The sequence below is a fragment of the Vulpes vulpes genome, unplaced genomic scaffold (genome assembly GCF_048418805.1).
Source record: "Vulpes vulpes isolate BD-2025 unplaced genomic scaffold, VulVul3 Bu000000681, whole genome shotgun sequence".
Taxonomy (NCBI): Eukaryota; Metazoa; Chordata; class Mammalia; order Carnivora; family Canidae; genus Vulpes; species Vulpes vulpes.
Window position 1 is genome coordinate 35,165 of NW_027325678.1, and position 72,089 is coordinate 107,253.

Genomic DNA, 72,089 nt, shown 5'->3' on the forward strand with positions numbered 1-72,089 from the left:
ATCAGAGAAGGGTTGTCAGATGCTCCAATGAACAGTTATGAACACTTGAAACAAATGGAAAATAGAAAATCTCGAAATAGAAGACGTGCATTTCAGTTGGAGAACTATTGGACTTTCCCAAGTTCTAACTCACTGGCTGGACTCGAATAGAGAGGACAGAAGAGAATTCATGAACTTGAGGTAGAGCAGAAGTAATCTGTTCAGATTGGGTCAATAGAACCAAGTGGTCTGCAGAACCAGGGCTCGCCTTGATATCATTGAGGTACCCCTAACTCTAGCAACATGCAGGAAATTGGGTCAGCCTTAAACTTCTAGGTCTATTCTCTAGTTCTACAGAGAATTTCATCTCCCAGGACGATTGTAGAACAGGCAGGTTAAGAAAGTCCCTTCAGGAGAGTTTGTCCTAGGAATACTGTAGTCAGAGCAGGATCATTGGAAAGAACATCTTCCCCAAGCTCCTGGCATCCTGTATCCCAGGATATCTTTGGTTACAGACCCAAAGACAAGCAGATGGACTTAGTACTGTATACCTCCTCTACTCAAGGACAGAACAGTGACAGACAGAAATAGCCACATCCTTAGAGGCCAGGGGTAGGCAGTAGGGAAGGAGTCCCAGAGGCAGCCCTGACCACTAAGCCCAGCTCTAGGCAAGGGCTTTCCCAAGCTGACCTAGTTCATGGAGCTAGCACCTCTGGCTGGTGAGAGGTCAGAGCTCTACTTGGTCCATGTCAAAAAGCCAAGGGACCTCTGATTTTTGGGATGGGGTGGTGGTGCTAAGAATCTGGCTGTGCTTCAAGCACATGCAAGGAGAATGCTCTAGGGAGAGATGTGCCTCAGGGTCACTACGGTGGTCAGGGATCTGGAACTGGTCAGGAGATACTTTCCAAGACAAGGGCAAGTTGCTGTCTCTGCACTAATGTGAAGAATTGGAAGACCCAGCACATTGGGTCTTGGAGGGCTCAGACCTGTGGAACAGTTCACCCTTACAGCTGCTATTTTGGAGTAGGATGCAGAGCCAAGGCGGCTTGGCTTCATGCAGGCCAGTATAGGGGTGGCCATGCCACGTAGTATACAACTTAACAGATAATATGGAAGGATCTAGGGCAGAGAGAATACAATATAGAGCTAACAAAAAGCCTCAGTTGATTGATCACAGATTCCTAGAGAAGCAGCATGCCTAGTCCTGCTAGTTTGATAGTCAATTCCTCTCATGCCAGGGTCCTGGGAGTGATACATGCCTAGAGAGGGGTCACTAAATGCCTGCAACTTTCCAGTGACTGAACTATCAAACTGGATGTCATCTGACACAAGTAATCACAAGCTCATACTGCATAGAAGGTCAGTACAACAAATTTGAGACCAAGCTAACTCCGAGGTCAAAAGACTCCAGTTTCACCAGGTTACCATCTTGCGTCTGAGGGTTATTCCCATTCAATCTCTGGTCCTGGTTTGAACCTTGATCCTAAGGCTCATGCTGACTTGACTTAGTTTGTGCATGAGGGTCAGGCCTGACTTGAAGTCAAGCTCAGCCTGACTTGAAGGCGTTTGAAGAACTTTGGCCAGACTCCATCCTCTGTACGTGTTGTGCTGAGGTCTATCACCTGGGGAGACCCATCACTGTCCTTCAAACCTCGGGGAGGTGGGAGTAAAGCGGTATTTGAGAGGATTCGGTCATTTGACCTAGGCCTGATGCATTCTTTAGAAGAACACAAGTTTGGCCTTGTGTGGCCCTGGAATCTCCTGTGTTCGATGCCTGTCTAGAGGCCCACGGAGAATCTGGTTTCACTGGACATCACCAGGGGTACCAGTGTCCTAGAAGTGGAGTCTATCCTGGTGGTAACTCTAGAGGAGGTGGGTGGTTTCAGACTAGAAGCCCCCCCGCCTTTTTTTTTTTTTAAAACACCATACTTGGTTTGCAGACATGAACTTCCCAGCTTCTCTGGGCTTCTGGTTAAGATTTTTTTTTTTTAAATGGTATCAGCCAGCTTCCTTTCCTTCACTCCAGGGCTACAGGCTCTCCCTGAACAGAAGACTTCAGGTCACCTTTTTCTATTTCGCATTGGCTCAGCCTTCTTTGACTCTTCTTGCTACGGTCACTTGTCACCACAGATTGTTCTCTGGTTAACTTTCCCTTGTCTTGGTTCCCTGTAGGAACCTGTCAATGGTTTCTGGTGTGTGTGAATTTGTAAGAATATTCTTGTATAAACTACTAGTACCATGATCAAAACATGTGCCCAAACTCAAGGTATAACAAGCATGTGTAGTTTTTACATAAGATACACCTGAGGAAAAAAGCCCTCTTTATCCCTGACCCCTAAGACCCAACTATCTTGAATTCCAAGGTACTTCTCACCTTGTTAGCCAGTTAAAGACAGCATAGAGCTTAAGAAGCACACTTCTTGACCTTGCCAAGGAAACCAAGTGTTCTTGCAGAACACAAGACGTTGCTAGGTAGGATGCTCCTACTTCATCTACAGAGGATTCAAGCCGTGTCCTGTCCTAGTGAGCACAGTTATGATGTATGAAGGTCAAGGCCCACACTGTAGACCCAGAAGGGTTATTGGTCAGGTTCCTGAGTGAAAGCTGGCTCTCCACTCCATCTCCTTGATCTTTGGAGTGCTGTCATATTTGATTGTACCAGGAAACTGGGCATTTGTGGCCAAAGTTCTTGTTCCCTGATGGTACGTTGGGAGGTCCTTTGTTTGGAGTTGTGGTCCATGCTGGTGTTCTAGAACAAGACCACCTAGCATGAGGCGCAAGGAAAGGAGAAGCTCTGAGCAGAATTTAATGAGAATTTAAGCTTCAAGCAGTTCACTGTCAAAGCTATTTGCTCTTATTGATCAAGCTTGGTTCCTCACTCCACTTTCTTGAACTTTTTTCATACTGGCCTCCCTACCTCGAGTATCCAGCAATTGTTCATCCTTCCTGAAAAAAAGGTTTTTTGGGCCCATTCTCACTTCCACTGCCATGTACACCCTGGGCCAAACCACATCTTGATTTCTACATGGTGCTCTTAACTGGTCTCTTCCCTACCACCCGTCTTCTACAACAAGAACTTAAGGCTCTTAATGGCTATTTTTTCCGCATTGAGTGAAATGGGAATCTAGTGGTGAGCTTTAAGTAGAAGACCAAACACAAAGTCCTTGCAGGATCTATGACCTGAGACTTTCCTATACTCACTTGGCTATATGGTCTACACCACTGACTAGAGAAGGGGCTCCTTGCTGGTGGAGGCACATTTGCTCCCTTAGATTACCACTATACATTATAGGTACTCCATATTTGTTCATTTAAATTCGATTTGTCAACCTACTATAACAACCAGTGCTCATTCTATCAAATACCCTCCTCAGTGTCTGTCACAGCTACCCTATCCCCCCCACCTACCCCTCATTCTGCAACCCTTTGTTTCCCCAGAGTTAATCTCCCTCTAATTCCAACCCCCCTCAGATCCCCTCTTTTCAATCCCTTTCACTATTTCTTATATTCCATGTATGAGTGAAACCATAGGATTTGTCCTTCTGATGGACTTCACTCAGTATAATACCCTCCAGTTCCACCCACACTGAAGCAAATGGTGGTTGTCATTTTTAATGACTGAGTAATATTTCATTGCATATACAGACCACATCTTCATCCAGTCACCTGATGAAGTACATGGAGACTCCTTCCATAGTTCGGCTATTGTGGACATCACCGCTATCGTGGTGCAGGTGTCCTAGCATTTCACTACATATCTTTGGGGTAAGTGCTCAGTAGTGCAATTGTCGGGTTTTGGGTATTTGACTTTGAGGAACCTCCAGTTTTCCAGAGTAGCGGTACCAGTTTGCATTCCCACCAACAGTGCAAGAGGGTTCCCCTTTCTCCCACAACCTCTCCAATATTTGTTGTTTCCGGTCTTGTTCATTTTCGCCATTCTCGCTGGTGTCAGGCGGTCTCATTGTGGTTTTTGACTTGTGTTTCCCTGATGGCAAGTGATAGAGCATTTTTTCACATGCCCGTTGGCCATATGTAGGTCTTTGGAGACACTTCAGGTCTTCTGCCCCTTTAGTGACTGGATGGTTTACTTGGGTGTTGAGTTTGATAAGCTCTTTATAGATCTTGGATACTAGCCCTGTATCTGATAGGTCATTTGCAAGTATCTTCCCCCATTCTGTAGGTTGTCTTTTAGTTGGTTTCTTTTGCTGTTCAGAAGCTTTTAATCTCGAAGTTCCAAGTTCATTTTTGCTTTGGTTTCCCTCACCTTTATTAGATTGGTCTTGCAAGAGGCTGTGGACAAATTCAAGGTTTTTGTCCGTTCTCTAGGATGTTGTATTCTTGTCTCACATTTAGATACTTCAGCCATTTGGAGTTTATCTTTGTGTATGGTGTAAGAATGGTCCAGTAGCATTCTTCTGCATGTGGTGGTCCAATTCTCCCAGCACCATTTTTTTTTTGAAGAGTGTCATTTTTCCAGTGGATATTCTTTCCTGCTGTATCCAGTATTAGTTGACCAGAGTTGAGGGTCCATTTCTGGGTTCTGTTCCATTGATCTAGTGTCTGTGCCAGTGCTATAATGGTCTTAATGATCAGCTTTGTGATACAGCCTGAAATCAGGCATCATGATTCCCAAGCATTGGTTTTCTTCTAGATTGACTGATTTGTTGACATATGGTTGCTCATACTTTAAGAGTCTTGTATTTTTTCAGTATTGGTGATCTTTCATTCATGATTCAGTGTTTTTAAATAAGGCCAGACAAGAAAAAGGACCATTAAAGTGAAAATTTTTAAAATAGTAAAAGGGAAAAAAAAAAGGTGGAGTAGATAATAGAGTCTCCCAAAGGGGACCCTAGAGGGTGATCCTCCTGGTTTAGAATGGATTTCATTCTCTATGTTAGAAGATGCTCAAATCCAAATTTAAGTAAACCAGCAATACTCATCAACTACAAAAATGTAAAGATAGAAGAGGGGGGCAGACTGGGAAGAGACTGTAGTCTCACAGAATGAGCCAACATGGTGTTCCAATTGGTTTTGGGTGTATCTTGATCCAGGCGTTAGAAGGCATTAACTTTTATCATTGGAAAACAAAATGAGACAACCCGCCCCCCCATATCCCATGGGTCTACCAGAATTAAGCTGACTACATTGAAGGGAATCCAGAAGAGATCTATCTAAAACATGTAATTGTAGCAATATGAAAGTCCAAAAGGAAAAAGCTTAGAAACAAGTTGGTAAAATGTAGCTAAGGTGGGAAGAAAAAAATCTTGGGAATTTTTAACTTTATACAAAAAAAAGTTGTGATTAACGAAAGAGGGTGGGTTTTTTGTTCAAAATTTATTCGTGAGAGACACAAAGACACAGGCAGAGGGAGAAGCGGACTCCCTGCAAGGAGCCCAGTGTGGGACTTGATCCCAAATCCTGGGATCATGACCTGAGGTAAAGGCAGATGCTCAACTGCTGAGCCATCCAGGCATCTCCAACCCTCTTCTTTATGCTGTTTTCCCCTTCAGCCCTGGAGCTTTCCAGCGCTGCTTGTCCAGTGAGCTTGCTTTTCCTTTATTCTACTGGTAGTTCTGGGGAGGGGCCTGTTGCACGGATTCTCAGGTGTCTGTGCCTGAGAGGAGATGCCCTGCCTCTTGCCAGGTGCAGGACTCAGTATGAGCTGTTTGTCCTGTGAGGCCTTTGTTCCCTAGGTCTTGCCCCTTCCTTATGAAAGTCGAGGAGAAAAAAAAAAAATGGAGGCAGCCAGATCTCCAGAGCCAAGAGCTCCGTGTGAGTACTGAACCGGGGCCTCCTCGTCCACACTGGTCCAGATGCTCCCGGGGACAGGTGAGGATGCACCAATCTGTACAACTCGCAGGGTGCCCAGTGGCAGGAAAGCTCTTGTTTTCCTGTGCCCTCCGCATTTCCACCAGTCTCCCTGGGGGAACAGGATAGCCAGCTTTGTCCGCTTAGGTGTCCTCGGATCCAGGGCCTGTGCTCCTGGACCTACGCTCCCAGGGACCCCCTTCTCCTGAAGGGAATAGAGGACAGCCACCTCCATTGCTGGGCTCTAGGGCAAAGAGCTCTGGAGCAGGCCCATGTAACTGGCAGGCTTCTCCCAAATGTCCAGGAGGGTTGTGGTGCTCTGGCAGTATTAGAGATCAGGCCACGATTTGCTATGAGCTTTACCGAGATCAGGCCACGATTTGCTATGAGCTTTTCCTCCGGGTGCTCCTCTACTAGGGTCTTCAGGAATCTTGAAGCTTCACTGCCCCCTCCCCGAGTCTGCACTACTTCCCTGCTAAGCACTTTTCAGTCAGGGAAAGCTCAGGCATGGATTTTTTTTTTTAAGTTCCCATTTGCCCATGGCTGGGTTTTCATGCCTGGAAGCTTGTGGGGGCTTCACTTTCACCTAGGCTTGTCATGGTTCCCCCCCTTCCACTCCTTGTCAGGAGCAAAAACTGTAGCATTCCAGCTGTTCTCTTTACATCTCAGGTTGTATTCATAGGTGTTCAGGATGTTTTGAAAGTTATTTAGGGAAGTTTGTGGGAGCAGGAGTTGAGGACCCCTACACTTCCCCCATCTTGCCTTGACCACTCTAGGTACTCCATATTTGAATGGACTAGCATCCATTAGTTATAGGCCACATTGTTTCCCCCCCCCACTAATGTTCTATAGGATACGAATGGGTTTTTCCCTTCTACTGAAAATACAAGCAGAAAAGTAGGTCAGTGGGAAACCCTGGTGGCTTTAGCTTTGCTGGTTTAGTGGTTTTACACTGGTAAATAAGTCTTAAGTTACCTGCCCAAACATGGTTAGGGCACCAAGCTGGGTTTAGACTTAAGAACCACATACAGAAACCCACTTGTATAGGTAGGAACAGCCATATTACTAGTTGAACTGGTTGGAAGCCCCACCTGGCCAGGCTTCCTAGAGCTCCAACATCAACCAAATAGGCAAGGACTTGAATGGAGACCTAGGAATTGCTTATTGGGCAATTCTTGAGTAGGTACCAGCCTCCAAGGGATTCTTTGAACCAGTGTAGGCCTAGGAGCCAGAGTCTGGGGAATGAGGTCTAGAGGAAAACAAGCTGAGTGAGTTGTACTGGCTGTGGCTTTCTCTGAACATTTTCAGCCTATTTCCTAGTGTCCTTGGAGGCCCAAGTCCCCTTCAGCTCTATACTTGTATAGACTTCTACAGAAGTCTAGAGACTTCTATAGTCTCTACCATGGTTGTCTTAAACTACACATAGTTCCGAGGATCCAGAGAGCCACTTGTGTTTTTACTACCCACGATGTGCCACACGGACAAGAGTCCTGCTCAGAAGACAGGAGAAAGCAGGATTCCATTTGCTGTTTCTGCAGCTGTAACAGAAGGTCACACGGCCTACTTTAGGACATCACCAGTGAAGCCTTTTCTTTCAGCCTCTCAACACCCGGGTCTTACCAGGCTGCAGACAAGATGAGAGAACACTTGCCATTATCTTGTTCTAGAGGCAGCAGGGATAATCATTAAGGAGTGAGGTGGTTAGGATAGTTGCCTTAGGCTCTTTGATCTTCACCTCCATCTTCAGAGGTGGGGACATGTTGAGGTGGAAGGAAAGGTGACCTCGTTTCCCTTGGAGTATCCCAGGAATCCCCCACTCCCACACCTATTTCTTAGCACGAAACACCTCCAATGCGTTTCCATCTTGAAAGATTGTACCAAGTCAACAGCAAGGCAGGGTTATAGATTTTACTAAGCCTCGGCAAATACATAGGAGTGTTCCAGTTGCTCTGTCAAAGTGAATTACTTTTTGGAAGGCCATTCCGATGTGTTCCCCTCACCACTTCACACTCTGAAGCCAGGCATGAAGCCTAGAACACGGGTTTTACTGCAGAGTGCATAGAGCGCATTTCTGTACACCAGTTGCCATATTCGACATGACAGCTTGGGGACGGTTACAGTTAGTGCAGCCCACTGAGTGTATGACACTAGAATGGATAAGCCATAGTAGGTTTATAATGAAATACCATACAGCGGTGGAGAACTGCTACAAATAATATGCAGAAGTTTCAGACAAGGGTGAAGAACTATATAGAAATGGAGTCCTGTGGTATATGAAGTTCAAAACCGTTTGTGTTTTCACTTTTTTTTTCATTTTAGTTGAGTCTGTATTGTACAGGAGAGCATAACTTAAGCTCAGAATAGAAGTCATAGCATCTTCCAATGAATTCTAGGTAGCAAACGAAAAAACTAATTACAATAGTTTTCCAGTGACTAACTATTCAGGATGCCAAAGTAAAACAGATTCCTATACAAATTTCAAAGAAAGCTAGAAAATACATTAACAAATATTGAATTCAGAATAATTTCTGCTCAGAAATCAACTAAAATGTAAGGTGCACTTTTTTAGATAGAAGATAAATCTCTTTCACTTAAAAATAATTTTTTCGTGCATTCCAATGGTCATATGAAAAAGACATATACTTTATTTTCATTCTAACCCTGAGGAAGGAAAAACAAATGTGGAGTAGCATACTAAGAACTTAAACTCCACACTTTTCACAACTGGAAATAGCAAGTAATGGAAGAAGTCCAGGACTACATTTATTCAGGCTTCCACACACATCAGTTTAAATTCCCCAAAACTAAAATTTGGGCAACTGGTACTAGTGGCATTATATTTTTAGTCCCTACACTGGTTTAAACAAAACAAAATTTGTATTTACCACGTAGGAACTTTCAGCTCAGCAATATATAGGGACATTATAGTTTCATTGCTTAAGAAGCTCTATTCAGAAGAAAAATATGAATAAGGTCTATGCACACATCTCTTTCACTACAAAGAGGTCAGCTGTTACAGGGGAGTTAATGAGAGGAAAAATGTGGAATTTCATCACAATGGAATATGGGAAGAGCTGGTATTTCCTCTTTGCCATTACAATTATTCTTCTTAGGATGAAACTTGGAATTGCAAATTTAGCTGACTTTGCCACAGTTTTCAACCTTTGTAAAGGAAAAAAAAAGTTCACTCCATGGGCCAGAAACCCCAAGCAGCAGTTGGGAGTAAGAGGGCAATAACAATGCAGTGAACCTGTTTTCTTCAGTTGTTATCAAGAATGGGTTTCCCCGCTATGTACTTCACCTCATTCGCTGGGCTGTTGACCACCATGCCTGTGCTTTCGTCTAAACCAGTAAATTGCATTGTAGCTCCTAAATATGAGTCCACAACTGATCCTAGTAATCCAGCCAGACCCCCAAATGCAATAATTGGCCACTGGGGAGCAGAAATGCCTAAATCATTAATGAAGACCAACTGTGTGAGGAAGTAGGTGATGCACACAAAGGTACCGCCAAGTAGACTGGAGACAAGGCCCACCACCGTGACCCCTCCATTGGTACCAACTGGAACTTTTTCCCAGGTTGTTATTAGCCTCGGCGGGCTTTTACTCAGAACCGGGCCCACTTCTGAAGCCCAGGTGTCTCCAGCAGAGCAGGCCAGTGCAGCCAAGAGAGACAGACACATCCAGGAAGCGGTGTACTGCTTGGAAAAATCTATCGGGATCTCCCCGGGGCCATTTTCTATCATGTACAGCAGGGCCAGCTCTGTGGGCACAGCCCCATTGCAGAACACCTGAACCCAATTCCTCTGCCCACCTTCTTTGTATTCTGAATCTAGAGGCTTCTTTATTTCTCCCTTCCATTTAGTGAGTTTTGAAGAAGAAAGGAAAAACATCAGCAAAGAGGTAAAAGAGCTGAAATTTGCAATGCTTAGGATAAATCCAACCACAAGCCCTCCCAAGGCCCCACTGTGGTCTAGACTTTTCTTTTTAAAGCCATTGGAGACGATCAAATCAGGAACGACGACAGAGAACAGCCAACGCCAAGGAGAAATAGGGTGTAAGTTGCCGTAGTAGGTGCTGGCGGTCAGAGACACCACCCAGAAGGCCAGGGAGATGCAGAGCGCGAGGCTCAGCAGCGCGACGTGGGCATCATCCTCAGGCACCGCGTGCACGCGCGGCCGGCGGCGTCCGACATGGGCTCGGGCCCAGGGGCCCACTCACCGGGCGGGGTCGCCGGCCTGGGGCTCGCAGGGGCGCCAAGGCCAGGCCCGCATCGCCCGCGCCGCTCCCCTCCCTGTGTTTTCACTTCTATCACTTGATAAATCTTGCCTTTGATAAGGATCAGGGGCAGCGCAAGGAATGTGTCTGGGCTTGTCAGTAATGACTTCATCTTCCTGGATCAGTTATATGCAGGGGATTCACTTTAACACTTCACCAATGCAGTAGAGTAAGGTTAGAGGAACACCACTGGAAAGTACATAGAAGTTCAGGCTCAGTCCAAGCTTTGCAAATTTGCCTCTCAAGGTTTTTGCCCAGTTCCCGGTAATTGGGTCTTTGCAATGGGGCCCTGGAGATCCGGACTTCCCCCAGGAACCTGCTGGTTACAACGGAAAACACCCTTGGCTGGGCTGACCTCAGGGAAGTGGAGTGGAATTCCTAAGGCTGCCAGAACCATTTTGCAGTTGACTTCTTCAAGTTGTTGAAACCTGTAGTGCTAAGGAAGACTTGGCCTGTCTTCCGGGAAGAGAGGTCTTGTCTACTAGTTTGCTGAAATCTAGTATTTTTCAGCAGTATTAGGAGCTTGAAAAATTGCTACTAGTTGAAAGGACAGACATCCTGTGTGACCACACAGCCAGTCATTGACGTGGTGGGACTTTCCTGGACTCTTGTCTGCTTTGGACACTGGTGATGCACCAAGGAGCAACAGTGAGGACTTGTGTTATACCCACCTCCTCAGGCCTTGTGAGCCTGCTTTCTATGGTCCAGAAGGCCCTGCAGGAGGGGACTCCAAGTTGTTGGAACTCCAAGGTCTATTGGAGCTTGGAGTATAGAGAATGCTACCTCCATGGCCCCCATCCCGGTATAGCCAGCAAGTTGCACTCCCCTCTGCTCCTAGTCTGTGCAACACTAGCTCCTATCCACCATGCTCTTCAATTCTGCTACCTTCACACCTCCATCCTCTAGCGCAGATTCAAAGATCAGTTTTATGTCTGGAACACCCTTCCTTACCTCCTCAGCCCCTTGTTTTGTGTGCTTTTGGGTCTTTGAGCTTCTGCTCCTTGCATGGATCACGGTAACAGTGTGAAGGCAGGTCTGTGTGGACCAAAGCCTGGTCACATACAAAGGAGCTCAAGAGGTTCTCCAACCAAGGCCCCCTCAACATATTAGGTTTGAATTTGAAAAAACTACTCCATATTCTTAGGGCAGAATATTCAGGGAGATACCATAATAGTGGTTAGGTCATTTGTCTAAGCTCATTAGCCATGTACACGAAGAATTAACCCCAATATTAGCTATGGGCTTTGTGGGAGAGGTTTGGTCCATGTAGGTCCATTGGTGGACAGATGTACCATCTGGTGGTATATATTCACAGCAAGGGAGGGACACTGCATGTGAGGGAGGCAGAGGGCATGTATGGAAGTCTATAGTTCTGCTCAAGTCCTGTGAACTAAAACTGCTTAAGGTTTAAAAAAAAAAAAAAAGAAAAAAAAAGCAATGCCTAAACTACATTCACAGAATCAGGTGTCTAGAAGACTGATCAAACTTTGACAGGCCTCACAGCATTTTCTAGGTTAGTCACATTCAACCATCATTGGTCATTTCAGTAGAGGGTTCTCCGGAGACCATGTTGGAGAAGTGTCTTGAGCCAGGATTGCCTTGAAGTCTAGTAATAAAGATCGTCAACATCTCCAGTTTTGATCAAGGGTAGTGCCTATCCTCTCCACTATCCAGTCATTCAACCAGGTGAAGTCCAGAACTGAAGGCTCCTGCCCTATGTGCTGGGACAACTTCCTCCTCGATTAGACCCCAGTCCTGTGGCAGGTAGCCACCAAGCCATCCCCTAGTCTCTCCTATGTACTGGGTACATGAGTATGAGACTCTAAGGCATCCAGATATCTAAGGTGGGAGCCCTTTTGCTGACAAGAGTTGGCTCTTTCTAAAGCCACCTGGCAGTAGTTCTACAGAGACATTTACCAAGACAGCATTAAGTTTGGTTATCTGATAGTCCCTTGCTAAAGTTAGAAACATGGAGAACGTTTTGTAGGGAGGATGACTGGAAATGTTAAGTTTCAGTAGCAAAGTTGGTACTCAGGAAAGCCCCCTGGGGAACATCTAGGTACCACTGAATGGCTGCTGGCAGTGCCCTTTGACATGTGGAGCTTCAGTCAGGATGCCAAGGTAATTCTTTCCTAGCACCAAAAAACCCTGGTTTCTACTCCAATCTTGGGTTTCACATTTTAAGTGCTTTGGGGCATCCAGATTTTAAGTAAAATGTAATAGCCAAGAAGCTAGCATATCTCAAAGATGGTCCTCCTTACAGGTCAGTATCAGGAGTACCATTTGCCAGGCTTGTTCATCTGATACAAGTCACCATGGGCTTAATTTCACACATGGGCCTAGCTTTCAACCCCCTAAGCTCCTTCCCAGGATTCCCCATCAGACATGGATTTTGGAGGATTTGTGGAAGGGGTGGGGGGCCTGCTAGGAGATGCCACTGTATTTAGAAACCATGGCGGCAGCACCATTGCCCAATTTATAACCCAACAGGAAGGGGACACCAGCTCTCCCTCAGCCCCTTCTAAACTTCCGAATAGCTCCTAAACACCAAGATACCAAGAAAACCATCAGTGCAAGGACAGCAGGAACCTGAAGCAGCATCAGTTTTAGGCTTTCTAAAAATAAGTGTGGGATGGGGAATTGTGGAGATCTAGCTGGTTTAAGGAAGATGGTGAATCACAGAATCCTCCATGTTTGGAGCACCTAGGAAATTCTAGTAGGGACCAGTAGTAGGCATTACAACACACTGAATGGCAGCTCAGAAGAGTGCTACTGGAGGAGAGCGGGGGGCGGAGGGCAGGGAGAGCAAGCACCTAGCTGCTAGTTGAAGCTATGACGTCCTGAGACCAAACCTAGAGCAGGATAGGGACCAGCTAAAGAACAGCTTGCAAAGGAGACCTGAACAAAATAGCTGGAGACTTGTCAGTCCCTGGGCCAGGTGTCAGCTGGGCCAGAAGCGCTTTAGACCTAGATCTGTCAGGGAGATTTGAAGAGGTTGAAGTCTGTTTGGGAACATTCAGACCCCAGACATTTAGGAAGGTCTTGCAAACGTGGTAAGGCACTAGTGTTAGTGGGGAAATGGTTTTCAGGATAGAGATCCTGGTTTTGTGATAAGCTCAAGGTCTAGAAGGAGTTGAAATCCCTCCAGAAGATGGTGGGGGTGAGGGGTTAGAGAGAATCCTAGAAAATAGATACATTTTTCCAGGGCAGATAACCCCCAGGGAGTGACAGATCCCTTACAGGCTTTCTACAACCGAGAAGCCCCCCCTTGAGGGACCAGGAGGACCACCAAGGTATTGGCAGAACAGATATGGCGTCCTGGCAGGACTCCCTGAACTCCCAGGTAGGCAACCAAGGGATAGTTATTCATCCAACCCAGAAAACTACCGTTTGGAGCACCAGGCACAAGATGGTTTCCAGGTTCACCATGACCTGTACAATCAGAAGCCCTGTCAGCAACATTGGACACGTTTCTCTAGGCACACTAGTATGTGAAGTCCCCAGCGAGCCGCTGGTTTCCTGACCTAGTTCTCTGGAGGCAGAGAAGAGAGAACCCAAGAAGATACTAATAAGGAAAGAAGATCCAAGATTTGTCTGGGTCCCTAAGGTAGAAACTACGGCTCCCCCAGAGCCCTGAAGACCCCAGCCTTGATAGAGACTATAGCACAGATTCACCTGGATTTCACCTCTGGAGAACAGGGAGGCCCCGGCATAGAGTGGTGTCCGGTCCTCCATTCACAGGAAACGGCACAGAATTTAGGGTAGGAGGCAGCCAGCCCTGTTCTTCGGCAGTTGTGCTCCAAACCCTTACTTCAGGCATGTTGCCTAGGAGGATAATCCCTCCATGCTTTTGATCCCCTGAAAGGGATTGCAGATAGGATCTGCTTCTCGATCCTGGAAGAGGGAAAGTTACAAATGGAATGTATTAGGAAGACGAGGGCTTGACCTTTGCAGACTGATCTACAAGGTTAGGGCAATAAGTTTAGACTTTTTGCTTCTCACCACCAGGATTTTTTTTTTTTCTTTGAGCTCAAGTGACTGATGGAGATACTGCTTTTGACTCATTCAGGTTGAGCAATTCCCCTAATACTTTTCATCCCTTCATTCCTTAAGACCTTAAAGCCACCTGTGGCTCGTAAAAGCCAAGAAGGCTACTTCACCAGCTGTGCTAAGAATGGAGGAATCCGTTAGAATAGGGAGTCGGCTTTGTAGGTTTTTCCTGTCCCCCCCCCATTTGTAGCTTTAATACAGTCCATGCTGCACAACTTCAGCGGCAGTACTTCCAGCCCATGTTAGTGGGACCACCTCCCCTCGGAGGTCCCTAGTGTTGGGGTCTACTCTTGGACTCCATTCTCAGTACAAGCAGATCTTGTGAAGCTATTTTTTCCCCCTGACTGCTTGGCCATAGGCAGTTTGGGTTTTGTAGTTTCAAGAAGCAGGTACTTAAAACTCATCCCAAGAATGGAACAGCAGTCCATCTGTACGTTCCTGATCAGCACTTGTGAGGTAACCTGGTTGATGAAAACCTTGCTGCTCACTCCCTCACCCCCTAGAAGAGCTCCTGGCCTAAAATCTTTTATTCTGATTTCCTCACCCCACCTTCCTGCCTAGAAGACCATCCCAATTTTGTACAGATCCTCGGAGCAGCTCTCTACTTGTGTGGAATAGCTGCCTATTCATGAATGGGTTAGTAAAGCCAGTTAGAGCAAACAAAAAGTGTGGTCTGTGTATACCGCAGAATATTTCTCAGTCACTAGAGACGACAAATACCATTTGCTTCGATGTGGTTGGAACTGGAGGGTATTATGCCGAGTGAAATAAGTCAATCGGAGAAGGACAGACATTACATGGTATCATTCATTTGGGGGAATAGTGAAAGGGAATAAAGGGGAAAGGAGGGGGAAAAAAAAAGGAAATATCAGAAAGGGAGACAACATGAGACTCCTAACTCTGGGAAACAAACTAGGGGTTGTAGAAAGGGAGGTGGGCAGGGAGTGGGGTGACTGGATGACGGGCACTGAGGGGGCAACTTGATGGGACGAGCACTGGGTGTTATGCTAGATGTTGGCAAGTTGAACTCCAATAGAAGACAAACAAAAACAAAAACCCACCAGAAGCTGGGTGAGTCACTCTCAACTAAAGCCCTCATTTGAGGAAGAGCCACAGCTGGGCTCCGGAAGTTAGCTATCAGGATAGAGGGTTGAACAAGATCCTTTCATTTTAAAGCCTGGTCCTGATAACCCTCCATCACAAAAGGTACGCTCCTAGTACTATACAGGAGGATACTATGCTCACAAAGAGCCTCATTTTCAGAGCTGTCCTGGGATGGCACTGGAGATCTCTTGGGCTCAAGTTCTTGAAAGGAACTTGCTGCCTTGAAAGGAAGCTTCAAGGGAAGGCATAGTCACCTCCAAAATCCAGTCACAGGGCTAGGCTTTGATGGATGCCAGGTCATCTGGGACCCAAGCTAAATGCCTGTAGGGATCTTCTATCCATTTAAGTAGATCTTAATTCAAAAGTATCCTCCAAAGCACAGCTGGTACAAATATGGCCACATGCAGTATTTGTCAGACTGTCCCCTAATTGACATTAGGCCTTAGGGCTATAGTAGAAAGGCCAGCTAGACGTCAGCGCTCTGGACCCTGATATTAGGGAAAATGCTCTGAATGTGGTTACTCCGTGAAAGCACCCAGGATTCAGAGCTGTTATTTTTAAGCAGGCAGTTGCCTACTGGGCACACACGCTGGTCACATTTAACTCCATGTTCAATTTAGTCAACACCTAGAGCTTCATACCAGTGTCCTGTCCTGTTGTGCATGTTATGGGAATACTACATTTTTCAGGTCAGGAATCTGGGAGAGCTCCCCACCGCTCCTCTTCACAAGTAGCAGAGGTAGGGGGCAAGTGTAGTGTCTTGATATAGATGACAGAACCTGTTTCCTTAGCTCGGGTCTTTAAGTCTGGTCAAGTTCATTAGGCATGGACCAAGACCGACCGCAGGATTTGGTAGTGTACAGCTGATAGCCACCCCAACTTCCACAGCTCACCAGGGGACTTTAGGATTGGCTAGGACGAACCCCGTAAGACCTGGAAGTTCAGTGGTCCTTACTTGGCTTTAAACTTCATTGCCAATCTCCAACCACACCTGTCAGGAAGAACATGGATGCTCTTATCTGGAGGCTTTTCAATAGGCCCTTGCCTTCTTAGGAAGGCTTAAATAGGCTTATTCATGAGAAGGAGGCAGAGACAAGCAGAGGGAGAAGCAGGCTCCTTGCAAGGAGCCTGATGCAGGGCTCAATCCCTGGATCTGGGACACAGGATCACACCCAGAGCTGAAGGCAGATGCCCAACTACTGAGCCACCCAGTCACCCCCTAACGGAGCCCTCTGTCTCGCTGAAAGTAGACTAGAAGTTGCTAACCTTTTCTGCAATCAGCTGTTCATTTTATTGCTGCAGTATAGTCCGAGCCCAGGGTCCAACACTGGGTATTTGGGCCAACCTTTGCTAGTTTTTACCACTTGAATTCAGTAAAGACTTTCCCTTTACAAAGCGAATTCTTATTAGATACTAGGCTACACTCAAGCCCAGAACTGTAGAGCCAGAGGAACAGTTCTTGGGAGTCCCTGAAGGTCTTCAAACAGCAGTTAAAGAAAACTCAAGACCAGACAAACCACGGGTAAGGAAAGCAGAAACAAGGGAGCCTGAAACTTCAGGCAAACCCAATCCGTGGAGATCTGAGAACATCTAAGGGGGTACCCTGAGTGCAAACTTGAGTGCAAACTTGCTCAGTCCAGTATTCTGCTCCTGTTTGGAGGCCTTCTAAACTTTGCCAGGAGTATAGTCTAGCTGTGACTCATTCATCTGGAGCCCGACCAGATGGATTCATCTTAGAAGCAACCACTATTCTGAAACTGAACATAGTTCAGGGCAGATCCCCATGTCAGAGGCCCTCAACAAAACCCTGTGCTTAGGAGATCTGGTTTTGTACTCCAGGATCTGGAAAAGCACTCAGTTGAGTTTCAGAGTATTCTTATGGACCTAATACTCAAGTATTTTGAGAAGCTCCCCACACCCCCGCTTGGGAGGAGACGGCACAAGCTGCTCTACATCTGAGCCTGTACAAGCGTACCTTGGGTCCTTACACGCTTAAGAAAAAGTTTGTGGCAACCCTGCACGGAGTGCATTTCCACGTGCCATTTCCACGGGAAGCACGGAGACTGCTCAAGCCATTCCAGTTTTCAACTCCGTGATATTATACAGGATTCCAAAAAGTGTATGTTTGTCCAGCCAGGTAGCCTCTCCTGTATGAATGCAAAAAAAAAAAAAAAAAAAAAAAAAGAAAGAAAAAGAAAAAAAAGCTTAATTCTTTGCAAAAACATAAAACAAAAGAAAACAAAACAAAAAACCCACAAACCAGTCTCTCACAAATATTTTTATTATTGAATTTATTGCTTCTTTGAAAACCTAGAGGGGGAAAAAAAAAAAAAACCCTTACCTTCCAGGCACGCTTCCTGCTTTTGCTATTAGTCAAGTATAGATGCTGCAGTGTTATTAATTTTAACAATATTTCAGCCTGGCTTAATTTGGCTGCCTTTTTGGTTCAAGGTGAGACCCCGGAGGGGGCGGGGGTTGGGAATCATCAAGCCAGTCCCAAAGCCTGTTTCTGGAGGCCGGCATTTGATCTGTTACAAGCCTCTCCTACCCTCCTGTGGCTTTGCTTTATACTCTCTCAGAACAATGCCTTCTCTGTGGCCCACTTTTGCTGCCCATTCTCAGGTCTGGGTCATTTGGCGCCTCCGATGGGTCAGGGTGTTGGGGTCCTGAGAGTCCCTGGTGACTCGCAAAAGTAAGACCTCATCCGAGCCTTTCCTCAGAACGAGAGTCCCAAATGGCCTAAGTTTTGTCAGCACACAGGAAGCTTCTGTTCTTTTAGGATTTGTGCCCAGATCAGGTCTACCATCTTGAATACTGTGCCTTCAGGGAGATTCTTAACCTCCAGGCAGGTTACCCCCAAGGAGGGTGTAATTGAGCCTTGTTCCATGAGGCGGACAGTGTGGAGCCACAACAAAGCGGCTCTCCTCCAGGCCGCTGCCCCTCGGTGCCTTAGGCCTGCTCCTCAGACCTCTCTACTGTGGTGTGGCTAACTGGTGACTGGAAGCAATTCGGCTCCGCTTCTCACTTGTTCTTAGATCTTAGTGCCCCTGACTGCTGCAAGGCCATATTATCAGTGTTTACTTTTTTGGGGTAGTATAGAAGCTTTTTGCCACCCCCAAGCTCGAGGGAGCAACAGGTGCTAATGAGCAGTGCCCCCACCTCACCCCCTGCCCTCCAACAACACACACCCACACAGAGTCATATACACAAGACATTTAAAGGATTCTGAAACAAAACCAGAGGAGCAGTGTGAGTTCGAGGAGCCCTAACAGAGTATATACAATTTTCATGAAAACCTGCCAGAGGCTAAGAAGCAGCAGAGCATTGTGAACCAACACTAGACTGTCGTAGCCAGCTTTCAAAGGAATTGCAATGCTTCACCCTGGATCTGTTCCTCGGCAGCAGGTTCGAGAACCCAAAATGTGGCCTCCTCTAGCATGTAATCAGTATTTCTGCTGCATCTGAATACAAAGTGGTTGGCTTTGTCTCAGACCGAACTTAATGTAGCCTCACATGATTCTCCCCCACCTGGCTCCGGGAAGACTGCTCCTGGCTTAATAGAAAATGAAGATAAAATAATGCTCCAGATGTCTCCAAATAAAAATGTTCCATTTAAAAAAAAACAAAACAAAACGGGAGTCTATCTGTGCCATTTCCACTCCCTCCTATACCATTCGTCTCTGCAGCACATTTTGATAGTTCATGAGATTTCATAATTATGATCTGTGATCAGTGACCTTTGAGATTATAATTATGGTTTCAGGTCACCATGAACCACAACATAGGATCGGAAACGGACAGGAGTGTTCTGACTGGTCCACCCACCTGGTACTCTTGTCTCGTCTGTTCAAGCCTCCCTGAGACAAGAGTAAGCCAGTTAATATACAGTGATCTCCGTGTGAGAGATGGAACTCTTCCTTTGCATTCACAACTTGTATAACTATCACAAGGCCCAGATTTGGGCCTATCAGCATTCAGTGTACCTTCTCTGCTAAGCTTGTTTTTTGACTTGAAGCGTTCAAGTGGAAGGAAAAGTTCTTGAAGTTGGTACTTCACCAGGGACCACAGGAAGGTTAAAGCCAGCAGCCTTAATGCAGACATGGATATAAAGTTCGAGTGATGGAGCTAGAGGGTCAAGTCTGGCTCAAAATTCCCTCAAACTAAAGCTTAATCCAGAGCAAGTCCAACTCTCCAATTTTGTGTGAGTGGAGGGACCCGGGGATGCTCAAGTTTGAGGCCGGCAGAGGTCCGTTCTTGAGGTTCAAGAAGTGGTCTCCATAATAGAAGCACAAGTTGATACAGCAAGTTCTCTAGAAGATCTAGCTAAGATAGTGAAGATTTCCACTATAGTGAGAACAGCTTTGTATCGTAGGACGCCATCTAGGGACTTCTAGTAGACTGGGGCAGGAGTTCTGAGAAACAAGCTGCCACTCTTGTCAGGGGCAAATGCAGCTGGTGACTAAATTGAAGCCTGTGTTCCTTGGCCATTCCAAAAATCCTAGGGCCCTTAGGAATTATGCTAAATTGACCCTGCCTGTGCTCCAAAAATGGAGCAACAAAGCCTGGATAGCCGATAACATGGCTTAGAGTATTTCAAGCTTACTGCTGAGACCTGCTACTCAAAAGATCCTTTTCTAGTTAACTGCTCATTGACAATGCATCTGGTCACCCAAGAGCTGAGGGGGGCCTACAGAGCGATTGAGGTGTTCACGCTAACCACCTCTATTCTGCAGCCCACAGTTGGAGTATTTCTGACTTAAGTCCTCTTAGGAGACAGTTTGTAAGGATATAGCTTCTGTAGACAGGGAGCCTGCAGGTGGATCTGGGCAGAGGAAGTTCAAAACCTGGGAAAGGATTCACTGTTCCAGAGGCCATTAACATTCATGATTCCTGGAAAGAGGTCAAAATGTCAACAGGAACAAGAGTTCAGAAGTGGATCCAACCCCCATGGATGATTGAGGGGCTCAGGACATCCGTGGAGGAAGCCCCCTCAGATGTGGTAGAGACAGAATTAGAAGTGGAGCCTGAACGTGGGACCACACAGCCATGATCTCATGCTAGAGCTAGTGGGAGAATAGATGCGGCTCGGGGAGGAGTAAAGAACATGGTTTTTGAGATGGAATCTACTCCTGGCGAGGATGCTGTGAAGCCTGTTGAAATGGCAGTTTGAACTCTTCCATAAGCCTACTTGATAAGGTAATAGCAGGGTTCAAGAGGACCGACTCCAGTTTTGGAAGCTCCGTGGGTAAAATGCTGTGGAACAGCAGCACATAGCCACAGAGCAATCGTGTGGGAGGAGAGTCCGTTCATGCGGCTAAGTTCATTGTCGTCCCAAGAACTCAATCAGTCGGCAGCTGTCAGCACTGGGGCAGACACTGCACCAGCAGAAAGACCAGCTGAAGGTTCAGGGGACAGCATTTTGGGGAGATTTAGTTCAGGCATTTTAGGACTATTGTACACTTAGTAGGCTATGGTGTAGTATAAACGTAGCTCTTACGTGCTCCAGGCAACCAAGAAGTTCATTTAGCCGCTTTATGGTGGTGTGCAAGAAACCGTGGTATCTGAGGCCTGCCTGTCTGAACAGACTTTTCATCTAGGATAAGTCGTACCTCACCGGAGACTAAGGGGGCTGTACGGCAGGCACCTAGAGCCTCTCAAGGCCCACCAGAGGCCACCTGCCCTTTATAGGGTGGCATCTAGAGCCCCAGCACAGATCTCAGGGGACAGCGTGCAAGTTGCCAGAGAAGCTCACCTCCCAGCTGCACATGACTTCAGAGAGCAGCCTCAACACCTATACTTTACATGCACTTAATTGTTGTATGAGTGGAGGGTGTAGTATGGCTGAGAAGATCCTTAGGATTGGATCTTAAGGATCCATCTAAGATGGATATATAGCGAATAGAACCAAGCACCTTCTACTCCACATTTCCGAAGGCAAGGTTAAGGCCAAACCACAAAGGCACTTAGGGGCTTAGCTTTGTAGTAGGATCCTCCCTAGAGGAACACCATGAAGACTAAGTGGTCACCCACCCACCCACCTCCTACTGTTTGGGAAGGATTACTTCAGCATGAAGCTAAGGACCACTTTTCTGCACAATGATGGATGGGGGAAATGGCAGCTTGGACACACTATAGGAGGACACCGGGCTGGGAGCAAGGCAAGAGAATCCATAGTGGCTTCCTCTAAGCTCATGAGCAGGACTGCGGCGTTCTGTGCACCATAAGGGGGACCTAAAGACCCCTTATGGTAGGACGGCTAAGCCAGACTATGCTCCATGCAATTTCACTCCCTGAGCTGCAGGCTTACAAAGGCTTCTGCATCCTCTGCATTTCCCCCTTTCCCACAAGGAACGCCAACATCACCTGCATTTAGAACGAGCCTCATCTGCTGGCCGCCTGTGGCGGTGTTGGCTGCTGCCTCACACAATCCAGCTAGCACGCCACTTCCAGCCGGAGGCCCACGTCAGTACCCACAGAAGTGTTGCAGCTAGCGCCCGGACACTTTGGGCACACTCCATGTTGAAGTGGGGTCTGTGAAGACCTCAAGAGCTAGCTAGTCCCTAACTCCTTGTTTTACAGGGGAGGGCAGCAGCACCAAAGCAGACAAGAAAGCTCAGCTTCACAGGCATAGGAAGGAGTCAGGCTACAACTAGATTCAGGTAGTTCCCAGCATCATGAAGCAAGATCTAATGAGTTGATTAGAACCGGGCCCAAATGCCTTTTCAAACAGGGACTTGTGCTTTGAGAAAGCCCCAGCTGATAAGACTTTCCCTCCCTCCCGAGGTGAGGATTAGGGGTTCTGTAGGAGAGAGTAAGTGTACAAACAGATCCTAGTTCCTCTCTTTTCTAGTGATCAGGTCACTTCATCCTTGGGGAATGAAACCTGACTAGAGAAGCAGAACTAGCAAGGAATGTTGAACCCTTGCCAGGTTAGAGGGGCTGGGGGAGAGCTTTGGTTTATTTAGTTCTAATGAACTAGTAGCCAGATAACCCTTCAGGGAGAGGAGCGGAGGTCCCTATCCCTCACGAGTTAGAGATGGCCTTAAGGTTTTCTGGAGGACAGCTACACCCCCCCCATCACTGCAGGACTAATCCCTCTGACAGCGTTGACAAGATTTGAGGAAGAAAGCCTATTTTAGTCACAGCCCAGAAAAGGAACCAGCTTCCTGAACCTCAAAGATCTTTGCCCGTCTCCATTCTGCTGAGCACCTCCTTAATCTGGTGCCGTGCGGAGCCAGCCCACAAAAGGGTTGAGGGGTCCCTATCATCACAAATTCAGATCTAAGAAGCCACCTAGACCTCCAGGACCACAGAAGTAAATGAAGAAGCATCTAGAAGACCATGTCTAGTGCCCAGGGCAGCCAGTCCTGGTGCTGGGGAGGGAAGATGCCTGCTGCTCGTGGGTTGGGAGCTCAGGTTCACCTGCTCCACCATCACTAGCGCTTTGTTCTGACCTAGTTAATAATTCCGCTCATGAACGACAGGCACGGAGAGCTGCAGACTGCTGTACCGCAGACTCCAGGCTTCCCAACTTCTGATTCAGAGGCTTTGTGAGGCCCTGCCTATGGTTCCCCCACCAACATCGGCTTCCGCGTACCAGGGGGCTGCTCTTGAAAGGCTGCTTTAGCATTCCCTCCCAGGCTGGGCCCTTAGGGACCCAGCAGGCTCCTTCCCACCCTGTTCTGCTGGATGAAAGAGAACTTCGCCTTAGCCCAGGAGCCAAGGAATTGCTCCTACGATCCTCTTTAGAAAAGGAAAGAAAGGTCTTAGAGCAAAGGAGGCCTCAGACATGCCGGTGGAGGTGCGTTCGAACAGGCTTATTGCGGGCTGGAACCTCCTTAGGCTTCAGCAGAGTGAAAGAGAGCAAGAGAAAACAGGAGCTTTCTCAGGAGGAAGGAACCCAGAGGAAGAGCCAACCTTGCCAGCTTGAAAACAAAGGCCCAGCAACCCCCACCCCCCTCCCTCGTATCAGAGAGCTCCGGCAGCCCCGCTGGGACCACCAGGATCTGACCGCCCAGGGCTGGACCAACAGCTCACACCAGCCAAGATACCCACGGGAGGGAGGAGGCCGCAACCTGCCTCTTTATAGGCCTGCCTTCTCCCCACCCCCTCTATTAGCTGGAAGGACAGCCACCTGCGCCAGCAGCCTCTCACCTGCCCTGCCCCCGCCAACCTCCTGTTGGGTTTTGGGGGCTACTGAGGGGCAGCTGGGGTCTTCAGGGTCAGAGACGTGAACACTGTTAAAGCAGTCGGAGAGACTTGGCAACAGTTCTCTGCAGCTCAGCAGCTTACTGTGAACGAGGAAACCACTTTTGGGAGGTCCTCCCTGGCCCTGGGGACAGCCACGGTGGGGCAGGGGTGGGGTGGATTTTCCTTGGAGAGCTGAGGGTTCAGGTAGGGCAACCAACGCATCCCTGTCTGCCTGTGACTGTCCCACTTTTACCACTGGAAGTTCTGTGTGTCCTGGGACATCTCCTAACCTGGGCAAATTGGGGGTTGGTCATCCTTTTTTTTTTTTAATATGTATATTTATATTTTTTATTGAAGCTCAATTTGCCAACATACAGTCTAATGCCCAGTGCTCATCTTGTCAAGTGGTCATCCCTGCAGAGGAAGGTACAGTGACTTTCCAGGGTCTGGACTCCCGTGGCTGGTAGGGCTTGGGCTGGGAGCTGTAAGGGAGGGAACACTTTGCTTTATTTAAATGCCCTTGAGTGTTTCTAAACCACTTAGATTTACAAATCACCCTAGACATATTCCAACTCTGCCTATTTAAAGACCCGAAGCATTTCCTATTACTCTTAATTCACATTGTTTTAATTTGGGGGTAGAAAGGCTAAGAGTTTTGTGAGATTTGTTAAATGTGTACCTCTGTGTCTTAATTATGAACAAGCTCACCAGCTAGGCCCGCGGAAACTTTTTTTAGAAGTCTGATTACCTCCTATTTAAGGAGTTAAATGTCAGGTTTTTACTGTTAGGACCCCTTAAAAGATGGCAGGTAGTTCCAAAGGTGAAAACTGTAATCATACATTGTTTGTAGGGTTAAGAATTTGGAATCCAATCACTCTATGGTGGTGGTAGGTTTATCTCATTGTATTTATCCTCAGGACTGGCCAACGCAATGAGTTCAGTGGATTACACGGTTTGGGGTTCGGTTGCCAGTTTTGATGGGAGATCGAAGCTTCTTGAAATTATTTCATTTGTGATGCCTTAATTGATACATGTGCTGATGATTTTCGCTAACACGTTTTAAAGTTAATATGTAGACATGTGGTAAATTGTCTATATGTAGTTTAAATAAAAATATTTCAGTATAAATAGCATAAGGTGTTTGTATACCTCTAGTCTACACCCTTGGGGCCTCTAGGTAACTGCAGTCACTTTAACGAGATTCTACTCTCTAGAGAGGACCACCAAGCTCTTTAAATGCCTTCATCTGTTTCTAAGGGACGTTAGAAGTGACTTCAGCACCGTGAGCAATGGCTAAGCCACGTGGCCGGCTTGAAATACTATGTGGATGCCACTGCTGTTGGAGGAACAGGGTCTGAGGACCTCAGGACCGAGTGGCCCATCAGCCCAGCATCTTCCCTGCCCGCTGTGTGGAGAGCAGATTGCGGGGCTAGGTTCTCCTTCCTCAGCCTCTCTGCTTTTAAGGAGGTCTCAAATCCCCTGAAGAGATGAAAGGCTTGGCTCATCCTGCCTTCAAGAGACTGCATTTACTCAGTGAAAATTACACGCCGTTTCTGCAATGCTCGGGGACAAAGTGTAGGGAACTCTCTGAACTTGCAAAAATAGAGTATAGGGCTGCTTGGTGCTGATTGCTAATGCACGCGTGTGTGCTTTGTCAGAATGGGCTCTGAGCCTCATCTTTGCGACACTATTGGGTGCGGGTTGTGGGGGATGGGACGTACCTCCCACCTGTCGCTATTGCCTGATTATTCATTCAGAAACAACAATAAGTAGCTGGCCATCGTGGACTAATCGGATTGCTTAGAGTCATTTCGCAGCAGCATTTTCAAAGTCCTGTTCCCCTTCCCCACACACGTGGACGCTCTACACATTTGCAAAAGAGATGCTTTCTGCAGATGGTTCCTTGTGCCTAGGGCTCAGGGCGATTTAATTCCAGCATTTGCAGAATGAACGAATGGTGCTGCGCCCGGTGGGTGGTGTCTGGTTAGGGCAGCTCCCTGTCTGTAAACTCCTATCCCACACATTGGTTGAGCACCTCTTGAGTGCTGGCAGAGGATAGTCCCACTGTGAATAGAAGTGGGTCTGATCAACGCCAATCTCCGTGCTCATGGAACTGCCAGTTCAGTGGTAGGAGGTAGACAATAAGCGATGATTTATTTTCTTGCTTGTCTGATGGAGACGGTGCTGCAGAGCAGGTCAGCGGGGATGTGGGGGGGGGTGCATGGTGCAATTTAAAATCGGGTCAAATGTAGAATTATGCGATGGTGGAAGGAGGGGTGTCTCGGCCCTGCATCTATTTAGGGGATAATCATTTAACGGAGGAGGAACTATTGGTGCAAAGGTCCTGGGCTTGGACCCTGCCTGGTTCAAGAAAGAGCCCTGCAGCCAGTTTCTGTACAGAGCTCAAGGGAAGCAATTAGGAGGCGTGGCAAGAGAGGTTATTGCCAGGGGGCCTGGGCCCTTGCAAGCCTTTGTCAGGACTTTGGGTTTTCCTTAACGGTGATGGAGAGCCCTAGAAGTGTTTGAGCAACACTTACATTCTTAGACGACAAAAGGCATTTTGAGCATGTTTGAGGTCCCCCAATCAGCAGAATCAGCTAAACCTGGGAGGTTCATAGAAGGGCATATGCACAGACCTCATCCCTGATCTCCGGAATCTGGGACAACCTGCTTTCACTGAGCCCCTCCAAGGGAGAGACAAAATACAGCATGCCCAGGTAAATTTGAATATGTTTGACAAACAATGAATAATTTTTTATGTAACTATGTCCTCTGCAATGTTGCACACTTATACGAAGAAAGTACTTAATTATCTGAAATTCAAATTTACCTGAGTGGCCTCTATTTTTATTTGCTAAACCTGGCAACCCTCCCTCAGATGATTCTGATGCATGCTGATGTCTGAAAAGCGCTGTTCTATTAGCTGTAGCTGACCCACCCAGGTGCCCTCCGCCTGGGAGGCAGGGTGTCTCCCACCCAGTGAGTGCTGATGGCTGAGGGCCCTCGGCTGCCACCTTCTTTGGGGTATCGCTCCATGGTTGACCAGATCTACGCTTGGTCCCTAGCACATGACCGAGACCGCTCTTGTGTCGAGGGCTGATGGCTCTGTTCATGGCTTATTCTTCAGTCCTCCCTGCTGTGGGTCAAGCTAAGGCCAGACTTCACTGAGACCCCATCCTGGCTCTGCTCTGTCTCCTTGTTATTCTGTGTCCCCTACTTCCCTACGGATTTCTTTTCCCCCCTGAGAGAACTCCTTCAGTATTTTGTGAACATCCAAATCTCTTTTGTAGGCTCTACTTATGGGGGCCATGTCTGAGCTCAAGGGTCACTCTGTCTGCTACTTTGAGGATAGCCTCTTGAAGCAAGCGTGAAGCAGGGAGACGTTAACATATTATTGCACAATCCAGTGGTCTAGAAGGGTGCTGGCAGCAGAGGAGTCAGTTTGGGTTAAGTTTGCAGGTACAGTCAACTGGACCTGCTGGTGAGTTGGAGGGAGGATGAGAGAAAGAAGCCAAGGTTGACTCCAGGGATTTTTTCCACTTACCACTTCCCCAAGGTGGGTAAGATCAGGAGTGGGGATTTCTGGGAAGAAAGATCCTGATTTTAGCTTTTTTTTTTTTTTTCTTTTATATGGCAAGTTTCAAATACCTTCAGCTCAGGCGAGCAGGTGTATTGAGTCAGATGGGATCACCGGGTTGAGGCCAGGAGAATTTGAGCATTTTCAGTGGGCAAACAGCCATGAATGCCAGCCATATTGTGGGTCAAGGTCACCCATGGCGAAGGGAGGAGGTGTGGTTAGGGAAGTCCAAATCGAGAAGGTGATAACAGATGAAAGGACACGGAGGAGGAGCTGAGAAGGAGGCAGGAGGACAAACCAGGGAAGTGCGCGCTCGTGCTGGATGGCAGGTGAAGCAGCTTTGTCTGGCGGAGAGAAGAGTCTGGGTAGGTGGCTTCTTACTGTGTGGAGACCACACGTGCTGAAGTCGGCTCGCTCCACCATGTGCACTAGGATGCACTGCCCACCTGCAGGCTTGCACCACCCTCACTCTCACACACTACTCATGTACTCACATGCTCTCACATCCACATACCACACTACACACGCCGTTTACACACTCATGCCCCCATGCCACTTACTCATGCTCTCACATATGGTATATCCTTACACTCACATGCTCTCACACACCATAATTACACATTCTCGCCACTTACTCATGCTTTCACTCACCCACATACCACACTACACACTCACACCCTCACATGCCACACACTCATGTTCTCACCACAGTTACCCGTGCTTTCACATTTGGCCACATTACACACACTGCTTACATGCTCACACATTATACTATACACATTGTCTCACACGCACACTCACACATTTCTCACACTCTCAATGCTGATGCCCATGCCATGCCCAAGAGCACCTCCTCAGGTGGCAGTGGCAGAAGAGGAGCAGTAACAGGACATCTGGGGGAGAGAGGAGAAAAGAGGTGGGGGGCTGGAAGGGGAGAGAGATTTGGAGACGCTCTGCTGCTGCCTTGAAGGCCAAGGAAGGAGCCACAAGCTGAGAAATGCCAATGGCTTCCCAAATCTGAAAGAGACAAGGACATGGACTTGACCCTAAAGCCTCCCAAGGGAGGACAGCAGGTGGATCAGTCCGAGAAGAAATTTGCTGTCAGAAGTGCAGATTAGAGTGTTGGGGCCAGGAGCCAAGGAAGGCAGGTGCCTTGGAAAGCTGATAAAGGCAAGGGAGCCCCCAGAAGGAAGGCAGCCTGGCCACACCACAATTCCTGCCCCCAGAGGGTGCTAATGGGATTTCTGCCCTCCCCCCCCCCCAGAACTGTAGGAGCATAATTTTGTTTTGTCTTAAGGAACTAAATTTGGAGTTGTTACAATAACAAAAGGAAGCTGATCCAGGAGGAACAAGATGCATCTCAGAATGTCTTTTCCATCTGAGGGGACAATGGAACAGGAACCCAGAGTCGGGGCGTGAGGCCCATCTCCTGCTCTGCTCCACTGGCTCTGTTCAGAGGTGAGGGCCTCTCCACCGTCTCTAACTGGAGGTACTGCTCCTCCGTGTGTGGACGGGTTGGCAATCTGCCTGAGCCAGGAGCTGTCCTGGACTTTCCCTCCGGAGAGGGCATGAGCGTGGTTTGCTTTGTTGTCTTACAAGGTTGGGCCCCAGCTTCTAAGTGGATGCCCTTTGGTGGCTGTTTGATGATTCCCTGTGCTCATAACATAAATTATTTCTGCTTCAGGTATTGCAAAGTTGCACTGCTTCACCTCTGAGGAATTCAGCCTTGGAAAAATAGCCAGAATGCTAATTATCGCCAATTTCTGAGGAGGATTGTCTGTAAAATAACCCAAGAAGACTTTGCCTTCATTAACACATTGTTTCCTCAAGTTTCCAGAGCTCCACAGCATGCAGAGGAATGTGTTTAGGGGCAGACCCGTTTCCTCACTGGTACATGTCTACAGTGATAAAGGGCCTGACTTGGAGCCCACGAGGATTCAGGACACCATGGATATCCTGCAGATGGCAAGGAAGTCAAGATGGGACCCAAGAGGATCTAGGCTGGAATTCTGCATCCATAAGACCCACCAGTTTGGGGCCTGTGTGTGTTTCCCTTGTCTCTAAGTCAGACTTTTCTCCTCTACAAGGGAGGGATACTGAGTCTCCAAGCACCTCTGCACACTTGTGCAAGGGCAGCACTGCGCCCAGTGGTGTCTGGTAAGGGCAGCTCCCTGTCTGTGTGTGGGAGCTTGCGACGCGGTATTCGGGTGGTAGGTAATTAGTGGCTGAGAGCAAAGCTGCTTTCCCTTTTCACCGACCTTGCTCTTATTCTGGTGTGTGATGCGTTTGCATCGATTGCTGCTCAGCTGGTTGGAGCCGCTACGTTCAGAATCAAGTCACTAGAGAGGTGATGCAGCTTCCCAAGTCGTGTGGTAGGGAAGCAGTCTTAGGGATTTGGGGTGTGTGTGTGTGTGTGTATGTGTGTGTGTGTGTTTCCAACAAAGATCAGCTACTTCCAGAATGCCTAAAGTTGTGCTGAGATGTACACGGAGGGAAGTGAAGGGTGTGGAAACACAGAAAAAAGAGGAGCAGGTTGTGATTCCAAGCTGTTTTGTTCCCCTTGTGTGCTTGGGTTGATCTGATCTGATTTGCTTTGGCCCTGAAAGGTGCTGTTAACATGCATGCCTAATGTCATCAAGCAAAGATGTTGGTGGAGAAAAGGGACATGTTACAAGCATACTGTGGGGCCTGACATGCGTAGATTTTCACTTTTCGGAGCTATATGACCAATATTTAAGGTGCTTGCAATTTTCTGCACCGACTTCGATGAAAATAGGGAGCTGGTCACACTACCCAGGAGTTGTCTCATTGTGCATCTTTCCATCAGCTCGGCTGCGTCCGGTGGTAGACCAGTTCCTCTCTTGGCAGTTAGTAATTCACCTCCAGGATTAAAAGGCATTCTGGCTGCACCGCTTCTAAAATCCCACGGAGGAGTGTTTGATAAGACTTAGGTTGAATTACAAGGATGAACCTGGGCATGACATGGGGAGCTCGGTCCCTGAGAAGTATGACATGTAGGGGCGGGCATCCTCCAGTGTGGACTGGATGCTTTAAACTGCCCTAAATTCTCTTTGCCACATGCAGAATCCATTTTCAATGTTTTGGGGAAAATGTTAAGTGGCGTCCTCACTGCCCTGTGGGTCACAGGATCTCAGGACTTGGATGAAGATGCTTGTGTTTGGAGTTAGATGGTGAGATTTGGGAGGCCTGTAATTACACAGCTAGCAAGTCTCAGTGTTGCAGGAAGGCTAGCAAGCTCCATACGGCTTGAGTTAACTGAACAGTGCGATTGATTAGCTCTACCTATATTGTGTTAGTTTCAGCTTGTTCACATCTAGAAAACTTTACAAGAGCACTTTGAACACACTGTTGTACTTGCTGCCTTGTTTTAATATAAAATTTCTTTCAAAAAGAAGCAATAAATGGGGTAGACGTTCATTTTTCTTTATTCCTTTTGAGTCTACTGTTGAGTTTTAAACACGATACTTAAAGGACTAGTAGACACTGTTCTGTGCTTATGTGTGTATGCAGAGAGCAGCTGATGAGCATGAGCAGCACTATACGTGTTGTATATGTGAGTTTTATGTCATGTTGTGGATTGAAAATGATAGTACCTGATTGAATGGCAATTGTAGTAAGTACATGAGGTTGTTGCCCTAATAAAATTGTCATAGTCTTGCAGAAAGGAGTTATTTAATTTGGTGAATGTTTGTGTAGTTCTACAACCTAATCATTATAGATGTCACTAATGTTTTCATTGTTTGTAATAAAAGTCATGCACTGTCAAATTATAATATTTCCGGGATCCCTGGGTGGCGCAGTGGTTTGGCGCTTGCCTTTGGCCCAGGGCACGATCCTGGAGGCCCGGGATCGAATCCCACGTCGGGCTCCCAGTGCATGGAGCCTGCTTCTCCCTCTGCCTGTGTCTCTGCCTCTCTCTCTCTCTCTCTCTCTCTCTCTCTCTGTGACTATCATAAATAAATAAAAATTAAAAAAAATAATAATACCCTATTAAAAAAAAAAATATTTCCATCAACTTCACATCCTCCACAGTAGAATACAAGCCAAGTCTTTCTCCCAGTGAAATGGTTCATCAGGGAGAAAATGAAATTCAAATGAAATTAGTTGGAAAATGCAATTTATAGTTTTGTTAAATAATTTCTAAGGATAATGTCACTTTCATAATGACCTTTAAAATTAAAAATGAAGTTACCATATTCTCAAATATAACATTACTTTTGACATATAATTATAAAGGTGGTGCTCTCCTGAACATAAGCTTTGTCAAAAGTGTTATGTGAATGTAGGTGAAAAGTTAATTTGAGTGGGAACAGTTCATGATACTTGTTGCTGGCTTCAAGTTTATCTGATTATATGCCAGAGCAACAGCTTTTTGTATTAATGTAAAATATTAAATGTGTCATAGATAAATAGTTTCTATCCCATTGTCTGCCAATCTAGCCTACTGATTAATAAGCTGCCTGGTTGGGTTTAATGAATCTAAATATGTTCAAAAACAGTACCTCAATTGAACACCAATAAAAAATAAATTTATTATTAAAAAAAAACAGTACCTCTTAACACAGGAAAGTCACAGAAGTATTTTATCCTACTGTGCTTTTAGTCCATTAAAAATGTGAAGACTCGTAACAAAAATGTGTAGTTATGACACTTCCAGTTGTTTATCTTTTGATCACTGAGCTGTTAAGTATGATCTCAAGCTCCATATCTCGGATAACTGTTTTGTAGGAAATGTCTTAGCTATATTAGGATATTGAAGTTATATTCTGTATCAATTAGTTTTTGATAAATTACAAACAGTGCTTCCTAGAAGCTTTTCATCTTAGAGACATATTCACATGTATCCCTTGGTGAGGTTCCTGAAAGTGATCTGTAAAATGAATTACATCTATTGAAACTTATTATTCCATTAATTGTCATTTCCTGTCACAAATATATTTCTAGAGAAAAAAGTTGGGTTCTGACCCACAATGAATATATATATATATTCAAAGCCAGAGTGCTGGCTTTGGGTGGATCCCAGCTCTGTCTCTTCTTTAGCTGTGACGTTGGCCATTTATGTGTTACTTAGACCTTAGTTTTTTGTTGGTTGGTTTTCAGCAGTAAAATGGGTACAAAAGGATAGAATATCTGAGGAGATTTATTTCAGGATTAATTGAAAGTGTAAGTGGCTTGTAAATTATAAACATTTGCGTAGACACAAGAGATCTGTATCTGCATGTTAAGATGGGTACTTATTTATTTATTTATTTATTTTTATAAATTTATTTTTATTGGTGTTCAATTTGCCAACATTTAGAATAACACCTGGTGCTCATCCCATCAAGTGTCCCCCTCAGTGTCCGTCACCCGGTCACCCCCCCCAGAGTCCCCACCTCCCCTTCCACCACCCCTAGTTCGTTTCTCACAGTTAGGAGTCTCTCATGTTCTGCCTTCCTTTCTGATATTTCCCACTCATTTTTTCTCCTTTCCCCTTTATTCCCTTTCACTATTTTTTATATTCCCCAAATGAATGAGACCATATAATGTTTGTCCTTCTCTGATTGACTTATTTCCCTCAGCATAATATCCTCCAGTTCCACATCGAAGCAAATGGTGGGTATTTGTTATTTCTAATGGCTGAGTAATATTCCATTGTATACATAAACCACACCTTCTTTATCCATTCTTCATCTTTCGATGGACACCGAGGCTCCTTCCACAGTTTGGCTATTGTGGACACTGCTGCTATAAACATCAGGGTGCAGGTGTCCCGGCGTTTCATTGCAAGATGGATACTTATGCTTCATTTGTGTATTATTAAATATGTTATATAGGCCTCTCTCTAACAAAGGCTATTAAATGTATATATTCTCTCCCTACTCCTATTGTAATGTTACTTTATTGTGCAGATTTTCATATGAGGTATATTAAGTTCTCTAATCTACAACATACCAGTCCTTTACATATTAAAATATATATTAGTTAAGCTAAAAGAGAAGTAAATTATATCTCCCAGCACCATTATTTTTAAAAAAGATGCCAATCAAAGAGTCAGAAATTATAAAATTTTGATATTCTCTATTAGTGTTGTGTACTATTCATCTGGTTAATATCAAGTTTTCTACAAGATTCATACAAAAAATATTATAGATAGTTGAAGAAACACGGCCTCCCTTTCTGTGAGGTCACATATTAAATCTGTCCTCTGTTTGGAACCACAGGGCATGAATCCCAGCATAATAGCAATGTAACAAAAAGGAAAGAAACCTTAAAAGGTTGAATTTATTCTTTAAAGAGAAGACCCACTCCCCCCATTAAAAATCAACTTTTTGAAGTGAAAGTGTGTGTACTGGTACCTTTTTTGACAATAAATAGTAATTTTCACTTGTTTTCTTACTCTGGGTACCTTTAGTAAAGAGCTTAGCTCCTGTGGGTTTGATTATGCCCAGCTCCTTCAAAGAAAAAACATGATCTTTAGCAGCATAATTTTTATAATAATGTTTAGATATACCTTAAAATTTGTTAATGGAATGTGACCTGTGTAACAAGAGACTAATTTATCTTAAGTCAAAAAAAAAACATTTTGACAATAAATACGGTTATTTATATTCAAATTTATGTGTTGTTGTGGGAACTCTAATTGTAAGTTACCAGAGTAAAATACGTGTTATAATAAGACCTTCCTGTTTTTTGGCTCAACGTAAGCAGTGATCCAAGTATGTTTGGTTAAATATAAGTGTCAAAATTTCCACAAATTTTGTATCATACAGATATATTACTAAGTGAGATGCTTAATTTCTAGCATTAGATGATGAAGAATAGATATAATTTAATTCTGTCATCACAGGACCTTGGCCTTCCTCTCTTCCTGCAGGACAGAGCTGATCTGAGCCCTAGAGCCTAGCCTTGTCTCTCTGTAGGCAGAAAGATCTCTAGAGGAAGAAGCAAGGAACTAGCCAAGGTGCTTCCTTTATTTTTCAGAAACAGAGAAAGTGAAGGGTTGGAGGGAGGCCAGAATATCACATGAATTAAGTTCCCTTTACCTGGAAAAAATATCAGAAGTAGGCAAGAAGTGTGCCTCACTGACATGGTTTATAAAGAATTCTGGTTGTAGAATTCTTAATATAATAGCTTCCATAGTATTTTGCTTAGAAGTTGAGCTCTTTAAATATTTTATGGTATTTTGACACTGTATCAGAAATTATCAGGGGAGTGTCCAATGCCTTGGCTGATTTATAGAGAGTACGGTCCATGAAATTCAGCTGATTTATGTATTGCCAACTTTAAAATAACTCATTCTCGGTGTTTCCTCCCTACTCTCCATGTTAGACTTTTGACTACCAATAATTGGATGGCCTTGTAAGTGGTAGGAATTGGGTATAAAAGGGACAATGTCAAAATCTGACTTCCCAAACTATATATAAATAATGATCTCATGCGAACTGTTATCTATAAGGTACTTTCTATCCCAGTGTAGATAATTTGAGTTTGGTTGGCATTTAATGTTTTAACTTTTAATAGGAGCAATAACAGACTCTGTCAAGAAAGAAGAAAAAAGTGAATTTCTAAGTTTTATTTGAATCCGAGCATGACTACTCAACCTTATAAAAGCTTACTTCTTAAAATAAATGTTATTCTTCTTTCTCAAATATTTTGTTTGGACTTTCAAACATTAGAGTAACCTAGCAGTCATTACTTTCAGTAATGCAATAATTTAATTTCCAAGAATAGCAACGTTTTTGGCAGCAAACCAACTCTCCCAAATACAAAAAAGCCAAAATTCAGTGTCTTGTCTCTAACACCGCCCTCATTGGTGCTGATTCTGGTGTGGATTTTTTCTTTTGTTTTGAGTCACTGTATAAGGAGGTAGAGATTTCCAGAAAAGCAGAAAGGTGAAATGGGCATCATCTGAAAAGTCTCAGAGACAGTAGAAATCATGTCATGTTTACCCAGGTCATGGAAGGTGTCACAGGAAGCCTGGGGCTGGTAGTGTGTGGATCAGACTGTTTGGCTTGAGTTGGGTTCCAAAAGAGTAATAATGTTACATCCACCATAAATGCATAAATATATTATGACACCTCTATCCAAAGGAACATGATAACAGTTAGGAATTATCTCTTCCAAGAAACTGGGGAGTGTTTTTAACACTAAGGGTTAAGAAGAAAAGCAAGGCAGTGAATTATATTGAATATGATACCCAGCACACATACCCGTATATACACCTATACAAACACAACATAGCGCTTATGACAGGGTTTCAAGTGTTTTGCTCTTTGTATATTATCTGCCCACCAAATATATAATAGTTGTTATGTATTACATCATTACACAGAAAAAAAAGAAAAGCATGCCTTTAAATTTGAGAAGAATACTATATTTTTGCTTTGGGATAAATTTCATTAATTAGTTGAATGCTTGACTGAAATCAACAACATGCGTTCTTTATTGAGTGTCTATTACATGTATCCTCTTCAGTGCTACAGCTAGATTTTCTCCATTCTTAAATTCAAGAGATGTATTGAGTAGTTTTAGCAAGTTGGTGTCTTCTTGAGAATGTGCAGCATATTAATGAAATATTTTTCTCTTTTTTGAATATTGTTTTCTTCTTTTATTGTTTTCAAAAGTAATGCATGATCATAAAAAATTGAAAATGCAGGAGTGATGAAAGGAAGCTAAAGTTCATACATGATGTGAAGCCACAGAAATGACTGTTTTTAGTAGAAATGCTGATCCATATACATTTTTAAATTTAGAAGAGTCCTCATATTCTGTCTTGTTACTGTTTAACATGTAAAGCAGCCTTTTTCATATAATTTGTATTCATTTTTAGTGTCTGTTTTCCATACCTTTATGTAACATCATTTACTTAAATAACTTCCTATTTTGCGACATTGGTGGCATTTTCATTTTTTGGTAGTATATATGATACCGTGATTAAAGCTAAATAGTTTTCATCAGGCTATTTTCTGTAGATTACTTCATAGAACTGAGTGTTTTCAAGGCTGTTGATACATGTTGTCAATGTGTCCTGCAGAAAGGTTATATAATTTACATTTCCTTTGGCAAGACAGAAGTGTGCCAGTTTTCCCATGATTTTAACAACTGAGTATTATAATTAAAGACAAAACAAACAAACAAACAAAAACAACCCCCCAAAACAACAAAACAAAAACCCAGGCGGCACATTCCAATTAGGGGGAAAATTGTGTTTTCCTGAGATTTAATTTTCTTTGCTGTGACTATGGCTGAGGTTAAATATTACATAAGTTTATGATGCATTTGTAATTCTACTGTAAATTTTCTTTTTGTATCTTTTGCATATTTCTCAACTGGTTTATGCTCCATTTCATATTAATTTATATTATTTTTCTAAAGTAGTTATATTACGCTTTGCTGTATTTTATCAGTTTATTCCTCATTTTATTCTTACTTTTGAAGAATAATTCTAAAACTTAATAGTTAAATCTGTTCCCTTTTCCTCTTTAAGGGAGCATTCTCTTGGTCGCTGATTTTGTGGGTTTCAGTAGTAACTATGGCAATGGAGCAAATGGTGGAGGGAGCATTTAATAGTCGTATCCTGACTTGACTGAGTTCATATCTCAACTTTTCCTTTTTTTTTTTTTTTTTTTTTAGCAAGTGGTTACGTTACTGTTGAGTGCCAATGTTGATAGAGGGGAGATAATCCCTGTGTTTTCAGGTTGTTTTGAAGGCAGATTAAGAGACTGTGGACCCTGGGGTGTCCAGGTAGCTCAGTCAGTTAAGCCTCCAACTCTTGGTTTCAGCTCAGATCGTGATCTCAGGATCGTGAGACTGAGCCCTGTGTCAGGCTCCATGCTTCATGCAGCGTCAGCTTGATATTCTTTCCCTCTCCCTCCACTTCCACCCCTTCCCCCACTTGCTTGGGTGTGCGCTTGCTCTCTCTCGCATAAATAAAACCTTAAAAAAAAAAAGAAACTATGGACCTCATATACATAGCAGAGAACCTAGTATATTTGTGAACCTCCAACATCTTAGCAATCTCTACTGTTAAATAATAAAGATAACATATTTTTTCTCTAATTCTGGCCTTTGCTTTCTCCCCATGAAGCATAATTACTCTCCTGTACTGTCTCAGGACCTGTGTGCGACAGGTCAGGTGTTTGCCGCAGCTGGGGCTCACAGGTGGAAGCTCTGCATATGTGCCATAGTCATCCTCTGTGTGGCTGCTGAAGCAGTGTTTCAGGATGTTTGGGAAAAGCAAGTTAGGATGTCATTCTTAAGCAAATATATGATTTTCTACCTCACAGATCTGATATAGATACATATATATATTTCTTTTTTCTAAAGATTTATTTTAAAGAGAGAGCAAGTGGGGGGGGTGTGGTCAGAGGGAGAGGAGAGACGATTCTCAGGCAGACTCTGCGCTGAGCATGGAGCTCCATGGGGACTGGATCCCAGGACCCTGAGATCACAACCTGAGTCAAAGTCAAGTCAGAGGGCTAACCGACTGAGCCCCCCAGCTGTCCCCATACATGTATTACACCTATCATATTCTGTGTGTACCCACTGGGTACATGTACCTTTCTCTCTGGTCACCTAGGACTATGTATCTCTCCACCCCCATTCCATACTGATCATCTGTCTTTTTATCATTGATTCTCAAATCCTAGGACCAATAACTGGCACATAGTAAATACTCCATTAATCATGATGGGCTATGTGTAGTCTTGTTCTCATTGTCAAAAGTGGTTCATGAACTAGGATTGGTTTGGTTGCTTTTTGTGGATTTTGGGAACTGGGCACTTCTGAAGGGAATACTGAATTAGGGTTCTGGATTCTGGGATCCACATAATGAAATTGTTTGCTTTCTCCTGTGACCTTGCATGTGTCCCTATTTGGTCACTTGCTCATTAGGATCAACATTTACAGTGTTTTCATGATTGTGATATGATAATAAATGTAAAAATGCTTTGGGAAGCATTATCATGACAAGCAGTTCAGTATAAAATGTATTCCCTGAAATTTGTGATGTGCTTCAAAAGCAGGGTTTTGGCTTTCTTTTTTTGATGAGCTGGAGTCAAAAGATTTTCTTGTCTGTAAAACTTTCTTGTCTGACCTCCATTATTAATATGATTATGAAATGCTCATTCCCCTACTGGTTGTAAAGATACTGCTATATTCCATGCCATTGGGTATCACTTAGAGGATACCATCACTGGAAGTAATTCCTGTTATTTCTTTATATCACTTCAAAAATTGTTTCATATCAAATTGGCTCCCAAAAAAGTTCTATTTTTTTCTTTTTGCAAAGATATGTGCTGCTTAAAAGAGTAGTAAAAACGAAGCCCTATTGTTCCTCACGGATTGAAGTCTATAGAAATGTCCCCAGAATATTATTTTTTCTCATAGTGGGCTGCTGAGTCTGGCGCCTGGAAGGCTTTATCAGAACAGTTTTAGAAGTGTGAACTGTAGCTGGCTTCTGTTTTTTGAACATATTTCCTTAAATATTTGAAGAAGTTTTCAGAGAATTCTTATCACTCTAACTGTAGGCTTCCAATAGGATGAAGTCGTGTGTAAAGTTATGAAAAAAACTTTAATTTGTCCCCTATTCTCAAAACTTTTGAAGGAAGTTCAGAAGGCAAGTTCATATCCTCTCAGTGGGTATGTTATTTAGTCAGTAGTGAAGTTTTAGGTACTCGAGTGGATATGCTAATCATGGTTTTGCTTATGCTTGTAGCACTTTCAGAGACAGCCCCCCCCCCTTTTTTAAATTTAGCTGGAAGATTGTGTGATGAATTATATAGTGATTCTGTGTTTCTCATTGCAACAGTTGAGCGGTTCCTGGGGTGCTGGTAGCTTGTACATGTGAATCCCCCAAACCAAAGAGAGTGTAAGAGGTTATGGGGCAAAGGGAAACTGACCTTTGGGGAAACTGACATCCCTCCTCCCTCCACGAATATGGATGGTAGAGACAGAAGACTGTGTTCTGGTGACCTCTGATAGAGAGCTGAGGGGCTTGTAACACCCGAGAAGTGTGGAAATTTTAAGAAGTGAGAGGGAACAGGAAGCTTAAACTAGTTTGGCAACACAATTTTTTGATGTGCTGGTCAATTTTTCATTGATCAGTCCATTCAGTCAACAAACTAGGCTGAGGATGAATTTTGAAGAAGCAATATAAAGAGTAGCAAATGACAGGATATTCCAGGCCCAGATCATCTGCCCCCCTCTGAGTGGTTGAGCCATTTTCTCTAGTTGAAGAGTAGCTGTATCTATCCTGTCCAAACTTGGATTTCAAGCTCAGGGTGCCATGCTACCTTACTTCAAGTCACTTATATGAAATCCTTCCTTTCCTTCCATGTGCCAACTCTGTTAAAATGCATTCTATGATTGCGACTAAGACTCAAGATCTTCCAGTACTAAACGTAAATACTTTACAGTTACACAGTTAAATCATATGAGTTTATGTGGTTTCCTAGTGGCTTGTCAGAATATGCATTTTTTGAGATTTGTTTATTCTTGAGACACACAGAGAGAGGCAGAGACACAGGCAGAGGGAGAAGCAGGCTCCCTGCGGAGAGCCCAATGCAGGACTTGATCCCGGGACCCCGGGGTCATGCCCTGAGCTGAAGGCAGGCGCTCAACCACTCAGCCACCCAGGCGTCCCAGAATATGTATTTTCTACCAGGATGGCGGGTGATAGAGCTGCAGGTGGGAGAGAGAAGGGTGACAGCCTGATGAAGTTCTGTCTTGAGTTGAACAGGGTGTAGGAGGAGATACAAGCAAAGCTATTCCTTTGAGCTTTATAGCATCTTAGTCATTACAAACGCTTCCCCATATTTTATCTTTTGAAAGTGAGGATGAGAGTTTTGAAAACAATTGAACAGATTTTTGAACCAATAGTAGATGTCATTTTTGCTTGTTCTCTGAAGCTCCTTAGCAGATATTCATCTGAATTTGAATATACATGTTGTTCCTTGTAGGTATTCATCATCTGAGCTAAATGAATGTGTGGCGGATACAGTATTTGTTGACTATAGAAATTTTAAAAATTATTTATTTATTTATCTTTTAGCTCTGACCCAAAGAAGATGCTTTTGAACTCAGAGTTATTTTCAGTTTCTCTCTCTGTCCTTTGTGCTTACACAGCTTGTGTTTTGTGCCCTTGTTTTTTCCTCTTACTTTCTAGAAGGAATCGCTTTGTGGACTGGGAGGGATTATTCTGTTTCCTGTTTGTTGTACCTTATTAGTTTGCAATATGCATGCCCACGATTTACATTAAAAAGCTGCCCGTGTACCGTAGGAGTAATGTCAGATTTTCTGCTTCGTAGTTTTCCTGTAGACAGAGCATTGTTACCTGTGTGTTTAACGCTCATGTATCTCTGAAGATGGATATCATTAGGCATTTGGGAAAAGGTAGAACTGCTTGTACCCCCGTTATAAGGCAGGACGGTGCAGGCAGGTGGGTTGTCCTGCTGTATGCCTGTGGTGCCCAACACTTTGCAGTGATCCTGGCAGCACGTGGAAAAGTTTGCCATCATCGTGTGAAGAAGCTAAGCTGCACGTGCATATTAAGCTAAAAAATACAGATACAGTGTGAGGTTTCAGGTGTTGAGATATGCAGACGTACTGTAGTGTGATGTCGGAATTTGCAGAGCTGTTTGTGCTTCACCAGGGGAAGATGGTAGAACATTTTGACAGCTAGTCTTTGTAGGATGCTGTGAGGCACTGAGTAGGTAATCGGGTGCCGTGCTCAGTGGCACAAATATTCCTAAATCCAAATGTAAGAACATGCCATGATCCCCTCAGTCACGGAAATGAGGGAATGCCTGGTGGCTTGTGTGTTGTGCTGGTGGAAGTACTTCACTAAGTGAAAACACTGCATGGGAGTCTTAGCTCAGGCTTCCATAACAAAATACCAGGGACATTTATTTGTTTCTCACAGTTCTGGGGGCCGGGGTATCCAAGATCAAGATGCCTGCTGATTCAGTTCCTGCGAGAGCTCTCTTCCTGGCTTGCAGATGACCGCGGTCTTTCTGTGTTTTCACATGGCATTTCCTTGTGCATGTATCTTTCTCTCTTCCTCTTCTTTTTTATTTTATTTTCAAATATTGTATTTATTTATTTGAGAGAGTGAGCACATGAGCAGAGGGGAGAGACAGAGAGAGAAGCAAAATCCCTGCTGAGCAGGGAGCCCAACCCAGGGGCTCTATCCAAGGACGCTGAGATCATGACCTCAGTCAAAGGCAGATGCTTGACTACCTGAGTAACCCAGTGTCCTCTCTCTTCCTCTTCTTATAAGATCTCTAATCCCCTCATGAGGACTTCATCTCATGACCTAATCTAACCCTAATTACCTCCAAAGCCCCCACTCCAAATATCATCATGTTAAAGGAAGTAGGGCTTCAACACATGCAACTTGTGGGGATCCAAACTTTACATCCATAACAGAGACCACAGGTTAAAACCAGCAAGGTCCCAATGCCCAGGAAGGCCCACTCTGGTGGCAGATTTGGGGTGTTTGGTATTGTCGTGGTCCTTAAGGGAATGGGAATCACTGATTATAATCTGGGTCATTATTTAAGGTATTTTAAATTACTTTTTAGTTTACTTTAAACGATTTGCTTTGATTTATAAAAGAGAATGTGACACACAAAGCAATATGATAGAATACCTAGGTACAGATTTCCGTATTTATTAACATCTCGTATTCCAAAATTCTTTTTTATAATAGTTAAAAAAAATTACATGGATGCTCCTCATCTTGATTGAACCTTTCACATCTTATAACCCTCACTCTTAAAAATACTGATCCCAGCCCCCATCACCTCTCACCAAGATTTCTGTAGCAGGCTCCTAGCCAGCCAGCCTGCCTTTCCTGAGCTTCTTTGAAGTTTATCTCCACAGCAGCCAGAGAGCTCTCTCTGTATCCACTCATATCTTTCCTTTATTTAGGACCCTGACAATGACACAAAGAAATAAATTCAACTCCTCCCTGTCTTATCTCACCTGCACCCTCTCCCACCGATTTATTAGGTGGCAGCCACTTTGGCCATCTTGTCTCTTGTACACATCTCCCTGAAGTTGATCCTCTCTTGGTTTTTCACCTAATAATTACTCCCTGTTCTATTTTCCTTACAACATGTGAAAGAACTGGAAATCATCTAATTTATTTATTGGTTTGCAAGCTTATTTTCCTGTCTTCCCACAGTAGAATGCAACCCCTTTGAAGGCTGGTCATTAAAAAGACTTTAAAATACCTGTTCTGATGTAGAAAAAGTAGGAATGCACAAGGATGAATGCCTACCTGGCTTCAAGTAAATATCTTATATAGGATAATTTTTAAATGTACTAACCATTGAATCATATCACAGATATATGTTGAAATGGGAAGATAGAAGACAGATCATCTATCACTGAATGAATGTCAGAGACCAGTATGATGATTAGTTAGGAAGAGCTGATGCGTTGCCACATGCAGATCTAATATAATGCTTTTACCTACCAGGTCAGCTCTCTTGTATTTCCTGGCATTCTCAAGTATTGCAGGCTGTTTTTCAAGGGGAGATTATCTTATAGTAAATAGAATATAAATATGCCAGGAATTTTGTGGCAGGAGGACATTAAACTTACTTTTAGAACAATAAATTAGAACTGTACAAAGTTTACTTTTTCATGGAACAATATTCATCATCTTAAAGAAAGCAGGGAATATGAAACACTGGGAGATATTGATTTAGAGAACTTTCAGGATATTCATTTGTCAAGACATTATCTTAAGAGAAAGTATTGAATGTTGGCAAATATAGGAAATATGATCATATGTGATTTTCAGAAGTAGGTTTGTTTTGTCAAAGTGAATTTATATTATGTTCTCCGTTATATTTAAATTGAAGATACCATCTAAGTTTTGGAATATTGTCAACTGAAAGGAAAACAAATTATTTTAAATTAGAGCAGTATTATCTAGATGTTACTCTTGGCATAAGTCCTTGAATGATATATGTTGGAAATTTTGTGACTTGTTTATAAAGAATGCATGTTAATGTGTCAGGGATATGAATTTTTTTTTAAACAGCTACATATTAAAATATCAGAAGCCAATTTATGTGACTTCTAGGTGATATTTTCATAATGGCATATTTACTTTCATTTCATCTCATACAGGAAATATCTGTAACTTGGAATTAATATTAACAGAAAAATAAGTTTTTGCTTATAAACTTTTACATCTCACATTTGGATTCTGCTATCACAAAATCCCCTTTCTATTTAAATTAGCTGTGCCTTTAGTCAAATGACATCTTTGAAAAATATAAAGCCTCCGTGTAGAAAATTAGCTTAAAGCTATTAAACTAGGGGAGCCTGGGAGGCTCAGTTGGTTGGGTGTCTGCCTTCAGCTCATGTCATGATCTCGGGTTCTTGGGGTTCCAGCCCTGTATCCGGATCCCTGCTGAGCAGGGAGTCTGCTTCTCCCTCTGCCTCTGCCCCTCCCCTACTTGTGTTTTCTCTCTCTCTTTCTCTCTCAAATAAATAAATAAAATCTTTAAAAAAGTTATTTAGTGTTACTAGATTGAGGAGGTTTCCTTTTAACTATCAGGACTATTTTGAGTTGTTTTTTTTTTTTTTTTTTTTTTGATGCTTAACTTGTTGCTACACTTAAGCAAAAATGTGGATTAAAATGTTTCTCTCCTATTGTATTGGCTACATATATGTGCACCTTTAGCTTTTGAATCTGTCTGTAAATCGTGTCTGACAGTAAGTGACACAGTTTAGTTTTGGAGAGCAGTTTGGGAGTTTGTAGTAACGGAATAGGTGTCATCTGCCTTCTTGCCCAGATGCTGGTGTCCTCAGGAGCTGAGTGGAAGTGGCATTCTGGTTCCTTCTCACTGTTTAACTGTTGACATTCAGCATGCTAACAATTTCAGCTTTTGGTTTTGAGTCTTATTCAAGGATAGAAATGGTACCTTCGCCTAATTGTTTACCAAGGGCAGTACATGCCTTGGGAAGGTTTTTATTTATGAGTCATTCTGGGAAATCCAGGCCTCCATTGCTGTATCCTTGAGAGTGTTAGGTAGAACCATGTGAAATTGCTGACATGCAACTTCCTTTAACCTACAAAAATGTCAGTTTAAATCTAATCGTTAATCTCATTAATTGAGCTAATTAGTAATCACAAAATAACATGTATACTTTTTTCCAATGCAGTTCACCATTTAGTAGTTTAATAACAAATACGAGATTCAAATTCTCTTGTGCTTTCAAGTACAAAGGGAGATGTGCCAACTCTTGGGTCATGGGGGAAACCACTGATTGGATTAAGGTTGGCCAAGCTGGAAAGAATTAACTTAAATCCCTGAGAAACCTAGAGACCTGTCAGCTGGTGTGTTTGGCCCTCAGGAAGTGGGATGCAGGCTGTCACTTTCTGCCATAGACAGTTACTGTTATCTTCATCAATGATTCTATCTCCTTTGTTTTTTGTTGTTGCTGTTTTTTGTTGTTGTTTTGTTTTGTTTACCCTAGCTCTAAGCTTGTAATTTTGGTTTTTAAGCTATATAGGATTTATTTATTTATTATTTATTTATTTAAAGGACAATGTAAATTAATGTTCTAATGTTTTCATGAGACTCTTTTCTAAGTTTTAATTGATTTTTTGTTCTTGCACTTTAAAATGTCATATGATCATTCTAAATGATGTTAGAATTCATATAAAAATGCCATTGATTTATATAATTGAAACTCCTGAGTCTTGTCCAAATGTTTACTTCAAACTGGATAGGCTGGTAATACTAAATTGAGGGCATTAAAATATAATTTAGTTTCCAAGAATGTAAGTAAGCAATTTATAAAAAATTGTCAATTAAAAAAATCCATCTTATATGATAGGTTGAAAATGGCACTTGACTTTTGTGACTTCTTCCCTAAAACCTCTAGTCGCAGTCTAATCCTAGGAAAAATATCAGGGAAATCCCATGTGAGGGACATTGTACAAAATATCTAGTTCAGTATTCCTTAGAACTTTCAAGGTCATCAAAAACAGGAAAAATCTGAGATCTAGTCGGAGCCAAGAGGAGCCCAAGGAGACATTAAGACTACATTTGGTATGATGTCTTAGATAGGATCTTGGAATAGTAAAAGGACATTAGGGAAAAATTAGGTAAATCTGAATAAAGTATGGGCTTTAGTTAATGATAATATATCAGTACTGGTTCATTAGTTGTAACAAATATACTAATGTAAGATGTTCATAAAAGGGGAAACCAGGTATGAGATATATGATAATTCTCTCTACCATCTTTGCAATCTTTCTGTAAACCTAAAATGATCCTAAAACATAATGGTTGCTTTTCAAACTTTTTTTTTTAATTTTTATTTATTTATGATAGTCATCAAAGAGAGAGAGAGAGAGAGAGAGAGAGAGAGAGAGAGAGAGAGAGGCAGAGACAGAGGGAGAAGCAGGCTCCATGCACCGGGAGCCTGACGTGGGATTCGATCCCGGGTCTCCAGAATCACGCCCTGGGCCAAAGGCAGGCGCTAAACCGCTGCACCACCCAGGGATCCCAATGGTTGCTTTTCAAATTTTATTTTTAACACTGTAAGTTTTTAAAATGCCTGCTCAAAGATTCCAGTAAGGAATTCAGTAAAGGAAACGATGTTTTTATTTGATTTTAATAGGCTTGGATGATGTCCTAATATTTTGAAATTGTTCTTCAAATTGACTTATTAATTATTCACTAGCAAATCAGCATAAAATATTTTTTATCATCTATGTTGTGGATTTATGGTAAGGTGAGGGAAGAGAGGGAATTTCTCAAAATTACATAAACAATAAAAAAGAAAACTAATGACTTATAAGATACAGATAATGCAAAATTGGCAAAACTTGCTTAAACTATTTTGTTTAGTTTATGTCTTTTATAGAAGCAAAGGGCATTGTTATCATTTGTTTAGAAAATAATTTAACAAATGAAGATATTTTAACAAGTATTTTAGTATGGAATGTTTGCTTCTTTCCTTTACAAAACCCAGAAACAAATGTAATTAGTATTCATTTTGTGAATTGTCTTACTGATAACTTTAATGCCTTGTCCCTGGCCCTCTTATACAACCTATATAATACCCGGGAAATACCTATGAATCCAGAGTTAGAGTTGCCAGATTAGCAAGTAAAAATACAGGATGCCTAGTAAAATATGAATTGCAGATAATCAATAGTTTTACTTTTTTTTTTTTTTTTTAGTATAAGCATCTAAATATTGCGTGGTACACACTTATACTAAAAAAAAAAAATAGTTTTTTCTACAATTCAGATTCTACTAGACCTCCACATGCAGAATCTGCTAGGTATGATAAAATTTGCAATTCTCTTTAATAATATTAACAATAAGAATTCTAATAGTTGAGCCTTTAGTATATGTTTCAGACTCTAACCCTTTCCTTGTGATAGAAGACCTTCTTTTGGGTTTACTAATTCTTCAAAGTCACTGTCTTTTTTTTTTTTGAGAGAGCAAGAGAGAGAGAGAGAGAGAGAGAGAGAGAGAGTTTGTACCCACAAGTTGAGTGGAGGGGCATAGGGAGAGGGAGAGAGAGAGAACCCTAAGCAGGCTCCATGCTCAGCGTAGAGCCTGACATGGGACTGGATCTCCAGATCTTCAATCATGACCTGAGCTGAACTCAAGAGTTGGATGCTTAACTGACTGAGCCACCCAGGCATCCCTCTATGTTACTATCTTAAATCCACTTTCTAGTGCTAAGACTTTTAGTTTTAACCTCAACCCAAAGTGAATTCTTACAGAATTTTTGCTTTTCATTTACTATGGAATGTTTCATATTTTGTTTTTTATGGTAATCACCAGCTATGGTCTTGTCACATCATAATCTTGAAGAGAGACTCTCTCGTAATCTTCTGCACACCTCATACAAATGAGCATAATGTGTTGAAATTTTTACGATTGAATAAGAAGTTTGTGTATTCGTTGGGGTAGATTCAGTTATGCTTAAACAAACAGCACCCCCATTTCAGCAGCTTAAAAAGAGTGAGAGTTGGCACATCTTTAGCATGGGGTTGGCAAAAGGTGGGAACAGAGGCTCGGGCAATTCTAGGCGTTTGGGGAGCCAGGCCAATGGACCTGGCACCGTAGTGAATTCCTCATGGTCATTGAGGTGGGGAAAAAAGAGTGAAAAGTTGAGTCATGTGTCACTCAGGCCTGCATCATCAGGCACGGTGAGTTACGTGGACATGCTCAACTTTAAATGCTGAAGGAAGCCAGTCTTACCACATGTCTTGGGGTCAGGGAGAGCCAAGATACTGGTGAGCAGCCTTAAATACAGAATAGAAAAAGAATATTGGTGGAGTCTTTGAAGGAGAGTTGGACAGCTTAGAAATATTTTAACTCTAGGAGGTATTTGTGAGCCTATAGCTTTTATTAGTAAAACAAAATTTTCTTTGGAATTCTTGTAAATAAAACAAAAATTGAGGAATTTGAATAAAAGTAAGAAAAAAATAAATGTCAAAGCCTCATGAAGGGCCCAGAACAGGGCATGATCCATGATCGGGAGTCAATATTATGATAATGTGCTCCAGTGAAATGGTAGCACACTCCAGAGTGGCCTTGCTGTTTTTCAAGATTTCCATGAAAATGAACTTTTCTGGAAATGCTATTCCCAGGTGTTAAGAGAAGGCAGATCAAACTTTTCCTGTATATACGGACATGCACATGCGTGTATGTGTGCACATATGTACCTATATGTGTATGTATGCATATATAGTTTTTAAAAAATAAACTCACAGACCTGATTTTTACGTTTCATTTTGGTGGGAACGTCCGAGACACTTGGCGGTTCTAATGCCTCTCATTCTCATCTCAGGTTGTTTTCTGCTTTGCCCCCGCCCTGTCTTCTCCGGGCCCTCTTGTCCTGGCTGGCGCGTCTGTGTGTCCCGGGGACCCCAGGGACCCAGGAGCGGGCGGCGCTGCTTCCCTGTGGTGCCCCCTCTGCGCGCCCCGTCGCCATCGAAACTGCAGGCTGCAGGCGCCTGTGACTGGGGGGCGGCTGGGGGGGTGCAGGGCGCGGCTGCGGGGGGGGGGGATGCTGGGGGGATGCTGCGGGACTGCTGTGGGGGGGCTGCTGCGGGGGTACGGGGCGGGTGTGGGCTGCTGCGGGGGGGCATGCGGGGCTGCTGCGGGGGGGCGTGCGGGACTGCTGCGGGGGGGATGCAGAGCTGCTGCTTGGGGGGCGCGGGGTGTGGGGCTGTCTCTGGCAGGACGCTGTGGGGGTTGCGGGCTGCTGCGGGGGCGGGGCGGCTGCGGGGGTTGCGGGGTTGCTGCAGGGGGAGGGGATGTGGGGCTGCTGTGGGGGGGCTCGGGGCTGCTGGGGGGGCCGCTGGGGGTGCAGGGCAGCAGGAGCTGGCAGAGACAATCAAAGAGCGAGACGGCCTTGAGCTCTGCAAAAAGCTTCCAGTGCAGTTGCGGAGACAGGCCCGACAAGTCATTAATTTGAGCAGCCAGGCTCGTGGCGAAGCGCCCAGGCCCGTCTGTGCTCCCACCTCGTGGAAGGGCGCTGCCACGGCCCCCGCTGCCCTGTGCTGGGGCCCAGGGAGATTGGAGGGGGACTGAGGAGGGCTCCAGGGCAGGGCAGCAGCTCCCGCGGAGCACCCCGTGGTTCGGGAGGATGTGGCCCCCGACCCTCCTGGGCAGCGCTGGCCAGGCTGCGGCTCAGGGCCCTGGGTCCGTGTGGCCCCCGCCTGCAGGTGTCTACGCGGCGGCGCGCCGGGGTGGGGTTCCGGGCCCACAGTACTGCGGGAGCTGTGGGCGGTAGAACAGAGCCAACGTTGGCTGCTTCTGTCTTCTCTGAGCATCGCTCTGCCCTGAAGATGGGAGGTAAACGGAGGCACTAATACCGTCTGTGTCTTGGGTGGCAATGAATCCTGCCTTCCTTGGACCTGACCTTTTCTCAGGTAGCTCATCCCAGAGACAAATGGGCGACCTTTTACAAGAAACACACGTAGTGGTGAGGAGACAGAACACAGAAGCCAGAGAGGGAATTCTTGATGGAAGAGAACTGAGGGAAATATGTAATATTGATGATGATTTTTATGACGCTCTTACACCATGTTTATTAATAGACGCTGATGTAGTTTTTCAAGTATAAAATGCAAAACAATTCAGAAAAAACATAATTGCATTTTCAAGTGTCTCTTATTACTTCCAAAATTTGTTCCTCTGTGTGTGCCTCTGTGTGTGTATAAAATCGTTAAGCTATTCTGTAAGGCACTCTTAAAAGAAGAAAGCTTGGATAGAAGTTAATTTTCTTTTCTTATATGCAAGATTCATTTATTTGATTCCACCACTCAGAAAGACTCAAGTTTACGTGCTGCTCTTTGGTGCTTACATATTTTTAGTTATTAGGTGGATTTATATGTAGTTTTACTCGAATTTGATGTTTGTAATTGTATATTTTTTCTTGCCTTTGGTCATAGCATTTTCCCCCCAAATGCATTAGTCTTTCTCATTTGATTCTCTTGTCTTTGTCTTAAAGATCAGTGATACTCTTTCATTTTTTTTTAAATTAACTTTTATTGGTGTTCAATTTACCTCTTAAGAGAATATAATGATAATAATAATGATCAAGATCATTATTATTGAAAGTGAGAATTTTTTCCCAAACCTTTTATTTTCCAGCTATGGATTGAGAAGTAATGTGAAATAAAAGCTTCTCAATAATAGATACTTTAAATATTGGAGATTAGCTACAAACGTATTCAAATATTGGTGATACAGTTTAAAAGCTATTTCTTCCTCTTTTGAAATCTGCTTCTTATACAAATTAAATATGGTTTATTTCTTATATGCATGATTTATAATGATAATTCAACATTACTTTCAAATGTTAACATTGAGACATCATAATAAATTGCAGAAAATGTAACTGGATGCCAATTAAAACAGCAAATAGCGAAATTCAAAGTGTGTAGCTAGTGTAGTACATGCATTTAATGCATTTATTAGAAAAGAAGAGTAATTGATAATGAGCTAAATGTTCGTCTTAAAGGCAACAGAGTAAAATGAAAGAAAGCAGATAAAAGCCAGCTATTGTAGAAGTTTGTACTACAGTCATTCCTAAGTATGCTTTAATGTTAAGAATTTGTTTTATCAGTTACGCACCACTTCTGTATTTACAGCAGAGGGGATTTAATATAGGAGCATAGTTACAAATTTGAAAGAAAAGCTAAGAGTCAAGCAAGGAGGCAGAGAAGTAACTCAGAGATTAGCTTCAAGGAGATGACTTCCATTAGCCCAGATCAGTGGTTCTCAACCAGGGCCTGTGTGGTCCCTCTCACCCCTACCAGAAGACAAGTAGCAGTCTTTGGAGACTGGGTGGGAGGTGCTAGTGGAATCTAGTATAGAGAGGCCAGGGACGCTGCTAAACATTCTCTGATGCACAAGCCAGCCCACATAACAAAGCACAATCTATCTGGTCCCAAAAAGTCAGTAGTACTCAGATGGAGAACCAGTGGTCTTGAGAGAGAGGAGAAGGCAGTGCCACCGGAATCCAAGGCCTGGATTTCCCAGGGGGAGAGGATGATCCAGCAGGATGTAGAGCCATGTGGGTGGGGAGAGGGGGAAACGCAGTCACTTTCAGAAAGGCTACTGGAGGCCAAGAGGAAGGAAGAGTGATATTCTGTATCTTCCCTCCTTCCTTCCATCCAGCCTCTTGGCAGGGACTCCCTGTTGTGAAACTTAGCTGGAAGCCTTCTGTTACAGGTGTACAGAACACGGGCTGCAGGGCAGCCCGGTGATGCTGAGTGGAATCAGGAAGGTAGAGGGGTAATTCTGAGGGGAGGCACCAGCCAGGAATTATTGTAATCCCCAATATCAACAGATGGAGGAGAGGTTTGGGATTATTTTAATCAATCTTAAAGAAGTACCACATTCCAAAACTAGGTTGCAATTAATAATTGCAGTACGCTAAGAATTTGTGAATATTCTTAATCTAACTAATACTGAAATCCTAGATTGATGCTATCCTTTTAATCACAAAAACCAAAAGAATATTTGCTCTCACCATTTCTTAGACCTCAGATATCACAATAAGACAAGAAAAGACAAAAAAAAAAAAAAGACAAGAAAAGACAAAAGCATGGGAAAAGAAGAGGAAACATTTAAAAGTTATTTGCAGATAAAACAAATGTTTACATACAAAATCCAAAGGAATCTGAGAATTAACTAACAAAACTACGAAGAGATTTCAGCAAGGTTTCTGGGTAAAATATCAGCATGTTAAATACAGCTTATTTCTTTCATGCTTGATATCTATATTGATGATTCAGATTACCTTTAAAAGCTAACATTGAGACATCATAATAAACCTTAGAAAATGTTTGTACCTCGGTGCCATTTAAAATGGCAGAAGTGCACGGTAAACCAGTGGAGCTTTGAACACTTGTTCAATCCATAGCATTATTAAATGCTCATTGAATGTATGGTGTGTTTTTAAGCTAACCTTTTAACCAAATCAGGCTTTTGGACTATTTCTCTTGGTTTTACTTTCTATGCAAAGTTATCTTTCTATTTTGTTTAAGTATTTATATGCATTTAAATATATATATGTGTGTATGTATGTACATACACATGCACACATGGTTTGTTGAAGGAGTATGATTATATTGATTTTAGCGCTATGACTAAATGTTAGCCTTTTAAATGGAATTCTTCCCTATGAAATGCATTTGTAATCCATGTTACCTTGTTGAAAGATTATGTATGCAATCTATAATTTCATAAATCCATATAATTATACATGTGACATAGTCTTCCTATTCTTTCAGGGGAAATGGAAAGAATGGAAATAGTAAACTCTTGTCTATCTTGTTTTCTATTTCTTTATATGTGAATAGTACCTGGTTAAATATTTTATATAATGTTATTCATGATATGGCTGTTATTAAAAATGGAGAGTTTATATACTTTAAGATTTGGTCTGTCTGGGGATCCCTGGGTGGCTCAGTGGTTTGGCGCCTGCCTTTGGCCCAGGGCGATCCTGGAGCCCCGGACAGAGTCCCGCGTCTGGAGTCCCGCATCGGGCTCCCAGCATGGAGCCTGCTTCTCCCTCTGCCTGTGTCTCTGCCTCTCTCTCTCTCTGTGACTATCATAAATAAATAAAAATTTTAAAAAATGTGTTTAATCCGAAGTGCTGAGGTGCTTTTGCAGCAGTTTTTCTTTGCAAAGCTTTGAGGATTTTTGATTGAGTTATGTATTCCTAGAGTAACAGACAAAAGAAGCAGTGCCCTTGCACAAATTCAATAGTGAGTTAGGGGGTTAGGAAGTGAAAATTGAGGCTTCAGGGGAAAGGAGATATTTGTGAAGACTGAGAACTGGATACACAATAGGCTAATAGCTAGTCTCTATCGAATGTTTGAAACTCAGTAGAACATAATTTTCTATGAGAATGATTTAACAGTGTAGAAACTTGTTCCTTAATGGGTAAGGACTTAGCGGCTCTATAGGAAAATTATTTCCAAGTTATTGAAATGAAAGATAAAGTCATGGGTAGTGTAAGAGGTTAACAGTATTTTGTTTTCCACTTATGCAAACCTCTTTGGGATTGGATAATTTATAATTTTTTCAAATTTGTTTGAAAGTATCTACTTAAAACATCAATGCATATGTATTTTTTCATGTCTAACTTAAAAGGTATTTAGGTTATACTTTCCTTTGAAAATTAATGGTGGGGTTTACCTTGGTTTAGTACAGGTTATCTGGGTGAGGAGATGTGATGCTAACTTCCTAAAGTAATTGTTGCTACCTTTCACTGACTCAATGACATTTGATATTAATGCCATGTTTCTGTGCGTTGCTGAGGTTATGATAAGTTTATCACAAAGTGGTCATAACAATGAGAGAATTTTAACATTAAAGGTTGTTGTGTTAACTTAGAAATAGGATAAGGCTTCAGTGTATGGTTAATGAATTCCAAAGTCTGTTTCCTTTCCTATCCACTTAAAGCAAGTCTATATCAGTGCTCAACATTGTATTCACCACTGACTAGTAGAGCTTGAAAATCTATGTCAGTCATGATATGACTGTCATGAAAATGGACAATTTATACCTTTGTACACAAAGTGACAGGTTAACCAAACTTGTGCTACTTTTCCCACAAGGAGGGAAAAAATACCAAAGTTCTCTTTGGGACCCAGATATCGTCAGCAAAAATGAAAATGCAAGAAGTCTGTTTTTTTATATTTAGAAGAAAATAGCACTGTCAGAGGAAATGACAAATGTGGGATCTTTTATGTCATTCTTAAATGTTGGCTATGAAAGTGTTTCCCTGCAAAGAGAAGAGTCTTGTGTCATCACAAAATGATGGGGAGTGCAGAGGAAGGGTAGGATATAAGATAACCAACCTGGATAATGGTATGCACCTTGGATGTTAGCAAAAATGAAGCTAATAGCTTATAAAAAAAACACGTGAGATATAGAAAAAATGATTTTGTATACATCATAATTTGACACAATTAATGCATTAAATTCCTGTTTAATAATTTAATCTGAACAACAAATTTAACACTAGTTAAGACTATCAAATTTAAGACCAGTTACTATTACCTGAATATGAAATTTAACCTGAATATCAAATTTAAGACCAGTTACTTTTACCATATTTTTTTCCTACATATAACACACACAGCCTTAAAAATAATATAACACATTTATATTCTTAAATCTAAATTAGTGAAATATTCTCTAGAAATATACAAGTGAGTAGCTTTAAAAAAGAAAGAATAGTTTTTTTTACATTTGTTTTTATTTAAGTTCAATTTGCCTACATATAGTATAACAGCCAGTGCTCATCCTGTCAAGTGCCCCCCTCAGTGCCCATCACCCAGTCACCCCAAACCCCTGTCCACCTCCCCTTCCACTACCCCTTGTGTGTTTCCCAGTTAGGAGTCTCTCATGGTTTGTCTTCCTCTCTGATTTTTCCCACTCAGTTCCCCTCCTTTCCCTTATGGTCCCTTTCACTATTTCTTATATTCCCCATATGAGTGACACCATTATGATGATTGTCCTTCTCCATTTCACTTATTTCACTCAGCATAACCTCCAGTTCCATCCACGTTGAAGCAAATGGTGGGTATCATCCTTTTTTTTTTCAAAGACAGATTTTTTTAATGATTTTTTAAATTCAATGATATATATACATATATATATATATATATATATATATATATATATATATATATATACACATAGAGAGAGAGAGAGAGAGAGAGAGAGAGAGAGGCAGAGACATGGGCAGAGGGAGAAGCAGGCTTTATGGAAGGAGCCTGATATGGGACTCGATCCTGGGACTCCAGGATCACGCCCTGGGCTGAAGGCAGGCACTAAACTGCTGAGCACCCAGGCGCCCTTATCCATTCTTTCTGATGGCTGAGTATTATTCCATTGTATACATATACCACATCTTCTTTATCCATTCATCTGTCGATGGACACTGAGACTCCTTCTACAGTTTGGCTATTGTGGACATTGCTGCTATAAACATCGGGGTGCAGGTGTCCCAGCGTTTCACTGCATCTGTATCTTTGGGGTAAATCCCCAGCAGTGCAATTGCTGGGTTGTAGGGTCACTCTATTTTGAACTCTTTGAGGAACCTCACACAGTTTTCCAGAGTGGCTGAACCAGTTCACATTCCCACCAAGAGGGCAAGAGGGTTCCCCTTTCTCTGCATCTTCTCCAACATTTGTGGTTTCCTGCCTTATTAATTTTCCCCATTCTCACTGGTGTGAGGTGGGATCTCATGGTGGTTTTGATTTGTATTTCCCTGATGGAAAGGATGCGGAGCATTTTCTCATGTGCTTGTTGGCCATGTCTGTCTTCCTCTGTGAGATTCCTGTTCATGTCTTCTGTTCATTTCATGATTGGATTTTTTTGTTTCTTGGGTGTTGACTTTGACAATTTAAAAAAGAAAGAATATCTTAAATCTATGTTAGTTTTCCTGTCTCCTACACTTCCTGGAGGCAGTAATGGTAGATGTTCTATGGGCGCTCTACTGTCTGTACTTCTTCCCTTGCTACCAGTGGGGGCATCTCACGTGCTGTTCATTCCAAGGGTGGAACAAGTTTGTTGAAGGTAAGTCCCCCACAGAAGGCTGCTGTCAAACTGCTCATGTTCTCCTTCTCCTCACCTTCTTCTTGAGCAGATGTCACAGGGTAAGCCCCTCTACAGGTCCTTGCCCAGTTGCTGGAAGTTGTGGAGTGGCTTGTGAGGCCTCCAATCCAGGCAGATGGGTCAGCTCTGGCAGCAGTGAAGCAGGGGCTATATTTTCAATTCAGTCCATTTTTTCTTAATTAGTTCACAATGGAGAAGTGACTTATTTGCAACCTGTTTGTGTTGATTTTAACTTTATGATAAAGTGGTAAATTCATATGTAGTCAGTAAAATCTCCTGTAACCTAATTTGCCTTGAAAGATAAACAGATAGGCTCTAGTGAGAGGAAGCCTCAGTCCCCACCCAGGGTACATCTTTGTCCATGCCTTGGCAGTGGGAGCAGATACACTATAGTTCAACTCCTGCTGGCTGCTCATTTGTTTGGTTTAGAAAAGATGGCCACTTTTTAGAGCGAGTGTTTCTATCTTTAAGTGTCAATTCAGGGCATTTCAGGTGGTACCATGACACTGATTAAGTTTTAATAGTTTTTTTTTTTTTAAGTTTTAATAGTTATGCATGAGTGTCCTCAGCTTCAGACACTGTTAACATCTTAAAACTACCTTTTGCTTTTTTGTTGTTGTTGTTACTGCCTAGTGGTTTTGGACAGATATGGAAGACTGTTGATTCGAATAACTATTTGGGAATGAATAGGTTTCTGCAGGAAATATCCAGAAATTATCAAATCAGACTGTACTGCTTCCCACCCTCCCCCAAAATGTTTGATAATTTCTCCTTCCCAATAATAGAATGGTAATTTTCCAGTGAAAACTCTTACTTAGCATAATTGTCTCCTATTTTTAGCTAATCTTAGTGCTCAGAATGAATTGTGAAGACTTGCTTCATTTTAAATTATTAAGATGTTAACAAGAAAGAACCACATTGTCTGTGAAGATCATGTAGACACACAAGTAAAGCCTCTAGAGGGTGCCAGAAAGTCTGTCTTTGGTAGAGTTTATAGGATAAACTGCCAGTTAAATATCTAAAGATTGCACCATCATTCCCTTTTTTTGTTAAAAAACTACAGCTAGTTGTAAATCTGATAGTTCTGAAAGAAATGAAACAGTAAACAGAAAGAAGGGAATCCATGAAATGAGACCATAGTGCATGCGTTTTGTGTAGGTTTTCTTCAAAGTGATAAAGAGAATGAGCTACTTGGAGATTTTTTTAAATTATTTATTTATTCATGATAGACACAGAGAGATAGAGAGAGAGAGAAAGAGAGAGAGAGAGACAGAGACACAGGCAGAGGGAGAAGCAGGCTCCATGCACCGGGAGCCCGACATGGGATTCGATCCCGGGTCTCCAGGATCGCGCCCTGGGCCAAAGTCAGGCGCCAAACCGCTGAGCCACCCAGGGATCCCTACTTGGAGATTTTGAATGTAAATGTCACAGTCATGAAACCAACACTACAGTCAAATGACTTAGTCTAGTCCTAATTACTTTACAGTGTCACATCCACTTTACTTGTGGGATTGAGAATAAAGGCTGTTATTTGGCCATAAAACTTTAGAGATATTTATTGGACAGTGACAAGTTTAGTTAATTATTTCAAATTACTGTGGGCTTAACTCTCTTTGCATATTACACACACTGTTAATATTTTTGATGCAGAGTGAAGAACATTTTTAATGTTAAAATATTTCTTTCCCCCAGGTTTTCAAATATTCTTTTTCTTCTTGGCAAGAACACTTTGAATGTGGTGTTGAATGTTCAGTTTCTGGCTACCCAACATTTTCATTTTCATATTGGCTACAAAGAATCTGTGGGTACTTGCACATCCCATTCAAGTTTTTTGAGCCTCACATGCCTTTTCTTTAAAATAGTGCTGTTGGCTGCCTCCAACCTTAAGTGATATTCAATCTTTATTGTGTTATTACAATTGTAGGACTTTTGATATGCCAGGCATTATTTGTAGTCATTTACATAAATAACTTCTTGAATCCTCCCAATAGGCACTATTTTTATCCATTGTGCAGATGAAGAATGTGAGGCACGGGCCATAGAAACACAAGAGGTTTTGTTTCAGTTTGAGCTGCTATGACAAACCACCATGGACTCTCACAGTCCTGGAGGCTGGGAGGTTGAAGGTCCGGGCGCCAGCCGATCTGGTGCGTGAGAAGAGCCAGTTCCCTGGCTCACAGATGGCTGACTTTTGCTGTGTCCTCACCTGGCAGAAGGTGAGGGAGCTCTCTGGGGTTTCTTTATAAGCCTCCTCTAGGAGGGCTCCACCTTTATGACCTAGTCACCTCCCAAAGTCCCCACCTCCAAATAACATTACATTGAGGCTGGTAGTTTCAATATATGCATTTTGGGGGGACACAGACTTTCAGGGCATTTTTGGTGATTTAGATAGAAACCTCTTTCTTGAGTCTCCTCCGAGGATTAATTTCCCACTAATTGATGTTAGAAGTTCTGTCTTGATCAGCCAATAGTAAATCCTACCTGTGTACCTGACTTGGAATTTGTGGGCTTGCCTCTTAGCACCAAGTGCTGTTTCTGGGCAGCTCTGGAGTGTGGCCTGGGGCCAGCTCTGCATGACTGCATTGAGTCAGCAGGGCGGTGCGCAGCAACAGGCAGGGAACAGCATCCTCTGCTCCTCCACAGACGTGGAGGTGACAGATTTTTCTTGCTTTGCCTTGTGAAGCAAGCACTTCACACATTTTTAGCACTTCCTTTTTTACAGGGAATTGAGCTCTGGGAACTTTTTGTTTATCATCAAATTTATTTAAGTCAGGGACCTTTGCAAAAGCCCGTTCCCGGTTAGCAGCTCTGGGGCTCCAGCATTGTTGTGTGCATACGTGGGCCATGAGCAGCGCTCTCTTTCCATCTTCGTGGAGAGAAATGGGCACCAAGGAGGGGCAGCTTTCTTGTGAGGGGGTGTCCCTGCCTCAGTGCCGTTGTTGCTGTGAGCTGGGTAGCTAGCTCTTCGTTGTGTGGGCTGTCCTGGGCCCACACAGAACCTTAGCAGCAGCCTGGCCTCTACCTGCTAGATGCCAGTGGCACCCCACCCTGCATCTGTGACCAACGGTACTACCTCTGGGGATTGCTGAATGTCTTCAGGGGTGGACGCTCCACCCAAGAGGAGAGCCAAGGTGCAGATTAACGGGGCTCCCGTGGACCCATCTCCGCAGGAGCCCATGCTCTCCCCCTGGCCCTCGCCAGCAGGCTTGCAGAGTGGCTGCAGCCGATTCCAGAGTTCTGTTGGCTTTTCCCGTCACAGCCCCCCACCCCATTGGCCAGGTGGTGTTTGTGGGCCATCAGGGCCTCCCCAGTGTCCTCATACCGCTGCCATCTTGAGGTTCACATCCCGAAAATGGTTACCTGTTCTGCCAGAGAATCAAACCAGTTTCCTGCTTCCTTATTACTATTGTTTTTTCTCATTTTGTTCCTCATACCCCCACACCCGTGTTAAGGCCCTAGAAGAGGGAATATGCTTGTATTTGGCACAAATTGCTTTGTCACTTCAGCTGCCGGTATACCTCTGGGGCAAGATACTTTATTAAAATACTTTTTTATTGTGGCAAAATATATGTAATATAAAATCGTTCTTTTTAAGAAAAGATTCTGTGTATTTAATTGTCAGAGAGTGTGCGCAAGCCAGGGAAGTAGCAGAGGGAGAGGCAGGCTCCTCACTGAACAGGGAGCCTCACGTGGGGTTCGGTCCCAGGACTCCGGGATCATGATCTGCACCGAAGGCAGTCGCCCAATCGACTGAGCTACCCAGGCGCCCCTAAAATCTACCTTTTCAACTCTTTTTAAGTGTATATGTAGTTCAGTGGCATCATGTCTATTCACAATGTGGTAGGATTATCGTAACTATCCATTTCTGGAACTTTTCATCCTTCCAAGTGGAAGCCGTGTACCCATTAATCTAACATAACTCTCTCTGCCCTCCTCCTACTTCCCTCTCCCTGCCAACCACAGGCAGTCATCATTCAACCTTCGGTCTCCAGTTTGGCTGTTCTGGATACCTCATGTAAGTGGAATCATACACTGTCCTATTGCGTCTGACTTATTTCATTTCACATGATGCTTTACAGGTTCATCCATGTTGTGGCATGCATCAGAAATCCAGGCCTTGGTGTAGGTGAATAATATCCCGTTGTGCATATAGATCACATTTTGTTTATGCCTTCATGTGTGGATGGACACTTGGGTTGTTCTCAGCTTTTGGCTGTTAGGAATAATGCTAATGAACATGGATATCTCTTCTTGAGTCCTTGCTTTTAATTACTTTGGATATATACCAGGGGTGGAATTGCTGGATCACATAACAATTTTAACTTTTTGAGGAACTGCTGTACTGCTTAACGTCATAGCTGTACCACTTTACAGTCACGTCAGTATTGTATGAGAATTACAACTCTCACCAGCACTTATTTCCCGTGTTTTAAAATTATAGCCATCTTAATGGATATGAAGTGGTATCTCATTGTGGTTTTGATTTGCATTTCCCTAATAACTAATGATGTTGACCATCTTTTCATGTGCTTATTGGCCATTTGTATATCTTCTTTAAGAGAAATGTTTGTTCAAGTCTTTTCCCATCTTTGGATTTTGTTGTCATTTTTATTAGATTCAATACTTTTAAGAACAGATAAATTCCATGATCTTTTTCTGAGTATATAGTCATTTACCATCAGAGGCCATTAGTTTGCTTCATTTAGTTTATGTGGATTTCATCTTGTATTGGAAGGTATCATAACACTCAGACTGGTAGCTCTGTCCCATTGTTAGTGTTTCCCACCTGAGGCTGCTCTGAGGTGGGAATCCCCACCAAAACCAGATCATGGTGGGACATGCGAGGGCCTGACAAGCAGCCCAGCTTGAGGTCTTAGTGGCGGCCAACGTGATCATAAAGCAGCACTGAAGAGAGAGTGGCTACAGGTCAGGGACACCTGCTGCTCATACTTCACTTCTTACTATGGCTGCAGTTGGCATGGCCTTCGTTTAAGAGTGAGGAGTGTATGCCTACATTCCCACACCCCTTGAACCCAGTTGTCTGTGATGGTGTACACAACAGCATGGTAAATCTTGGTATGAATCATACTTTCCATTTTATAGTGAAAACTGAACTAAAACAGGAGTCACCCTCATCATTTCTCATAAATGTGAGGGTGGCAGGGTTTTCAAATGTAGGAACCCATAAAACTGAGAATCCTGTGAGAATGGAGGCAGCCCTTACGCTATTGATGAGAAGAAAAGGATAATGATGGCAAAGAGACTCATGAGAGGTCACATGTGATTGTGAGTCTCAGAACCAGTCCCCACCTTGGGACTGTGTGTGTGCTGCTCCTTCTTCTACCTGGTTGGTTTTTCTGGGTTGATTATAGATGGTACTGAGGCCCTGTGTATGGCAGCCAGTCCATGGTAGTTAGGCAAAGAATCTGATTAGGGTAGATCATGAAATGAGAAATTTTAGATGTCTAGCACTGTGTAGATTCAACCTATGTTTTTAATATTTTCTTAACTTTATAGAGAATAGGTTATCCTCTGTAGCCACAATATAAGTGGGCATTTTAATGGGTATATTGATTGATCTGTGAAAGTTCATGTCTTAAGATCATAGCTCTGCTGCTGACTTGCTGGGGCATTTGGGGGTCTGTGCCTGACTCTTTGAGACCTGTGCAGGTACTATTGTTGAGTGAATGAATATATGAGGAGTCTTTCTGTTTGTCACTAAGTGGGAAGGTGGTTGGTCTTTCAAGTTACCCTCAGCTCTAATACATAGTAATTCTAAAAGTAATGATTGTTCATCTATCTAGACAGTGACCTTCATGTTTCTGCCGGTGTGACAGAGCATCCTGTTAATGGAACGGAATTGGCATCTCCATGAAGGAGAGAGAGAAGATCTTCTTTTATTTTTTAAAGATTTATTTGAGAGAGCAAGAGCACGAGCAAGGGGAGGGATGGAAGGAGACAGAGAGAGAGAATGCAGATTCCTCAGTGAGTGCAGAGCTTAACACAGGGCTTGATCCCCTGACCCTGAGATTATGACTAGAGCCAAACTAAGAGTTGGATGCTCAAACAACTGAGCCACCCAGGCACCCTGGAGAGATTGAAAATCTTAAACAACTCATTAAAGTTCTCATTGGTTGATTATAATAATCTGAGATGTTCTTCTTCACCTTTAATGTTTTCTCTGATTTTGTATTTTCTTTCCCCAAATAAAAACAAAAACAGCAATCATTTCTTGCCTCAAATAATTATTGGACTTTTTCCTGAAATCAGTACTAAGTCTGAGCAAAGGGCAATTTTCCTGGCTAGAATCAACATGATATAAAATTAGCACTACAGTCTCTAGCAAGTTCATTCTTCTCCAGAATAACTCAATTTGTTCAAACTATCCCTGGCCTTGCCATATATTTTACATGAGCCAACCAGCTGGGTATTCTAGGCAAAGTCATTATGCCTTGGCAGTCCAGAAGGCATTAAAATGAGAGCTTGAATCTGAATCATGTGATATTACATACTAACTTGTGATATTAAAACGAAGCTGAGTAGAGAAAATATAATGCCATATCATCCATTTGTCACAATGATAGATGGCGCTTGCAGATATCCAGAAAAATTGTTACAGCTTATCTACTGCTCCTGATAAGGTGTCAAGGAGGCAGAGACTCCGAGTGAGTTCATGATGACTGGAATCATGTATTGATTGGGACCATACAGAATAGCACGCAGTTATTGATCATCCTAAAGATTTTTTTTTAATTTTTTTTTTAATTTATGATAGTCACACAGAGAGAGAGAGAGGCAGAGACACAGGCAGAGGGAGAAGCAGGCTCCATGCACTGGGAGCCCGATGTGGGATTCAATCCCGGGTCTCCAGGATCGCGCCCTGGGCCAAAGACAGGCGCCAAACCGCTGCGCCACCCAGGGATCCCTATCCTAAAGATTTTAAGAGAGGCCTAACGGCACGTGATTTCTCTCTCTCCCTGTGCATTTTTCATGAGTGGTAGTATAACTTGCAATTAGGCCAACACAGGAAATATTATTCCATTTTGGCAAAAGCTTTTCTATTTGTCCACAGGGAAAACACAGTAGAATGTCCACAGTAAACGAACTAGGGGTGGTGGAAGGGGAGGAGGGCGGGTGTTGGAGGGGAATGGGTGACGGGCACTGAGGTGGACACTTGACGGGATGAGCACTGGGTGTTTTTCTGTATGTTGGTAAATTGAACACCAATAAAAGTTAATTAAAAAAAAAAAAAAAGAATGTCCACAGTAAACATGTATTTAGCACTTGGGATGTGCCAAGTACTGTGCTGGACACTTATATACAACACCTCCTTAAATTTTCCCAATGGGTCTCTGAGATGGTTTTGTCTTTTAATTTCATGTGTCCTAGAGGTCAGCTAGGGCCTCCTGATTCTCATCTCTGATTTCCTTTGGTCCATAGCCCCATTTATACAGCCATTGAGACATAGGCATCTTCCACTGTACAGTTTCTGTAGATTCCTAATAGGTCACTGGCTCAGGCATCCCTGTAAGCCAAGCCTGGTGTCCTCCTGTGCTGTATCCCTTACAGCTGTTAGTTTTCTGTTGCTCTTGTAGCAAATTACCATAACTTTAGTGGCTTAATGCAACACAAATCCATTCTCTCTCTCTCTCTTTTTTTTTTTTTCTTCAAATCCATTCTCCTATAGTTCCAGAGGTTAGAAGTCCAACGTGGGTCTCACCGGGCTAAAACGAAGGTGTCAGCAGGGCTTTGTTTCTCTCTGGAGGCTCTAGGGGAGAATCCGTTTCTTGCTTCTCCTGGCTTTTCAAGGCCGCCCACATTCCTTGGCTCACGGCCTTTGCTCCAGCCTCAGAGCCAGTGACAGCAGGCTGAGTCCTCACGACACAAACCTTCCTCTTCCTTTGCTGCTATGTTGTTCCTTTTTCAGCACCCTTGTGATCACTTTGAGGATCACTTTCATCCTGGATAATTGCTTTATTTCAAGGTCAGCTGATTAGCAACCTTAATTCTGTCTTTAACCGTAACTCTTCTTTGCATGCGACATAGAATACTCGCAGGTTCCAGGATGTATACGTTTCTGAGGGATATTGTTCTATCTCTCACAGTGATTTAACCTGTTAGTGAAAATTGAACTCCTTTGCTGATCTCTATTAATAAGCCATCTATCTTAAGTATATCAGGAGTTTATTCAGTTTGTTGAAGGCTAAAGAAGTTGATGATTATACTCCTTCTTTAACTCTTTCTCTCTTTTCCCTTTCTGGTTTTATTGATAAATTTCCCTCCTTTTTCAAACCTGATAGTTCTTCCCATCTCAGCTCCTGGAAATCTCTTTCTCCTAGTAGCCAATGAGCTACCTCAAAAAAATCAATCAATAAAAAATAAAGGAAGTTCAGAACAATAGAGAATCTGTCTTGACAGAAACATTATGAATATGTTTTTTTGCCATCTCATATTCACCCATTTTTCAGATTAACAACAACAACTGGGACTGGAGAGATCAGTGATGCACCGTAGACCATTGGTTCTCATCTGGGGATGATTTTGCACCCAGGGAATGCTTGGTATTGACTGGAGACATTTTGCTTGTCACAACTAGGGGAAGTGGGGTGGTCTGATTTGTAGAGTCAAGGGATGCTACTAGATCTTTCAACCCACAGGAGAGCCACTCAACAGAGAGTCATCTGATCCATAATGTTAGCAGTCCTGTGGTCGAGAAACTCTGCTGGAGACTATATGGCTACATGGTGGATCTGGGTAAGGCCCCCCCGGTGCCAGTCAGTCCCGGGTCTGACAGGTAGCTGTGGTTCCAGAGAAGAAAGAGGACACTGTGTAAACTTTTAACTTTTCTTAGTTGTAAGATTATTGTATTTATTTGAAATGAATTGTGTTCAGGAGATTTGTAAATATCCAGAATGCAATGTTTTGCCCATGTTTGGTGTGACTTCCAGATTTCTTGGTAGTACAATGATTATTTCTATGAAATAGCTGCAATACATGTTTCTTAGAAGAGCAGCATAATTTGTATGCCTTTAAGATTAAATGTCTATTTTCCTCTCTGAATTAAACCTTTTTTCCTTGAATTGGAGGTCAATGAAGGCCCTCATTGGTGGTGTCCCTGGGTCAGCTCTTGGAGCCGTACCTCTCATTTGGGAGGAGTGTCTTTCTGGAAATGGTGAAGACAAATGAAGTCAAAAAATAATTAGGAAGCGGAAATGCTGACCTGAACAGTGCAATAAAAAATAGCCAATATTCATGATCCATTTATAGTGAACCAGAGGGAAGGCCCAAAGCATGGAAAGAACTGAGAATTGTTTTAGGTGGGTCATAGAGTAAACCTTAGGTAAGTAGATATTAGCTGTAGGTATACTTCTGCTGATTTCAAATACCTTTCATACCCATTTTGAAGAGAATGTTGAAGGGAAGTCTAGAATTTAGAGGTGCAAGACCATCCCTTTGTCTCAGACAAGCATAAATCTCACTATCCTTAATTGTGTATTATCTTTTATATAATATAGTACACTTCAAAAATGCGATTATGATATTCTCATACTTAGTTCAGACAGAAGTGGTGCTTTGATAGAAGCAAAGTGTGGATGGAGATTATGATTTTATGCTGATTATGTATTTACAGCACATTAGTATTTACCTAGCAATTGGTGAGTGCTTAGATTTTGTTATTTTTCTAAAAATCATCACTAAAAAGAAAAAGCCTTTCTTTCCTCCTGCTTTGCCCATGTAACACATACACAAGCACCTATTGTGCCAATAATTGAATTTACTGCTGGAAGTTATTAATGATTTCATTGTCTTAGTAGCATCCTTCCATGTCATGTTCTTACCAATCAAAAATAATTGGTTTGGAAGCTAGGGAAGCTATTGTGTGGGGGATCCTGTTGTGTGATATATCTGGCCCCATAATTTGACTTATTCCCATTGAGTAAAATCCTTTGAGATCTATAATACACAAGTTGTGAAAGAGAATGTTTTCCAAGATATATTATTAATGCTAGGAAACAGCAGTTGTTTGGCAATCAGGAGTTTTATTGAATGTCTCTTTGCATAACAATGTGCTGAGTACTTTGGAGAACATGTGTGAGCATCAGTATATGATTTGTTCTGTTTAAGAGAATGTTTTCAACTCTAGGAAGACATTTAAACATGAACATTTTCATATAAGTTTAAGGGTTAAATTAAATATGAGAAAATAGTTGTGATCAGGTCTCATTGCTGGGCACTCGGAGTCTCCTAGTCACATCTGAGCTGTCCCACAGAGTCTCAAAGTCCTACTAGTTTTTATGCTTTATTTTAGCCCTAATCTTCTATTGAATGGATACAGAAGACCTTTTACTTTTATCTTACGCATATTAACTCTATGTCATTTGTATTTCATTTTGTTATTCTATACTGCCCTTGCTTGTATCACCTTATATTTATTCAAAAATGAATTGCCAGTAAGTAGAAAGGAGTTTGAGAATCATCACAAAGTAAAAAGTGAAAGAGTTGGTTACCTGTCAAAGGAAATAGGTTGAAGTATAAACAAGATACAGAGTTCTAATGATCATGATAAAAATGAAGAATCCTTTTTGAGGGAAGGATGGGGAGTGAGAAAGGAGAGGAGGTAGCAGTAACATGATTCTTATATTTTTAGTGACTCTTCAAAATGTCAGCTTTTTAGGATTAAAAGGTAGCATGCCAGAACTTCTCTTTTGTGCCAGTTTTTTAAAGATTTATTTATTGAGAAAGAGTGGCAGGTAGGGGAAGGAGCAGAGGAAGATGGAGAAGCAGGCTATCCATAGAGCAGGGAGCCTCATGTGGGGCTTGATCCCAGGACCCAGGTCAACCAAACTCCCCACTGAGCAGGGGGGCCAGTGTGGCCGGATCCCAGGATCTGAGATCATGACCTGAGCTGAAGTTAGATGCTTAAGTGACTGAGCCACCCAGGCACCCCTCTTCTGTCCTAATGTTCAGAAATTTCTTCAGTTTTCTAATGCTCTACTTTACCAATGTGCTTTCAGGGTGAGCTCTTTGAAGAGATGGAATAGAAGTGTATTTCAAAACTATAGTGCCTTCAAAGTAGGAAAAGGTCACATTAGTGAACACTTACTCAGATTCCATTATTTGACAGGAAACTTCTTCGGAATGTAACCAACTGTCCTTAAAATACCATAGCAGGTATGAGTTACCATAGCAAATATTAAATACCTTCATCTTTACTAGTTTATATTGACTAAAATAGAACAGTCTTTGAGAAAAGTTTTATGACAATTGGTCCATAGTTTTGTGATATAAATGTGGGTATTGGGTTATATCAGCAGTTAGAAAAAAATCTTAATTTTTATTTTCTGTTTAATCCCATTTCACCTAATTATAGAAAGTGATAAATGCTATGAAAAAGTAAAGCATGAAAAAAGGGATTGGGTATTAAAAGATAGGGTGCATTGCCTGAAATTCTAAATGGGGTAGTCAAGGCAGGCTGCATTAAGAAGGTATCATTTGATTTTAAGTTGCAGAAATGTGGGGAGATTGGCCTTGTGGATATCAGGGGGCATGGAAATCAGGGAGACAGTTAATGAGGTCCCGAGGTGTAAGAATGCCTAATATACTCAAAGAATAAGAAGGAGGCCAACTGTGGCTACAGACAGAAAGGATAAATCATAGGAAGTGTAGTTATGATATCAAATTGGCAAAAGGAGGACAAATCCAACAATTTTATAAACCACCATGAGTATGCTTTGGCTTCCACACTGCTGAGGTTTGAGAAGAGAAGTAACATGATTCAATTCACATTTTAAAATAATTTTCTTTTTCTTTTCTTTTTTTTAAGTATTTTTGTATATATTTTTTTTTATTGGAGTTCAATATAAAAAGAATTCTCCGATTGCCCTGCAATCTTGTCTGTGGGATCCAGACAAGAGATGTTGATTTGGACAATGATGTAGAAATGGTGAGAGAAGTGATCATATTTGGGATATCTCCTGAAGGTCAGAGGATTTGGGGATCAATTGGACAAGGATATAAAAAACAGAAGGATAGAAGATGCCACAGTAACTGGAAGGATAGGTAGAGTTGCCATCCCGTGAGAGGGGAGAAGGTGAAATTGGCAGGGGGTAAGGTCAGTAGATCACTATTGTTATGTTATTGTGTTGTGTTATGACATGTTGTGTGGCAGCAATTTATCAGACACCTAGGTGGAGGTATCCAGAAGGGAGTAGATAATAGGTGTCTCTTGTGGAGCATGAAAGTCTGAGGAGGAACCTAACATAAAGCATGAAAGCATATAGTTGGTAATCATATTTTTAGATACAGATGTTTCTGTGGTTTAGATCTTACAGGGTGGTAACAGTAAGAAAGTTCCAGTACCTTTTAGAATACTGTTTTTTAACAGTGCTAGATTGTGATTTGCAATAGAGAGATTTCTGAAGAATCTTTATTCTTTAGCAACAAAAAGAATCCTCATGCATTTTTGAGAGAAAAATTCTACTGTAGTAGTAAAATATAAATGAAAATTTAGGCAGAATCATTGCCATGCCCTATACTTAAATACTTATAGAGATGTCATGTTTTCTGTGAGATCTTGGATTAGTGGGGATTTGCCACTTTTCCTCAAGAACCATGCGTTTAAATGCCACATCATAGTAACTGAGGTCACTACTTGAACTAAAATAAATTAAAGCTTCTAATTGGTTTCTAAATTACTTGGTTTAATCTCTTTATAAATGTATTATAAAATAAATTATAGCACTTGTTAAAAGTAAATAAATAACCAAGCAATCTTTGACTTCCATAGGATGCTATTGTTACAAGCAGTGAAGTTATGTATATGCTTTTTTGCTTTTTTCCTGTTTTGTAACTAGAACACATCTTAAGTGCCTATGGAATTTTAGATGCAATTACCAGAAATCCAATTAAGATGCTAGAACAGTAAAATTTACAGATGAGCTTAAAAGTACTTAGCTCTAATAGGGAATTAGTTATAAACCTCTCTGTTAATCATTACTGATCATGTGTCTTTTGAAATGTTACCAAGTATGGTATTAAAACCATAGACAGATCCCTGGGTGGCACAGCGGTTTGGCGCCTGCCTTTGGCCCAGGGCGCGATCCTGGAGACCCGGGATCGAGTCCCACGTCGGGCTCCCGGTGCATGGAGCCTGCTTCTCCCTCTGCCTGTGACTCTGCCTCTCTCTCTCTCTGTGACTATCATAAATAAATTAAAAAAATTAAAAATAAAAATAAAAATAAAACCATAGAATTCACAATTGAGCTCTAAAAGTTACTAACAAGGGAGTTATCCAACAAATGTGATTACAGAATTGACTAGCTGTTGAAATATTAGTAAACCTGCAAAAAATATTTTCACAGCAGGAAGTACGAGTGTTCTTTTGCTTAGAATCTGTACTACTTCGTACCAGAAGAATTGAACATGAGTTTAAAATAGTTGTATAGCCAGTAAGTCTTGGTTACAAACCAATTGTATTTTAAAAAGTCTTTGTGTATTGTTACAAATACACCATCTATACATTTATGTTCGCTAATGATTCAAAAGCATCACCACACTCTATAATACTTAATGAAATCCTTTGCTAGTTAATTCCACTGTGAGTGAGCAAGTACAATAGAGTAAGAACGCTGCTTAAAAAAAAAAAAAAAAAAAAAAAAAAAAAAAAAAAAAGGTTATGGAGCCAGAATTGGTAGTGGGAAGTAGCATTTTTTTTTTTTCATTCTCGGTACGTCTGCAATTTCTATTTTCATGAGACATTGAAGTGGAAATGGTAAGATGCTGATAGAATCATTGTTGCTTGGGCATTTCCAGGCAGATTAGAAACCCAGGACGTACAAAGCAGAGCTGTAGTTTTGAACTTCAGATTTACTGTCTGATGAAATTGTTGGGTTTCTACATCTTTTATTGTAGCATAATATGATTGTACCATAAATATTTTTAGAGACTTAACTTGGTTGATTGTGATTTATACGATGAACTAATGTATGATTGATATTTGTGTAAACAATTTAAACTAGATTTTTCCCCCCTTACTGTGATGGTTCCTTGTATATATGGCAAATAAAGGACTTGGGGAAGATCTATTTCTGTTAATCTCTACACTGTACTTATAGTGTGGTAAGAATAGGTATTGAGGACAGGGTGCTTAATACAAAGTACATACACTGCCTGCCCTCATACACTGCCTGTACTTAGTAGGAGGAGGCAGATGTGCTGCTGAGAAAAAGGCTGAGTGGGGGAAAGAAGCAGGATGAACATAATCATCAAGGGTAAGGCAGGGTTGGAGAGTTCTAGAAAGAGCATGTGCTAAGACTTTAAGAGGAAGCTTGGACTCTCTCCTGAATTGGAAGAAGGCCAGTGAGAAGCAAGAAGGTGACCAGCAGAGCCCTCCAAGGTAGTGTAGAGAGCCAGGAGGGCCAGGTCATGCCACACCCCCCCAAGAGCCAGGAATTTACTCTTCCTACAGTATCTTCATAATCTGGGTCTGGTGGTGGAAGCAACAATGTTTTAATTATTATTGGCATTGTTAGTATATCTTGTTTTCTGTTTTTCCAGACCTCTTGCTGTCTGGAGGTCTGTGTGTAGAACTTGGCTGGTGTGGGATTAGTGTGAATGGCAGTACCAGGCACGATGTGTTAAGTGTGGCACCTGTGGCACAGAAATGAAGTGTGTCAGTCATTTGCAGGAATGAGAAGTCAACAGTGAAGGAAGAGGAAGATTCCATATAGGGAAGGAGCTCAGGCTGTATCTTCGCAGACGGTCTTGGAAGAGGTGCTACTGCAGTGGTTCCGAGTCTGAGCCTAGGGTCACGTTGGATTCCCAGCCTGCTAGCTTTGCAACCTTGGAGGCATCCTTCACTGTGAAACATCACAGAGCCTATTTTATTAGGTTTTTCTAATAAATGAGATAATACATGTAAAGCACTTAACCCCAGGGTGGCATACCTAAGCTTACTGAAATTATTAGCTCTCATTGTTGCTCCTATTACTTTTATTATTTGATTAAGTTGGTAACAAGAAGGGTGGACAGGCACAGAATAATTAATGTCTTGGAGATAAGAATATGCATTCATGATAAATAGATCAGTAAGCGGGATACAGGATTCATGTAGAGCAATATTAGTAGATAAGACTAGAAAAATAGGATGAATAGAGGTTTTTTTTTTTTCCATTTAAGACAGAGAGTATTTTATTCAAACCCATCAGAGAAATGGACAGCTTGGGTCTGTAACAAAGCGTTGTGTTTTAAAGCACAGATCAGTAATTGTATATGAGAGTATACTCTGCTACATACAAATTAACTGATCAGAGCACAAATTTTCAATGTTCAAAACAGAATAAGTTGCCCTGTAAAAGCAGCACCTTTGTGACATTTTTAACTTTAGCATTCCTCTCCTTCTTCTTCACCTTCTCCTTCAACAGAACCCACACCAGCCTCCTCATAATCCTTCTCCAAGGCAGCCAGGTCCTCATGGGCATCAGAAAACTCTCCTTCCTCCATGCCCTCACCCACATACCAGTGAACAAAGGCATGTTTGGCATACATCAGGTCAAACTTGTGGTCCAGGTGAGCCCAGGCCTTAGCGATGCTTGTCTGCGTGCACATAGTTCGCTGTACTTTGGCCAGGTCTCCAAAAGGTACCGCAGTGGGGGACTGGTAATTAATGCCCACTTTGAAGCCAATACACTTGGATGGTACACTTGATCTTGATGGTGGCAATGGATGCATTGACATCTTTGGGAACCGTGTCACCACAGTACGGCAGGCAGCAAGCCATGTATTTACCATGGTGAGGGTCACATTTCTCCAGCTGGCTCAAAGCATGTGTTGGTGATCTCAGCTACAGAAAGCTGTTCATGGTAGACTTTCTCAGCAGAGATGACAGCAGCATGTGTGGCCAGAGGGAAATGGATGTGAGGATAGGGTACAAGCTTGGTCTGGAATTCTGTGAGATCAACATCAAATCTGAGGGAAGCAGTGATGGAGGACACAATTGGACCTATCAACCTATTTAGATTCGTGTAGGTTGGGCATTCAGTATTGAGGTTGCTATGACAGATGTCATAGATGGCCTCATTTTCTATCATGAAGGCGCAGTCAGTGCTCCAGGGTGGTATAGGGAGTGAGGATGGAGTTGTTGGGCTCAGCTGCAGCTGTGGAAACCCAGAGGGGGTTAGGTTCGGGTAAATGAAGAACTCCAGCTTGGACTTCTTGCCATACTCGAGAGATGTTCCATCAGCAGGGAGGTGAACCCAGAACCAGTTCCCCCTCCAAAGCTGTGGAAAACCAAGAAGCCCTGAAGACCTGTGCAGTGGTCAGTGTTTCCGAATTCAGTCCAAGACAAGGTCAGTGATCTCCTTGCCAGTGATGTAGTGCCCTCGGGCATAGTTATTGGCAGCATCTTCCTTGCCTGTGATGAGCTGCTCAGGGTGGAAGAGCTGGCGGTAGGTGCCAGTGCGAAGTTCATTGATGACTGTGGGTTCCAGGTCAGACACTGCCCTGGGTACATGCTTGCCAGCACCTGTCTCACTGAAGGAGGTGTTGAAGGAGTCATCTCCTCCCCCAGTGGTCTTGTCAATTGGTATCTGGCCATCGGGCTGAATGCCGTGTTCCAGGCAACAGAGCTCCCAGTAGGCATTGCTGATCTAGACATCAGCCTGGCCAATGTGGATAGAGGTACATTCACACATAGTTGCTGCTTTGCTGCTGCTGAGCAGATGGTGGAGAGGAGGAAGAGAGGTTGTTGCTTCTCATAGCGCAACTGTTAGGGGGTCAATTAAGAGAACCTAAATATTGATATTTTATTGCTTATATCACAACCTGGCATGTGCAAACAGCAATTCTGGGTTTACTCACTCAACAAACACTTCAAGTTCTCAATGCCACCCAACCCTCTGCCCTCTGTCCCCACTTCCATCAGCTGGGCATTTAACTGTCTGCAAAATTGTGGGGAATCCT

General features: G+C 42.8%; 2 pseudogenes; both read right to left on the reverse strand.

Moving 5' to 3' along the window:
• Positions 1-8,695: 8,695 nt before the first annotated feature.
• Positions 8,696-40,502, reverse strand: LOC140596569 (transmembrane protein 19 pseudogene; annotated as a pseudogene).
• Positions 40,503-70,452: 29,950 nt separating this feature from the next.
• On the reverse strand, positions 70,453-71,821 carry LOC140596571 (tubulin alpha-1A chain-like; annotated as a pseudogene).
• Positions 71,822-72,089: the final 268 nt, after the last annotated feature.